Consider the following 60,948-nt stretch of genomic DNA (forward strand, 5'->3'; position numbering starts at 1 on the left):
ATTCTAAAAAAACTTTATTTTTCAGGTTTATATAGGCGGAAGAAAACAAAAAAAAAAAACCTATAAATTTGGGCTATTGACGTTCCATAATTCAGTGTCACTAGATATACATATACACAATCTTAAGAAGGATATGGTTTTAATCAAGCGAAGCTTCTCTCTCCTGTTGTTCTCTTATGTCCCGTCTTGGCTTTCTAAAATACATTTCAGCATTTCATTTTTTTTTGGGCTTTTTTTTTGAAAATTTTATAGGGAAAAAGGGTAAATTGACCCTTGAATTATAACTCTAAGAGAATTTGAAACCCTAAATTCATTTTTTATGCAATTTATTCTCTTAAACTTTTAAAAACAGTACAATCTAAGCATTAACATTAACAAAAATTAACTTTGACTGTTAGTTTACAAAAAAATGACAGAAAAAGATCTCAAAAATAATAAAAATGATCAATAAAAATTTCTTGATCATTGCCTATAATTTTTGGTCCTTTACTGTACTTTTTTGGTTCTTTTTTATAATTTTTAAGGTTTTTTTTCTGTTATTTTGTGATAAACTAATATTCAAAGTTTAACTTTCAATTTATTAATTGTAAGAGCTAGAATGTATTATTTTCAAAAGTTTAAGGCAGACATTCCACTAAAAAAAATTTAGGATTTTAAATACTTTTGGATCTATAAGTTAAAGGTTAGGCGCTTTTGCCCACATTTATATTTTGCCACATGTTTAGTAGAGAGACAAGAGACAAAACTAAACCGGGGAAAGGAGAGAATCTATTTCTGCTTAAAATCATGCCTTTCTTTGAGACATTTAATTTCCCCACTTCTTTTACAAGACATTAGAAATTTTTTAATATCGAAGTATATAAATCTTTTTGATAATTTGATATTTGATATTTTTCAATTTAACTTTCTTTGGATATGGTTCAAATGATCTAACCCGTACAATCGTAATCCACAATGGACTGTCTTGTTTTAACCCGTTGAACTCATCTTCATGACTTTCATTCTCTAGAGTGAGTTGTAGAAAAGTCAAACTCGATAAAATATTATACAAAAATTAGTGAAAGTAATGCTTCATCTGTATTCGTTTCTTTGTCCGTTGGATGTAAAAGAAGGCACGACAACATTTTCTGTACAATCTATCATGAAATTAGTAATGAATGACCTGATTTCTGATTATCTTTAAGAATGGTGTGGTAGTAATAATTTGATATTAATAGTTCTGTTGTGTAATTTTTTATTTTATTTTATGAATCATCCGGTATCCAATATTATCGATTAATTCAGATTTATGTTAGATCAGAATCAAACTACTGTAAATTAGTAAATAGCTCTCTGAATTTCTTCTATCTATTTCACTTGAACTCAAATTATTAATTAAGGGATGTCAAGTTGCTTATAAATCAACTCCACTCCCATTGGTTTGGTATCTTTATTTTGTTTGCTGTTGGCCCAGTGGTTCACTGGTCTATATCAGTAAATGGATAAACCAAAAGAAAAAAAGAGGTAAAAATGCAATTTTAACCTTGAAATATAAGTCCAAGGGTTATTTGAACTCTAAACTTTTAAAAGATATATTCTGAACTCTAAACAATTAAAGTTGGAGTAATTTGGCCTCCCGTTAAATTTAAACAAACATCAGTAGTTTTTTAAAAAATGAGACATAATGTACAATTTTCATTAAATTTCACTCTCCTTCTCTCTCCTACCCTCATTTTCACCAATTAAAGCTGAGGTATTTTTTTTCTTTTTCTTCTTCTTTATATTCCTTTTATGTTTTTATTTGGAATTGTTAATTTGAACTTTATAAGTTCCTTCTAAACTCCCAGTCAGAATAAAGAATAGCCTAACTAGCATGATTTTTGCTCTTTTATTTGGTTTTATTTATTTTTCTTGTTGAATATAATTAATTTCTTATCAATGAGATTTTAATGTTTCTATTTATATTTATCCCTCTTGTTTTAATTACTTTTTATATAGAATGGCGGCTATATAATATGTTTGTGAGCTATTTGAAGAACTGAAAGATAAAGAGTTAGCCTAATCTAGAGAGATAGACATATATAACTAAATTAAGATAATTTAAGATATGTGATGGCTTAGATCATAACTTCATTGTTTATTTAAGGTCTTAATAAGATTAGTGAGAGCTAATTCAATCATAATTAAACACACTCTAATATGTTGAGGGGTAATTAGGATATCTTAGTAATGATTATCACTATAAATAAAGGAAAGATAATTAACTGAATTAGAGTAGACCATCCTATTTGCTAAATCCTGATCCTTGATGCTTGTCTGATTTTTATTTTTATTTTTTTTTATTTGTTTGCATTATTAATTATTAAATGCAATGACTCTAAATTTTAAATTTTTTTAAAAAAAAATCTTTCAATTAATATTTTATTTAAATTATTTTAACAAATGGACAATGGTATCTTACTGTATCTTATGGTAGTACTTTACCTGAAGGTCCATAGTACAAATCCTTTCGGACAATAGATTAATTTTATGTTGTTTTAACAATGAAAAAAATTATTAAAAAATGCCCTTGTCTTTTATGTTATAAAAAAAATTTGGATACTTTCTTTTAAGTTTTCCAATTGTTCTTTGTTCGGATTTCTTTTCCTTCTTATGCGAAAAGCAGAGCATCGTTCAGCATCCCATTTTTTTCCGTCTCTTCACCGACATCAAGCTTCCTCCTTTTTCCTGCTCTTCTTTTCGTCAAGCATCGTTAAGCTTCCTTCTCCGCCATTCAGTTCGCCATTGTTTAGTGCGTCATCTCTGTCCACCACGTCTCCTCCTCTGTTTGTTCTTCTGCTGTGGTGGCTGCTGTAGGATCTTCTTCGAGCAGCAACGTTGCCCTGTTCCTGGGTGGTTTTGTGTCGCCGCCGTTTTGGTGGCCAGGGGGTGCGCCAGTCTTTCCTCTTCTTCTCTTTCTTTCTGCAATCTCTTCTTCTTCTTCATGCTTTTGCTATTGTTGAAAGAGGTGAGGATTCTCGTCTTCCCTCCTCCTTGTTGGTTTTGTTCAGGTGTGTGGATGTTTAATGGTTGAGATTCTGTTTTCAAGATGCTGTAAGATTGGGTTGTTGATTGAAGTTAATGATCTCCCCTTTCCTTGTTCATCTGTCGTGGGTAAAATGGAGATAGAAAGTGGGTTTCTTCATGTTTGAGATTGATTTTTGTTGTTGTTAATGAGTATATTTGGGACGCTAAATAATTATATTTTAAAGGTGCTTAACAAAATGCCTATTAAAAAATTTGCTTATTTAGCAATTTTCTGAAATTTTATTAATTCCATTAAGAAGTATATCTAGTTTGGGTATCATTATTTGTTAGTATAACTTGAATATTGCAAATAAATTTTGATGAATATGAAGCTAGTATGTAATTAAGTGAATTTATAGGAGTTATATGGATGTTAGAAAATTTTTGGACAAAGAGATTTGAATGTTAAAGAGTATTATTTGGGGGTTGAAAATGATATGCACATTTGGTATTGATAAACGGTCTAAGAGGAGATTGTATTTTAATGGAATAACTAGCTAGGGCTATGGAGAAGCCTTTAGGTGTAAATCTTGGTTCTTAAACTTCAAATTCATTATAGTTAATTATTAGTTTATTTGACTTTGGAAGGGGATTTGTGTGATATGAGTAAAGGACATTGATCAATTCTCTATATATTTTATTATATAGGATGTTGAGAAGAAGAGAAACTTTTGGAAATTGAAAGAAGTAAATCTTTGAATTTAAAAGTATGATAGGTAAGTGAATAGCATCATAATTAACTTACTGATTAAAATTTTCTTTCATCAAAATATTATTTCTATTTTATTTTGTTTCATTGTTAGTAAATCACACCTGTTAGTATATTCCTTTTATTGGATTCTTTGGCAAAATGGATTATTTTCAACATGTCTCTTTTATTAGATATTTTGGCAAAATGACCCATTCTTGTTGAAATTACATTACGCTGGATTGACAAAATGTTCATAAGTGTTTAACTAAGTTTATTTAATGAAGTCATGCATTAAATTTGGTGAAGATATTTTGAAATATTAGCGGATTTTCATGCATGTTTGGAAATGAATTTTTAAAAAGATTCTATGCAGAACGTTGTTCCTAATGGTTGGGGAACTAAGTGTTGAATTATTGGCATTTGAAAACGTACTTTTCAAGAATCAATCCTGTGAAAGTAGCATAGGGTGATTCTGTCATACGATAAGAAATATTCTATTTCTATAAATTCAAAAAAGTTGGGGAAGAGTTCGGAATCAAGAAAACATGCATCAAGAAATTCATATTTTAGAACAACTTGGTCCATGAACATGATCATGGCATAAATTATAAGCGGTAGCATCTATTCCTATTGTTGTTTGATTAATTTTATTTTACAGGCTATACATTATGCTAATAACCAGTAATAAAGGGTGTGTTCTCTATTAATTTGATACTTTTTTTGACAATAATGGATCATATATTTTTAATTTATTGGAAAGTAATAGAAATTTGATATCTTCATGAAAGGTCACATTATCCTAAATCAAAACATTAAAGATCAAGTTTACAAATCATTTCTTTTTATTTTATATTAATTATTAAACTTAACTTTATTTGATATATGATTTCTTATATTGTCTTAAGTTTACTCATACTTGAAAAATCTAACTGATTGAATCCCTGCATATTGACGAGAAGAGAATAACCAGAAATTTAATTTATATTTTATTTTATGTTTATTAAAATAAAAAATTGTATTTTTTTATAATTGCTTATCACCAACTGATGCCGTAAAGATTTAATTTGAATAGTTTAAATTTAATATTAAAATTTGTTAAATTGGCTATCTAGATTTACTCTAAATGATTTAGATTTAAACTTTTTACTTTATTTTTTAAAAAAATATTTTTTAAAAAAGTGTTAGTTAGGATATTATCTTTATTTTTAATATTTTATTTATCAAAATAAAAATTATAAAAAATTAATATTAAATTTGGAAGGTTCATAGTACGTATGGATAATCAATTCATAAAAATCATAAAAGTTTTTAATATTAAATTGGATAATCAAGAATATAGACACTAGATTGATGACAAATATATTTATTAAAAGAATTTTATCAATTTATATTTTAATAAATATAAATGAAAGAAATAAATTTGGAAAATTTGAATGGTTCAAATCTCATCAAGTAATAAGCACCCAAGACAACCACACATGGATCCACACACAAATATGTAAACGACCAATTAGTTCATTAAACTTTTAACGTATACCAGGAATGCCTTCTTTTCATGATGTTCCAAAACAGGAAAATGTTGTCCCTTCGGGTACATCCGATAAAATTGGAAAAAGGTAACAATGATGGGGTTAATCCTGGCTCAAGACAAAGCAACAGTATTTTTGTGAACACAGGAATAACTCAAGGTAATTTTAATGGCGCTGATGTCCTTCTCAGTGGCAGTAAAATTGTAATTGGCGATGGAGGAGTGAAGCAGTCCAAGGATGTTAATGCTGCATAGGTTCTTCATTAAATTGAGTCTGTCTTTCAATTTCAAAAAGCAACAAAAGAAGTGGACTATGTCCCTTAGTTTAGATTTGTTTATAAATAAGTTTTAGTCCTACTCTACGCTGTTATGATTATTATTGATTAGTCTGGAAATTGTACGAAGAATACATTGACGTTAAAATTATCTTAGAAAATTCAGAATTAATGGACCTCATTGTACTCTATGTTTGAAATGTCGCATGCATCAATATGTAATATGATCAGTGTGAAAGGAATTTGATCCTTGGAAATAAAGTTATTACTGCGTGGTCGATAAATATAATAATAATAATTTATTCTCAACGCCAATGAGTCCACCTCTTGGTTGTTGTGTCTTAAACACCAAGATGGCCTCTTCATTAATGAGACTTATTTCCCCCGCGATTGCCAATCTTCTGTTTTGTTGAAGTGTAAGGACCAAGAAGGAAGTTTAACTTCTAAAATGGAAACAACTTCAAGAAGGCCCGTGTTTGTGAAGGCATTCGATTAAGTATTTTTACAGTGCTACAGAAAGCCGCCTGGATGGACTAGTCAAGAGTCAAATCAACTTTTCTGAAAATCTTGGTTCAAGTCCTCAGATAAATGCATTTGAACTGAATATAAATGTCAAAAGCATCTCGCGGTGCCCATGAGATGAGAACGGTCTCACATAGTAGGGGTGGCAATACCCTCAAGATTTTCAACATACCAAGCAATAGAATGAAAAGAATATTTTTGCATTGCTTCATTCATTTGGAAGTATTATTCATACCAAGCAATAATGTAATTTGTTTTAATATATGCATCATTTTTTTACAAATTACTAAAGAGTTTTAATAAAAATGGGTTTCCCTTGGATGCCCCTTAGTGTGACTGCATCAATTGGGGGGGGGGATAGAACGTTTAAGAAAATGCCTCAATAGTAAAAGATGAATTAGTGCAGAGGATATGAATTAATTGCAACCAATGTTAAAGTTTGAATTATTCAGAGTAAAATTTTTAACTGCTCCAAAGGAAGAGTTAAAGCAAGAAGCAATGGTAAGTGGAAGAGAGTAAGAATTTTCTACGGTATTATTTTGCTATAATTAAGGATAGCAAATGTATAAATAATTCTATGAGCCATGTAGATTTATGATGTGACCTTGACATGTATAATTGATGTGTTAAGATGCATAATAACCAATATGATGTGATAAAATTGTCTTGAAACCATGCATAAATTACATTATGCATGTTCAAGACTATCCATAATAGGCTCTTTTCAGAACAATGTTACTGTTTCATTGTATAATATACAGCAAACCATGTTCATTGCCATGAGCATTTTTATGAGCAAATTAGACACTCAAAGCTTTACAACAAGACCTAAATCAGGTAACAAGGACGTGTCAACATGGTAGTTTTGGAGAATGAATAAACTATACTGTTTGGAATAAAAAAGGGTCAAAATGTATTTTGATCATGTAAAGGACTTCAAGAGCTTTCAAGAGAATTTTAGTGCATCCTAACACAAATTATCTGGATTTAGTTATGATTTTTCAAAGCTTAGTGAAAATTCTGGATACCAAATAAGCAGTAACCTGAAGATTAATTTGTGAAATTTTAATTTCTAAGTTTCAATTTCTATTTCACTTGAACCATATTGCTTCTAATTGCATAATGAAAGGGTTAAAAGTGAGGATGTAACACTATTACACAAACACACACACACACACTAAAAGAGCATTGAAAGTTAGTTGATGAGTTCTTTCAGTTTTACTCTCAATTAAGTACCATTTGTAATAACCTAGAAAAAAATTATAAAGATAATATGCTTTAAGATAAAAGTTATTATAGTTTTATTTTTTGTTGTTAAAAATTTAACAACGTGCCTTGGTAGCCTTGTGGTATTCTCTTTGGCTCCCTTTCAACTGATCGTGTGTTCGAACCCTCTTGGAAGCAAAGGAGGAATTTTTATTTTTGCTATATCTTATGGTTAAATTTACCATTTTGTCCCTCTGGTTGCATCAAGAAGTATAGAGCCCACGCGCGTCATTTTTACTCATTCCTTCTTCAATCTCTCTAGAACTCACCGGGAGTGAGAGAGCTCTTATCGCCTCCCCACCCTCTGTCATTTCCTTCGTCCTTCTCCATCATCACAGCATCACTAGCGAAGGCCTCAAATCTGCTCCGACACTGGTGCGAGCAAAAACTTCGGCCATCACCATTGAGCTTCCTCCCTCTCTATTCAGCCACAGAGGTTCTCTACTCTTTCCGAACAACAAGAAGATTCAGGTGCGTCGCCGTTCTGGTGTGGCTATGCGAGTGCGTAGACATTTTTCCCCTCCTTCTTAAGCTCGCAGCTGCTTCTATTTTCTCTGCTCCAGCCATCACTCCTTCTCGTCCGTTCAAGCTGCTGCAGGGGTGTGTGAAAATCTTCCACTCCCCTGCGTTGCGTCGCCGTCGTTCACTGCTGTAGGAGCCTCATCGAACACCCAGCTTCTTCCTTCAGTGACTCATGTCGTCACTATTCTTCTCCCATGTATTGCTGTTGCTGATCTAGCTTGAGGGAGGGATCTGAAATTTTCTCCCTGTTTCGTTGTATTGCTTAAAGGTGAGGATCTTGGAAATCTTATGATCTCTTTGTCATTTTGTTGTGCATGCTGAAATGGGGGGCGATTGTGATCCTTTTCCCCTTGCTCTATTGCTGTGTATGTTTGAACAAGAAAGGAGGGATTTGATCAAGCTGAAACTTTTTAGTCTATTTAGTAATATTGAGTAAGATGAAGTAACATGGCTTGGAATTTTTTATTGAATTTATATTGATTCTGTTGAAAGAATGAAATTTGAAAAGCTGGGTTAATTCAAATATAGATATTGTAGAGTTGTTAGGATGAGATTTGAAGAGAAGAGCTTAGTATTAAAATTATAATATTAATACCTACAAGATGTTCCATAAAATGTTTGTTAGAAAAAATCTTGTTTGTTATTATACTTTAAGAAATTTCAATAATTTTCATGAAGCATATTTGGGGTGGATACTAATTATTAGTGAGTTTAATTTAAATATTGCAAGAGATTTTGTCAATTATAGAGCTAGTGTGTTATTAGATGAATCCTTGAGAATTGTGTGATTAGATAGAGAAGTGGTTATGCAAAGTATTGAAAGGGTTGACAAGATTGAGGTTTGGTTTTCTTTGAGCTTAAATTGGTTTTTAATGAGAAAATTGATTCATTGGGAAGCATGATATATTTATGTGTTGGTGTTCGGAAATATTTAAGCTTATGGTAGGTTTGATGGAAAAATAAGAATGTAGATTTTAAATATGATTGGTGGTTTAGGGACAAATCAAATTTTGTCAAGGCTTAGGTAAGAAATTGGGTTACTGAATGATTGATGTAGATTTGTGCGATATAGTTATTGCTAAAGAAATTTATTTGTTATTCTTGTCTAGGTAATAGAGGAGTTTGAAGATAATTGAGAGGTCTATAAGGAATAAGCTATTATCTTGGGAGTTTATCAGGTAAGTGGATAACGTTTCAATTAATTTATAAATTAAAAAATTTCTTTATAAAAATATTGATTTAACAATTTATAAATATTATTTATTTCTCTTGCATTAGCTCCTTTTGTTAATTAAATTGTTTTACTTCTTGGAGTCATGACTTATACTTTTTGGATTGACGAAAATACTTTTACAAATTTTAGTAGTATGTTATTTGATAAAGCCAACTATGAAGATTAGTGAATAATTTATGAAATATTAATTATGAATTTTCATATTTAAAAATATTGATGTTTCACATGTTTCATGCGAGCTTGATATTGAGAAAAGAAATTATACTTTGCAAGTAATGATTTTCTCACATGTTTGAAAGTGGATTTAAAAAGAGACTTTATATAAAACACTGGTTACTAATGACAATTTCATTAGCCCTTGGTGCGCCATGGTTCACCTAACTAGTAAGGTGCTTATAGGAGGTGCTAGCCCTGTACGATGGCCAACGCATGTGGAATGGAGGGACGGTTATTCATGAGCATCGTACTCACGTTTGTTTCATGGCTTCAATCGCGTTTGGTTAGTTACCCTCATGGACTGTGTGTCCATGTCTGTTTCGTGGCTTCGGTTGCATTTGGTTACTTATTCTCATGGACTGTGTGTCCACATTTGTCCTCGTGGCATGGGTCACATTTGGTTATTTACCCTCGTGAACTGTGTGTCCATATTTATTAATTGTTCTGATAAGTTCTTATAATGAAAAATTTGATAATTTAGTCATTTTATATCTCATTGGTTTTTTTTATTTAGTAATTTATGTAGAATTATTTATTTTGTTTATTTGCTTTCTTAAAACCACGTGACACTAATATTTGATCTAATATTTTAACAGTTTAAAATTCTATTTACAGTTATATAGAGCCATTTTATTTTGAAATTTATTAAATTTTTATGAGAATTGTTATCTCCAACCTATAGAATTGTTTCAAATTTTCCTTTTATTCATGTCCAATTGTTTATTGTTGGGACATTATTCACTAAAAATATTTTTAGTTTTAGATAGCATAGCTGATGATCTACCACCTATTGATCTTTGAGGGGCTCGTTGAATTGATGAGGAAACTTTTTGAGGATACCTTCTTTTTGATGTAAATGTTTAATTATGCACTATACTTTAAAAATCATGATTAGGTGCTCCATGTTAATTATAAATAGGTTTCTGATATGACATTTATTTGTCTGGTGGGGAGAAGCAAAGATCGGCATTTTTGAGTTAGATTGTATCTTGATGTTGTAAAGATCTTGGTAAGTCTTATTTATAGTAAAGGTTCTCTCAGAATTTTTTTTTTAAGTTTAAGAATCTTTTATTTATATAAAAATATTATAACAACTTTTCATCCTATTTTTAATTAAATTAAAATATCAGAGTAAAGTTTCCTTAATCAAGACTGAAGGGATGTACGTTTGTGCATATATCCCAGGTCGGTCACGTCTAATTTTTAGGGCGTGACACCATTATTTTTCAACTTCAATTAAATGCTATTATATACAAATATACATATTTCTATTAAGGTCTATACCTACAAATTGAAGTTTTAAAGTTTGATAATATGGACAAAAACAAATTCTACTTCGATACTGCAACGTACTGGATACAAATATAAAAAATAAGTGCAGGAAAAATTTGTATAAGGAAACTCGACGATATCTTAATAGCCAAAAAAATAAAAAAAATACCAGGTTTAACTGCTTCAACTTCAACACTAAAAAGTGTTACACTGTTGAAATGTAAATATCAACTACAACTTTTCCATTCTTTCCTGGTTTACCAATGCCACACAAATGCTTCCCATCTAGTTGCTTGCCTGTATATATGCCAAGATTATTTTATATCTTGCTATTGAATTCATGATATCATACTTTAGTAGCTAAAATGTTTCAGTTATGATTTGAGTCCAACAATTGCATCGTGGAGTAGGTACTCGCCTTCATCTATCTCATCTCTTTCTTCATAGTTTCCCAGATTTTATGTTCCTCTTCTCTTCTGGGTCCATTTCGTAGCTTCTTTTCTCATAAACTCATCACCCAAATCCTCAGCTTGTGGTGGAAGTTCTTGCCTTGATGATTTGATTCTTTCTAGGATTTTACCCGATATGTTACCGGGTTTCTCTCTTTTTCCTCTGATTTTGCTTGTTCCCCATTAAAGCTCTCTGTCTTGATTCGATTCTTACCTGAGATTGATTAGCTCATTTTAGCGTTTAGCCTCTGAAAGTTTTATGTTCTTCTTTTCAAGGTTCAGATATGGCAACCATAGAGACAGGTCTTCTAGTTCCTTCTCCTTCTGACTCATTGTTATCCCCATACACTAACGGTTACGCTTTTTTGCCATGGTTCGGTTTCACATGGCCCTGTGTTCTGGTATTGAATTGGATAGCCAATCATCAGAACTCCAACCTCAGTCACTAATTCAGCAATTTCAGTAGAGACATTATTGGGGTTTGGATGATACTGTACTTCGTCGGAGGCGGTCGCAGGTGGGTTTGGATTGTTGTTAGTGATGCGCAAAAGCATCTCATCCTCTGTGCATTTCTTGATCATTTTAGAAGCACCCTTTCCGATTGAAATCTTATTACTTTTTAGAATGCCTTCGATATATATGATAAGATTGCTGACGGAAATTTGTACGTAGCCGTGCTCAGGCCTTTCAATCTCATTGTTGCTATATCATACGCTCTAGCCTCCTCCTCCTTTGACCCAGAAATACCAACAGTTAAATTATACATGTATAAAGCAATGACCTGGGGAAGGATGGGATGATTTGCGGGAGACAAAGTGATCAGATTGAGGAAAATGGAAGTGGAAGTTTTTTTTTTAAAGAATTTTTGAGAGTTTTTTTAAGTTTTAATAAGTAGGGGTTTAAAGGTTTTTCTCCTTAAAATTTCTATTACACCTAAGTCTCAAAGGACTTGGTTGCACTTTTTGAATTTTGCGTGGCTTATTTGTGAATAGGTTTCTTATATGAGATCTTGCATAATTTTCTCATTATTTTATTACTATTGAATTTAATGATATTAGACTTTAGTACCTGAAATTACAGAAAACTCTTATCAGTGAATTTGGGATGCGACCCTCTTTTCAACCAAAAAGAAATTAGAAAAAGAAAAATATCTCATATTAAACAAATTAAAATTATTTTTGGAATGTACATATGAATTTAAATGAAATCAAATGTGTACACTACAAAAAAAAATAGATTAGCGACGGAATAAATTTCTATCGCTAATCCGTCGCTAATTTAGCAACGGAATGTTCTGTCGCTAAAATTTTATCATTATTTCATCAGTAATTTGCCAGAAATAATTTAGCAATGGAATTTACCGATGGAAAGTTCCGTTACTAATAGTTAGGATATCTTATTTCAATTTAGTGACGGAATTTGCAATAGAAATTTCTGTCACAAAACTTTCTATCATAATTCCATCGTTAATTCCGTCACAAATTATTTTTAATTTAATTTTATTATTTATAATATATAGTTATATATAATTTATTTAATAATTTATTATTATGCTATAAATAAATAATTTAAAAATTATAATATAAAATAATTTATTATTTTAAAATTACTTGTATATTATTAATAATAATTTAAATTGTGTACTTAATAATTCTTATTTAAAAATTAAAATAAAATAAAATAATTATAAAATAAAAATTTAAAATATTATATATTATACAGATAAAAATTAAAATATAATATATAATGATAATAAAATATTTTTCAATTTGCTATTAAATTTATTATCAAAAATATTTTTTAAAATAACATATAATAGAAATAATTATTATATAAATTAATTTTTCCATATTAATAAACAAATATAATGTTAAAAAAATAAGTAAATTTAAATACTATATTTAATAATAATTTAAATAATATATTTATTAATATGTGTGTGTGTGGTTAAGTATTATATATTTAATTTATCAATTAAGATTGAAGATTCCTTTTCACTCAACTAGCAACAAGGTGGATACAAAGGCACATGGGAATATGAGGTTGTAAGTTCGAACCTATCCAAGACACAATTGAAGGTAATAATATTTGACGTGGCAGTGACAAATGACATGGTGATGATGTGGCACTGGTTCACTGGGTGACAAGGACGTGGCAGTGACATGGCAATGAGGTGGCATTAGTCCACTGAGTGACTAGGTGGTGGTGAGGCGGCATTGGTCCACTGAGTGACGTGGCAATGATATTTTGGTCCACCTAATAAATTTGTGACAGAATTAGTGATGAAATAAGCCCGTTAGAAAATTAGCGATGGAATACATTTCATCACAAAGTCAGAATAACATTATCCTTATTTAGTGACGAAAAATTTTCATCGCTATTCTATCAGAAATTAGTGATGAAATATAATTCGGTCACTAATTAGTGACGGAATTGCAAATTCTGTCGCTAACAAATTAGTGACAATGTTTTTACCGACGGAAATATTTCATTGCTAATTCCATCGCTAATCTGTTTAGCAATGGAAAATTTAATCGATAATTAGCTGTTTTTTTTATAGTGGTAAGGTTATCAAAGTGTGAGTGAACTTGAGCCAATGTGTAAGTTTCATGTTGGATGAAGTTATGCTTAATTAATAACTAATATATAATAAAAAGGGAAAGACCCATAAACTTGAGTTTTGAGATTTTAAGCTAAAATATGAAAATCTCCTACTACTTAATTCTAACTTTCTCTCATCTATATCATGCTTAGTGGGACAACGTTTAAAGTTTTGGTTAGAATGTTTTGTACCCATGTACTTATTCTCCACAAATGGTTTCTTATTTCGATTAATTATCTAAAATAATTTTCTTTCAGCAAGATGTGTCCTAAAATGCAATGTAAATGACTGAATGAAAAAAATGAAGATGGCAAATAATGGGTGAGATGGAACAAATTTTGCTGAATAAAGCGTGAATCTTAATTAGTTATACATTTCCTCTTGACAATGCTGGCAAGTAGACATCTATATGAACTCTAAGGTCCTGTTTAATTATTAAAAAGGAATGGAATGAAATTGATTGAAAAATATAAAGGTAAAAATGAGATGATCAAAGGAGGTTGTGAATCTCATTCATAAGGGAGATGAGTAGTTTAGTTTGTAGGATTAAGAATCATGATTCATAAAATTTTTAGAAAGTATGATAATTCTCACATAACTAGTATATTATGCTTCCATGAGAGGAAAGGGTGATTTAGTTTATTTTTGTATTAATTTTTTTTAATTTATTTCATTCCATTCATTTCTAGTAACCAAACGGGACCTAACTTAGTCATAGAATTTTAAAAAGCATACCTGAAAATTAAGGCACTTCAGATGATATATTCCAAAGCGATGTCCGTCCTTCCTCACACATCAGACATTCATAGTGGCTCTGCAAAATCAATATGTTTTGCAAGGGAAGGATATCACTTCTTTATTTCGAAACTTCAGGAGTAAAAAGCAACCAACTTTATCGCCAATTAACAATAACAATTGCATTAGATTTGCAACAAGATTCTCATCCCATTTTTTATGTTTATTTATGTTGAAGTAATGGATAAACTAGACAAAAATAATTGTAATATATATATATATATATATATATAAAGCCAGATTTATAATTGAATTAGTAAAAAACACACTATTACGAAAGGGACTTTTAACGCTGTTATTGGGGGACATAAATTTGAAGAGTATAGAAAGTTGACTTACCAACATTACTTTTAAAAGTGACATGGATAAGATTTTAAAAGACATGTAAAAGGGAAGAAATCACATCATTTTTGGATTCACATCACTTTTGTTCTGCAAAAGTGAAGTGGTTTTTATTGGCCAAAAAAAAGAAGAAGAAAGAAGTGGTTTCTCAACATTCGATGTCACTTTTGGATAAAAAATGATGTAGAAAGTCTTTTTTTAAAAAAACAAATGAGGTAAAATATCTACCTTTTTTTGTGAAAAATAGGGCATTTTTTGGATTAAAAATGATTTAAAATCACCCTCAATCCAAAAAAAAAAAATACCATATATTATTAAAAGAATATATGGAGAAATAATAATGGATTAAGAATTTTTTTTTGCCAAAAAAGAGATATTTTACTAATGACATAATAGAACTTCGAATTAATAATATCATGAAACACAAACAAAATCACAAACAACATAAACTTTAACAAACATGTCATTAAAATCTTCAGAATTCGATCACCCAAAGTATGCAATGCACTTGGTGAAATAAGCAGATCTCTAATATAATGTTTCACCATTTCAGTTTTATAGGGAAGCACTGTACCATAAAAAAGATGCATTTGGAATAAAACAAAAGGGATTAGAGAAGGAATCAAACCCTAGAGTTGGTTATTTGAAAGACTCTCTAGGATACAAAAGAATGATCGACACAAAAAAAACCTAAAGCACTACTTAAATATACTTCTGAAATATGAATAGCTTACATATCCACAACACTTCTTAAATTACCAAACTCTTCTAGAATAAACCGAGTTATATGATTTCTACTCAAATTCCAAAAAATGAATAACAGCTATTAATGAGAATTGAGACAAAACAATACAGCTACCAAGAAATAAAAGAATTAGTAGTAGAACTCACAGCATATTAATGACTTATGCAATCTCCTTTCATCAATTCCTTTGAATTTATGTTTTTATAAAATTATATTAGGACAACAGATTTTAGGCTTTTTTATAAGGATGAATTTTCAATGAGAATTTTACATAAGTAAATTACTGTGATGAATTTTCAATGCAAACAAATTGAAGCAATGATCACTCACAATTTCGTAATTTTTTAGGTAATTAGTAATCAAAATATAGCATTAGGCTCTCACCTCATTAAAAGCATAATCACACACTTTACTTGAATTTAGTAACACAAGTCTTTAATTAATATTGAAAAGACAGGACTAAATTGGCTGGTTATTTTGTTTCGCTATTACACTTCTATTGCCATGGTCTTGTTGACTAGCTAAATAATGTTGTATCTAAGCACTAAATTTGGGATCAAGACAAAGCATAACAGCACAACAAGGTCAGCCTAGAGGGAATTCGTTAGTTCTTATTTCTGTGTACACAAATACAAGGATACTAGATTATACACTGCTAAAGTTTTCAACTTGTAAGAAAACCTGTTTTAACATATGAACTGTGTACACCTAAAACCTTAATATATATATATATATATATATAATTAAACAATACATACACAAACATATATATTAAATATTAAATGTTATAAAATCTCATTACTATCATTAAATAATTCAATTTAATTCTTTTAATTTATTAAAATTGCAAATTATATTATTTATTTTGTCTAAGGTAAGCTATAAATATAATTGATACAATATCATTTATATTATTTATTTTATTTTTTTTACTTCTTGAGGTTATTATATTATTTATTTAATGTTCATATTTATAATTAAAATATAAAAAATACATAAGAATAAATGGTAAAAATATAGATGATTATACATTAGTTCATAATTATTTATTTTTCTAGCTAGTTTTATTTAAAATTTTATTTTTACTTTTAATTAACAATAACTCTTAAGTAATATAATTGGGTTGTTTTTACATTACACTTTATTTTTTAATTATTTTTCATTTTAAATTATAATTTTATAAGGAAATTATACACTATATTATCTAATTTTTTTTATATTTATGTTACAAGATAGCATCAACTAAAAAAAAAATCATATAGCATTACATACATATATATATTTTGTATATTGTAAAAGTTGAAATTAAAATTTTAAAATATCTCATTTTTCTTTTTTTCATCTTTCTCTTTCTTATCATTAGCCATCAAATTGAAAACATCTAAACCAGCATTAAGTTCTAAATTTACTAGTATTAAATGTAGAGTTTGAATTGAAAAATTACATTAGATAAAATATCATTCCATAAATGAATAAATTTAACTATCACATGTCTAATTGTTATAAACAAGTAGTGTTATTGTTTAAAATATCAATTTAACCATAAAACATTTGAAAATAGAGACTCATTACTACATTATATGCATTCCAAATTAAAAAATCAAACATTAGATTTTTAAATGAATTTATCACTTCACATAGGGGTATACATTAGTCAATTCAATTAGATTTGGTGTCATTTGACCAAAACCAATTAACTAAACTGGCCTAAATAGTTGTATTGAATCAAACCAAACATTACTTTATAACAAAAATTGACGTCAAATAATATGGTTTGGCTTAATTGTTTACTCTGACTCATTAGCATTAAATAATACCTTAACCTTATCTTAAAATATATTAAATGAAAAATCATTATATTATTTTATATATTCATTGTAAAATTACAATGATACAATAAAATTAATGTCTTAAAAAGTTAAATATTAGATTAAATAAAAAAATAATGTTAAAAATATAAAATAAAACTTTCAGCGGTGACTTTGAATGTCACCGCTGAAAGTGAGACCTTTAGCAGCAACTTAAAAAGTCACCCCTGAAAGTTTCACTTTCAGTGGCAACACTATAAAGTTGCCATTAATTATCAACTTTTAGCGGTGACTTATATGTCAGCAGTGACTTATATGTCACCGCTGAAACTTATAATATATTTATTATGTCATTAGTTTTTACAAAATTATAATGCATTTTAAAATAAGTTGACAATTAGCGATGACTCTGACTCTAAAAAGTTGTTGTTGATTATCACCTTTTAGCAGCGACTTCTATGTGGCTACTAAAACTTAAACCTTTAGCGGCAACATTGTCACGCCCCAAAATTAAAGGGTGACTGGCACGGGGTGTGAACTGTGCCACACATTCCTGTAAGCCTCAAAACGTAAATTAAATCTATTTCTAAAATATAATCAGATCTATATTGATACTAATCATTATAACAAAGCTTTGACATTTTGTAGAAATTTCAAAAACCCTTATAAGTAGGATCTCTCAAAAATTCTACAATACAAATTTTCACAAAAATCTTATATCAATTAGGAGCTCAGCTCCTCCCAGCTAGCAAGCAAGCAACACATATATGTATATATATATACTAAATAGAAACCCTGGCTATAGACGTGGAGCACCTAGCCATATTTTCCAGAATGAAATACACATAAATTGTCATTACATCAAAAGGAGGGACTTCCATCAACTCTCCACTCAGCACACGTAAAAGTTCTTAAGATCAATATAAGGATCAGTGTCAGCTAAGGTATCTGTGATTAAAAATATTTTTCAGTGAATAATGTCCCAACAATAAATAATTGAATATAAAATAAGGAAATTTGAAGCAACTATGCAAGTTAAAGAGACAATGATTTTTATAAAAAAATTTAATAAATTTTGAAATAAAGGAAATTTTATATAACTTCAAATGAAATCTTGAACCATTTAATTTTCATATCAAATGCTACTATCACTTGCTTTCAAAGAAGCAAATAAACGAAATAAATAAATATTAAATAAATTACTAATTAAATCCAACAAGATATAAAATTACCAAGTAATCAAATTCATATTTATAGGGATTTATCAGAACAAGTAACAAACGTGGACACACAGTCCACAAGGGTAAATAACCAAATATGGCTTATGCCACGAAAACAAACGTAAACACACAATCCACGAGAGTAAGTTACCAAATGTAGCCGAAGCCATGAAACAAGCGTGAGTATGATGCTCATGAATAACCATCCCTCCATTCCACGAGTGTTGGCTATCACACAGGGCTAACACCTCCTATAAACACCTTACTAGTTAGGTGTACCATAGCGTGCCAAGGGCTAATGGAATTGCCATTAGCAACTAGTGTTCTGTATAAAGTCCCTTTCAAATCCATTTTCAAACATGTGAGGAAATCACTAGTAACATATAAGGTTTTCATCTTCAAAGTCAAACTCGCATGAATCATTCCTTATATCAATCCATAATGAAAGTCTAAACTTTTATTTACTGATCAACTAAAATTATCAAATCTGATTAAGATTTTCACAAAATAAAGTAATTTAAGTATCAAAATAAATAATAATCACATTGTTGTTATTAAAATGATTTACATAAAAATGTAATATTTTAGCAAAGATTAATTTGATTGGAAAATTAGTTGGGATGTTATCCACTTACCTCAAGTGTTCCCAATTGCTATAGTATATTTCTTAGGATTTCAATGAACTCTTCCTTCCTCTAAGCACCCTATTCAATATAAAGAAGGATTTAATAGACTTATTCTAATTGAATAAATTATCTTTCAAAATTGGTAACACTATAAATAGTTAGGTTTCATATCATTATAATTCACTCAATCAAATCTCCATTCCTTCAATCCTTTCAATACCTTACATATCCACTTTTTTATTTGACACTTATTTGCTATTAAAGACCAACATCGACCTCTTACACATCTTATCAAACATTACGTGCATTCATCTTATTCTTTAAATCTCTCTCTCTCTCTCTTGTTCTCTCTTTTTATTATTATTATTAATATTCAAATTTATCATGCTTCACAAATTGAATACCCTTCTAAGGATCAATTTAAACTCAAACAACACAAAATATAAACTCATTTTCTCTTCTTACATCCACTTGACAATTTATAGTGAAGTTACTTTCTTAAATGGGTTTTCTAATGCTCAATTCAGTACTTACTAGAATTCCTTTGACTTTCTCTCACTCTGTCTCTCTCTCTCGCATAAGCAATTAGGGAGGAAAATTGAAACCCATTTCTAGCCAAAACTAATAGCACGTGCACACAACAAAAGGAGGAACGAAGAAAAGGATTCAAAGCTCCTTAGCTCCAGATCCATTACGACAGAACAGGAAAGAGAATAATGTTCAGCCATACCAATACGGGCGAATCGAACAGGGGAGAAGGTCAGCAAGTTCACAACACTAAAAACAATCAGAACTAAAAGAAGAAGAGGATCATACGTGTTTCTTTCAGCCATATCGATAGAGATAAAAGAGGAGGAGAAATCAGAGGCGAAACAAGGCAAGAGAGAAGAACCTTCACAAGCCTGTAGCAGTAACGATCAAACCACTAGAAATCTCTCATCCACTAGCAAGCACTCAAGCGGCAGCGATGCGTTTCATGGGGCGAAGAAATTTATGGTGCACCATCACAGCAACACATAAATGAAGGAAGGAGAGGATGCTAGAACAGTACTCCCATGGCAGCGCACAAACAGTAGAAGAAGAGAAAAATGTGACACACCTTCAGTGGGTGAAGATGGGAAAGACGGAGGAAATCTCAAGACCTCTAGAGAATTTGAAAAATAACACAGAGGGAAGAGAAGAAAAGAAATGGCGGTGGTGAGTTTCTGGCCGCTTCTTTCATCTCTTATCCTTTCTTTTTTTTTTCTGGTTTTGTTTTTAGATGGAAAAAATGATAATTTGTAACTAAAGTAAATAAAAATTTCTACTTTGATACTCAAAAGTTTGAACTCAAAACCACTTACATAAGTAGCTGCATAATCACAACTAGACTAGCTCTTTTTCTTGCTATATATGTTCCCAAAACAAATAAAAAAACTGTTAAAATATATTATTACATATTTTAATATTTCTTATAAATTTATAGGTTATTACAGATATACACTTGTCGCAATTAAAAGTTTGACAATCAAGGGTGACTATATATTATTGCCGCTGAAAGTCTGACAATTAATAGTGACTTTTTTTGTTGCTGCAGATTATTCATTTTTAGCGGCAACTTTTTAGAGTCGTCATTGAAAGTTTTTTTTTGTAATGTTACCAACAAATATACAATCTTATAGAAAAATATGAATCTTGCTATAGTCTACGTGGAGTATTTAGGACCAGACTACAAAAATAATACATTAGTCCAAATGTACATCAAGTTGAGATTTTTCCTGAAATAATTCTCGCACCTCATTTCAGTAATAAATCCCTTCGATGAACACCTTAAGATATAGATTGAGCTATATTATCTAAGACCAAAAACATCTTTCTTGGTGAATAACATCCCAAATTTAAAATTTAAGGAGACAAAATAAAGAAATATAAACGGAATAAGTATGAGTTTGACTAAAATAGTCATTTAGAATAGCAAAAGTATATAAATAAAATAATTTCAATTAAACGCTTGACCCAAAATCATCTTCATATGCTGATGGTAATAATCAAATTCCACTCTCTAACTATCAAGCTTGTGTCAAGCAGTTAAGAAATGCATCTCTTGTTATAAAAAAATATCTATTCATGAAAATCAACTTGTTTGATAAGATTCATTTAGAAACAGTAATTTTAAAATATTCTTTAGCAAGACTTTATCAGAACGGATAATAAGTGTGAAGACATAGTTCATGAGAGTAAATAACAAACAAGCATGAACACACAGTCCATGAGGATAAGTAATCAGTCAAGTGTGAGTACACTGCTCACAAATATCTATCCCTTCATTCCATGAACATTGGCTTACGCACGAGGCTAGCATCTTCTACAAACACACTATTAATTAGGTGTACCATGGTGCGCTAAGGGCTAATGAAACTGCTGTTATCAACCAACATTCTGATTCGGTCTCACCTTTTAAATCGAGCATGCATAAGTCATAATAATAAATCATTCCTTGAACCATAAAATTAAACATTGTCAATATATTAAATAGTGGTGGATAACCAATCATTAAATAATTCTAATTCTTCATATAAAACTTTATACAATAGAAACATTTTTATCTCTGATAGTTGATAGTGAAATTTAAAATATAAAGATATAAATAGTCATGAATGTACTTAAACATTATTGTGAAGAAAATAAATTTATTAACAAGTCATTCAGGATGCTATTCACTTACTTATGACATTCCCAAACATATAACTTAATCCTAATTGACCACTTTTGTGATATGGTCTTCACCTTAATTCCCTAATGCCCAAAAGGGACATTATTGTTACTTCTTTTAACAGTTTTAAAATCCAAAATCTTCAATTCAAACAAATTTTGAGAATTACAAAAGAAAATCTCGGCATCAACCTTTCCTAAGTAAAATGGTATGCCAAGTTTAAATCAATAAATCTTCAACAAACACATATGTAAATATCATTCAAGATTTCCCAGCCTTTCTATAGAAAATAAACAACTATCATTTAATCAGCATCATCTCTCATGTACATTCAATTTTCATAAACTTCCTTTCCCAAACATTTTATTGGACACTTTATATGTGCCTAAAAGCCAACATAAGAATAAACAAACTTTAACATAGAATTGTTAACCAAATATATTTCTGTAAATTTCTTAACTTCATCTCCAACCAAAATAATTGTCTAATATATTGTAATAATTTACACAACAATAATACATTTATCACATTTATTTGCTACCACAGACCAAAATTTTCCTATCACACATTTCATCAACCATCATGTGTGCATCCAAGATCAAACCATTCAACAATATATTACCATTTAAATCTATTTCCCAAGAATTTCCAATATTAAATTTTAAATTTATCAAACTTCTCTAATTTCATTCCTTCAACAAACAAAAAAAAAATCATATTTAAACTCAAAGAAAATCAAATCCATCCATTCTCATCTTGCTCTTAATGCTTAAGTTTCAACTTGAATTTGTTTCCCTTCCCTACTCAAACACGCACAGCACTACAGGTGAGAATCACAATCTCCACTTACACACACAAACATGCACAAGGAGACAAGAGCAAAGAGAACCTAAAGCTCCTACTTAGATTGGTAAAGTTATAAGCAGGAGAAGGAAGGATGAGTGCCATACATACCGACACAGGGACGACGACGGCGGAAAAAAAAAGGGGGGGATTCTTCAATGCTGCTATACAATCGAAAGGGAAGGAGTAGAAACGGCCACAGCTTGCATGGAGAAGAGAAGGACCGACGGCAACATCCACAGCAAAAGCACGGAGAGAGGATAAACAGGGTAGGAGAAGATGCTGGTGATGCTCGACAAGGCAGAGGAGTGGAAAGAAGTATCCACCGACTTCAACACCCACATCACGATCTACGGTGGCAGCGGCACCCATAAAAGCTTCGATCAAGAAGAAAGGTGGAGACGAAGAGAATGTCGGTGAGCTCTCTCTCTGTCTCAGCATGTACCAAAAGTGAGGAATGAGGGGTAGAGAGTGAAAAATCTGACTGCTTTGTGTGGGTGGGTGTTTAATTACCTTTTCTTAAAAAAAAAAAAAAAAACAGGAGCATTCGGGTGAATTCTAAAAACTGAGGCTAAAAAAAAAAAAAAAAATTTCCTTTACTCTACAAGGTTCAAACTCAGACCCTAAATTATATTCTACTGCAAGGCTTTCATTAGATTATCACTCTCTCTTGTTATATTTATTTCAAAAGTTAAAAAAAAAATCAAAATACTATACCAAAAATTTTAATTTAAATACTCCTTCTGTTAAAAAATGTAAGACATTTTTTGAGGAATTGAATGTTTAAAAATGTAAGGTATTTTTAGTTTTTTAAGGTGTAATCATTATTATTTTTTCAAAAGCACCCCTATTAATAATGACTTCATATTTATTGTAGAGTGTTTAAGAGAGGTAAATATGAAAATATAGGGTTAGTTTCAAAGTAGGTGACTACTTTATTAGGGGGTGAGATTCGGTTAAAAATGCCTTACATTTTTGAAGGGGGGAGTAATTTTTTTATAAAAAAAATTGGATTCTTACACATTACATCTTAGGTTTTTTCTTTATGTTTCTAATGATAGAAGGGAAAAAAAAAATATACTCAACTCAAAATAAATATTTGCAAGTCGAGCCAATATGAAAACCAGCAAATTCTAATTCCTTTTCCAGAGAGTAAATGCATTATTATCAATGTACTTGACTTGATATTGAAAAGGAGGCGAGGGTATAAACTTGAACCTGATATATGACCACCAAAAATAGCCACTGCTCGAGTAATTTGAATCTGCAAACATGAAAACTTATGACCGTTGGATATTTGACTATATCTAATATTCCAATGATAAGCTACCTTCAAAGGATACAAGTCTTTGGATTGAAATATTTTGCAATGCAGATTAAAAAGGATCCATGTATATATATATAGTTACTCTACCATTATGCAGGGGAATTTGGTTGCTTTACAAAGGAAATGGCCTGAATATAAGCCCGAACAATACTTGATTTCTTCTTCATATGGCTCTTGAAACTGAACAGAACCTGGAATGACCTTAAGCTCTCTAGCGACTTATCAAAAAATTTATGTCAAGAGATATATATCCAGAACAAGAATAGATAAAAGTTAACTGACTAAAAATCTTATAGTAAGCTAGTAACATTAAATATGATGTGGAAGATAAAAGCATGCCTTGGCATAAAATCAGCACAAAAGTACCGCAAGAATACCTTATTTCCTTGCATTTGCAATCAATTCTCCTATAGTGGGTACCTTGACTTGAAGAAGGAAAAAATAATTAATAAATAGAAAGATAAATAAAAATGAACTAAGCATGTTAATTGTTTATTTTACACACACGTGTGTGTGTGTGTGTTCTGTTAGCAAGTTTAAGTTAAGATAATGAAAATCATATCTTCAGTTCGCACTCTGCAATCAAAGACATATTCAAGTTATATATAGTGCTTAATGGGTTCCTATAAGAGTTTTCCTCTTTCGAAAAAGCTTTCCTGAGCATATAATTTTGTTTTAGAATACCCTCCCCTTTTTTTTTTTTGAAAGAGAGTCAAATGAATATATTAGCTAAAAGCAAAAAAAAAAAAATAGTCTTACAATTCAAAAATGAAAATAAAAAATAAAAAAATTGAAGCATTACAGAGAAAAAGATCAACAGGCCCTTGGGGTTTAGGCCTATGAGGAATTTTGCTCTTTTAAAATACTATCCTGAAGAATGAATATATATATATATATATATATATATGCAAGTGTTTTTTTAAGGATAGTCTCTCAAGTGCAACAAGTTAAAACAGAGATATATAAATATACTTGAGGATGTTCTCTTACACCTCACAAGTTAAAGAAGACATCTTATCTCAACAAGCACCGCATATATCTTAAATAAAAACTGCCCAAAAGAATCACTGTAAAAATGCATGAGGAGGAAAAAAATATTTAAACCAGTTTGGCATGGAATATGACACTGAACATCTCTCAAATTAAATCTTCCTGACCTTCTAACGATTAGCTATGAATGAAAAGACTTAAAAAAAGAGATAATTAGACAAATACCTCAGGCCTGTCTGAATGTGTCGTTAACAGATTATTATTCTCTGGCATTTCCCGGATTATTAAAAAATATTTAAACCAGTTTGGTTTGGAATGTTGAGCTCCAGGGATAGCATGGTGGATGAGCGTCAATATCCCAAACGAGCACCTGTTTCATTCAAAAAACTAAAAACACTTAATGCCATAATAAGCTCACATTAGTTCAAATGTAAATAAGGAATTATATCTGAGTGAACCGTTTTCTTAAAAAACATAGCCATAGAGTCTAGGATGTGTCGTGTGATTACAATACTTATTCCTTAAATATTCTTTGCAAAATGTCTGGAAAAAAAGTTTATCTTCACTGCGTATGTAATGATAGCTAACCCAAGAGGGGAGGGACTAGGGTTTATTTGTGGCCTCTTGATTCTCACATTTCTTTGTAAAGATATTTGTTTTCCTTTAAGAATGTTAAAGATAAACATCAGCCCTTAATTTTATTTAATCAAAGTTTCAACTCTCGAATTATTCATCTATGGATCTGTCAGTGCACTCGCTCATGGATAGGAAGAAAATTAATCTATCAACGCCAGTCCCTCATATTTCTCTTGTTATATAACTGGAAAGAGAAAAAGAGAACTTCTACAGAGTGGAATGTGCAAGCCAATAGAAGATTTGTCGAAGTAACCTAGAAAAAATTACTACTTCAAATTCTAATCCTAAACCTTAAACATAAAACCCCATTATCTTGCCCGTAAAATCCTTAAATAGCTAATGAAACTCAACGATTGTTTATTTCATTCTTTTCCAAGATCATTCATTAATTCACAATATAATTTCTCAACATATGACAGTTGAGCCTATATTATATATGCAAGATCTAGAAGATTATAAGTCACAATGAGTTCTATAAATACCTTATAATTTGGTATTCCATCAATCTGATAATTTATAAACCGAATGCATCCTTTTTCCAAAGCTTCGACACCATCATCTTCTTCTTGATCAAAGATTTCTTTAGCTGGCATGTCTAAATCGTTAGAAGAACCCCAAAGAAAAACCTTATGCACTGAATAGAGTTTGACAGCCGCTTTTTAGCTTCTAAAGCTAATATGGTGTGTATATATAGTGTCAGAAGACCTAGGGTTTTCTTTTAGTCCATAAGGAGGTCTCAAAGTTGTAGTTCATGATGTGTGCGATTATGCACATGTTTTGCACAAGTAGATTTAATTTAATCCAGAGAGTTTTGAGTCTAATATAATTTAATTAGAAATTTTCTAAGGTATATATTTGAATATATGTACTTGTAGCTAGTCAAGTCAAATTATGTATTATTACCGACAGCATGTGTTTTAGAGATATTAAAAAAAATATAAAATTAGGTTTATCATAAAATTTTTGTGCCAGATAGAAAACTTTTATAATCCATAAAAAATTCAATTTCTAGTGGATTTTTCATAAATTTTATAACAATTTTCCGTCATAATGCAAGGTGGCCAAGCTTGCTAGCTCTAGTTAACTAAAAATGCATCTACGTCAAATATATATATATATATATATATATCAGGACTTTTAAGTATAAATTAAATCTTTCATATTTAAAATTTCGTAAAATATTTTTCTGTGGAATATTTTTCACTAATTGGACCATATGACTTTGACTTGGTACAACTCAATTCTTGTAGTTTTAATCATTAAACACATCAAAAGTGTACAGATCAAACATAATATAACAAATCTAGGTTATCTCACAAGGAACTAGACAAAAGAATTTGGGCACAAACAAAAGTTGTCTTCGTCCCAATTAAGTTATCCAATCTAAGAGTGAATTTTTTATTAAATTAAAAATATGAATAAAGTCAAGATATATGAGGTAAAATTAACAACTAAAGAGCATTTAGGAATTCCAATCTCCTTTTATACTTTGCAATTCAATTTCCTCTGGTTATCATGTTTTAATTCAACTTCAAAATCAAGGTTCTAATTTAGATTATGCATCCGTCAATTACGCAATCCGTGATCTAATTATACTATAATATCTTAAGCAAGTCCTGATCTAATTATGCACAAGCTTTAAAAGATTGCCTAAAGCTCTTGAATATATGTCTATTGCAAGCACAAATTAGATTACTTCTTATCCTAGGTTGCTTAATACACAGTATAATCCAGATTCCCCTTTCTCAAAGGTGAATTCCAAAATCCAATCGCATACTAAACTTGGCTATCTATGAGATGTCAGCTGCTTTCGTAGTAAGACAATTATTGGAATTTACTTGATGGTTTAGATGCCTCTTCCGAAAAGTTAGATAAGAGTTTTGGATTAAGAAGTCATCAAATGGATTATAAGCAAGACGATTGTTTCAGTTTTAAATCAACGCTCCGTATTCCCTTGATTTGGTTTGATTTGATTTGATTGGATTAAATATTAGGCTAACCTTTGTGCCAATAACTAGCACTGGGTTGTTCTGTGTTTCTGATGCCTTTTATAACAATTGGCTACTTGGATAATCATATATCACTACTTTATTTGAAAGAAGTATAGAATCAATCTATTGACAACATTGAATTGTGGAAATTTAACTTGGATACTCTTTTGCTTTTTCCCTTTTTAAATTCCGAAACACCTTCTCGAGGCAAGTGGCATAAGATGATTCTTGTAACATTTTGAAAATTATGAAAGAATAAAATAGGAAGAAAATAATTAATTATCAATATTTTTGTATAAATTGATTTATAAAAAAGACCATAAATTCATTATAGAATAAGACTTATATATAGGATTAGAGGTACTACATATAATTACTAATCCAAAGAAAGGAATTACTTGGCTGATTGATGGGAATAAGAAATGATGGAACGAAAAAAAAAATGAAAATATTAAAGATTTGAAGTTTGAAGATACTTCATCTTACTAATTAAGAATATTTTATTTTAACTGTCATAATATTTAAATTATTATTATCTTTTAGTATTTGTTATTTTGTTTTCATTTATGGTTATCTTTTCATTTAATTTTAAAATTTCTAGAATATTCATGTTTTTAATTCTTGTGTTAGGTAATTGAGGCTTATAAATAACATCTTAACTCATTTATCTTGTAAAGACACTTACTATTGAAGAAGAATTGTTATTGCATTGCCTTTGCTCTAAGTTTTTCTCTTTTTTATATATCATCTCTACTCTCTCTCCCCCTCTCCCTCTCTCCTCCCTCCATTCTCTTCTCCCTTTCCCGTTCCCCTGCCCCATTCTGCATTTAAAAGTGGATTTCAAAGGATGTACCTGTGGTATCCATGAGACCACCATTAATAAAAATGACCCCATACAATAGGAGTCTAAATTAGTGTTGACAGGTGAATATAATTTTACACTAATTAATAGAGAGATATTTTTTAAAAAAACGTAACTCAGCAATAATCAAATTTAAAGACTATTTAACAAATGTAATTTAAACAGAAAAATACTAAATACTAAGTAGTGAGTAACCTCGTTACACAAATGTTATCATAGTCACATCATGTAAAAATAGAGTAAACAATTAATTTATTACGGTGGATCGACCAAGATTGTTTCAGAGGTTATCTCCCTTATTATATTCAATGCAGGAGGCGCCATATAAGTGAATGCGTGCAGCACAATTTTTTTGTTTGTTTTGGTACTAAGTAAATTGGGTGCTAAGTCCCTGTTCTTATTTTAACAACAATAAGGAAAAAATAAGTCCCTGTTCTTATTTTAACGACAATGAATTTTATATTGATCCTTGTGTGCGATTTTTCCGTTAATTAAACTCTATTCCTTGAATAATTTATAAGACTTTCTTGAACAAAACTGCAAGTGGACTCTCATCAGTAACAATTACCAGATGTCTATTTCCACTTTCATCATAATAAAGCCCAAGATCTCCACAAGGATCACCAGTAGGACAGAACTTAAGCTTAGAGAAGAGACTCTGATATTTAATAATCTTGAACTTACCATCCACTGTATTGTTATAACCCCTGATTTTCACAGACATTCCCGCAGGTTGTTCCTCCACGATCGTCCACTTTGACAGTGTCGGAGCACAGGTCGGAACTGCGGAGAATGCAATGTCCAAAAGAAGACCCTCTGCGATGTATGCGATTCTTGCCGGAGATGAAATTATCAGAGGCAAGCCATCGGTTTCCTCAGAAGGTTTCTGCACTACCGTTAGTGGGCAGGTTTCGTTCCCTATAGCAGCTAGCCCAATGCCACCACATGATGCAGAGAAACCATGAAAACGAAGGACTTAAAGACCGTTAGCTCAATATCGCATATATGGCTAATATAATTTGACAATTTAGTCGCATTATTTTAATGCTTTGGAAAATTTTTAATTAGTTTTATGTTTCAATTTTGGGAAAATGACAGGATTTTTTTTTAATATGCAAATGACAATGAGGTTTTGGAAAATGTGATAATTCTTTTCAAGTCTTTTGGAACCTTTCCAATATTAATGTATTTTATGAAATTACTATAATGCCCTAATTTAAAATAAAAAAATGAATTGGTGATTAAAAAATGTGCAAAGAATAAAGTAGTTATTACTTAAACTAAAGTAGTTACTACTATTTATAATACTTGAACTTCTATGATTAAAAAATTTATAATGTGGAACTTGTCATTTGCTATATTGTTTTATTCATTTGTAGAAGAAAAGTAATTATTACTTAAACAAAAATAGTAACTAGTATTTAAAATACTTGGGGTTATTGTATTAGTTTCATGAAATACATTAATGTTATAAAGGTATCAAGGGACTTAAAAAAACATTATCACATTTCATGCATGGGACTTCATAATCATTTTCATGCTTGAAGGAGTTTTTTCTGTCATTTTTCCTTGAATTTTTATCAGGATGGTCATAATTTTTCTTGATCTCATCATCTCTGTGTCATCTTTATTACATATTATTGATGTAATCGATATTCAATATAAAATATAAAAAGTATAGAAAAACATGCATTATTCCCAAGTTATAATAGTACAAATTAATCATCATATATCCTGCACATTATGACAAAAGTGCATGTCTAGTTTAAAGGAAAATTTGTGTTGGGAAAATTATTTCCAAGAACTGAAGAACCAAATTCAAAAGTTGTTTATTCCCAACGACTACTCCAAATTCAATATTTAACTACCATTTACCACTTTAAACAACACAAATTTACAAATGAAACTATAGGTAAATTTACAGTCAAGGATCCTTAGAAATATATAACTTTTGAATTTGATCGTCCTTGGGAATAATTTTTCCAAAATTATATTTTAAACCTGTAAGGTTTTACTCAATTCTTTTCGCTTGCTTCTTAAATTATAATTAAAACCTTGTAATTTAAATCATTTTCAATTTAGACTTTTTTATATTTTTACAATAGTTTTCCATATATGTAATTTTTTTTACCTTCTCAATCTATACTTTTATCACTTTTATTACCATTAATTATATATGTTCAAAGTATTAAGATAATATATGATCAGTATATTAATAAAATTTTAAAAAATATTTCACCAAAAGAAATACAAAAATATTTGCAAAATTTTGACTATAAGCATTAAATTAAATTTTTAATAAGATGTGGATTTTGTATTTCTTTTTAAAAACTAGAAATTTTATAAGGATTCAACTCGTAAACTTTTATTAATGGCAAGGGCTACATTGTACCATTTTTAAAAGTTAAGTGGGAGCATTGTATTAAAAATGAGTTTTAGGTCTCATCATTCCTAGATCTATAGTTTAGGGGATAAATTGCCTTTTAACCCATTTTGTATTTAGAAATACAACAACTATAAGGATACGTTTATAAATTTTAAATCAAAGAGAACGGATCAAAAAGTATATGAAATCATACGAATAAGAACATCCATTCAAACATTTTGATTTATTATAAGAAGGACACCAAAAAAAAAACAATTGGTGTGACAGTTTTTAATTCGAGCAAACTTCCTTATTAAACATGTAGACATCTAGGATATCAATAACCACTATCCAAACGAAAACAAAAAGTCAAATTCCATAACTAAAAACTAAATTAAATAATTAATTAAAATATGTTTAGCGAGTAAAAAATTAATTAAAATATAACATTCACATCACCACCTCTTCCAGACAAGGCTGGGACGATATGGTATGAGCCACCATTTTTAAGCATGCCACCTTCTGCGTCAAGCACCATATCAGCTGAAGCTGAAGCAAATTTTGATGAAGTGAATGCGAAGAGAAGAAAGAAGATAACCAATATGGTAGTCTTCGCCATTTCTCATAAGATAATTTGGAGATAGCTTTGAGAGAGACAACCTTAAGATTTGTGCGATGTGGTGATGCGTGGATGATAAAGAATGAAAGGTTATTTTTAGAGGCACATCAATACTTGTGAGTGGCACTCGTAGACTGTGGATTCAAAGATATGCATGGATGGAATATGACAATGATATATACCAGACCAGATCTCGAACGTGTGGTGATGTCTCATTTTGGGTAGGAAACAAATAAGCAAAATGAGATAGCAGTAATTTCCATATTCGAAATTGTGGTTTATGCATCATGCATGATGGACATTTTTTCTCTTAATATTGCATGAAATTTAAATAACAATTTGTACTATACATGATGTGTGAATAGCATAATTTGAGTATGAGTTTTATATTTTTTATTATACCCTCCATTAAAAAATATAAGATATTATTAATTTTTCAATGTATAATTAATGATTTCTTTTCAAAAATACTCTTAATAAATAAAGTATTCAACCATTTACCTTTCAGTGAAATACTACATTAAATAAATAGCAAACATGGAAATGTTATTAATTTAATGACAATTAATTAACTTATTAAAAGGTGTAATTCAATTAAAAATGCCTTATATTTTTTAATAAAGAGAGTACTATATTGATTCAATTCGGAATTTGTTAACCAAATATGTATTTTGGTTTAATGAAAAAAATATATACTTCAATAAAAAAATTAGAAATATGTATTAAGAATATTAATTTGCAATACATACAGATTTCTTTAACTAGCTTGACAAATCAAGATATGCAAATCGCTCTCCTCCTCAGATGGTCAAGTTAATGCCAAAATGTATGTGTCAACAATTATGGCGACAAACATAAATGGCGGGCAAGAAAGTAGAATAATAATTGTCGTTTTCTATTTGGGACCCATGTAAGAAAAAATTAAACCTATATATGTTGAACGCGTGTGTTAGAGAAATGGACCTATCCATTTGTTCTCATGCAGGGCACATTTATGGAGCACAAACCCATTCTCATTCCTTCCGCTATCGTAGGAATATTGTTGACAATAGTAACACGTTTCAATATAAATTAAAGTTGATTTGAGAAGTAGCAAGTAGTTGAAAGTTTAAATTTCAACCATTGCCCATCTAGAAACTTAGTTGGGAGAGGCATACTCTTTGCTCTTAGTACTTTGAGGGAGACAGTCTCAGTCTTCGTTGTTGGTGTTTACCCTAATTAAAAAATTATATTAGAAGAATTATATATATTTAGTTCCCCACAACGTAACTAAATGTTATAAGGTTCATTAATAATGGAGCATAAAAATGTGGCATTCACTTAACCATATGGTATCTAATTACGTAAAGAACTTGAATATAATTAGCGTAAAGAACTTGAATATAATTAGCTCATTAAATTACGAAGTCACACATGTTGAGTCTCATTGGTTGATTCTCATGCAAGTGAAATAGTATAACGATCATTCATAATTTTCGTCCTACATATTTAATTAAGAGTTATAAGACATGTAAATACTTCCTCCAGTCTCAAACATAAGACACTTAAACTTAATGAAGAGTGAATTTGGTCCAAAATATAAGACATTCTATTATTTCTGGTTTATTAATTGGGTTTTCATTTTTTTTAAGATTTTACAGATCATTAATTAAAATTAGAAATTCAAATAAATATAAGAGAGAAATTATATGTTACTTTAGGAAAAATACAATTTATTATAGAGAGAGGCTAACCATTGAAGTGGAGCGAAATTAAAGTGAAAAGGAAATTATGTTTTAATATAAATTTAATGAGTAAAACTAATTTTTTTAGTACCTGTGAAGTAGTTATAAATGTTTTATATTTAAGGTCAATTGAGAAATAAAAGACTTAAAATCCTTTAATCAACATTTCAAGTCTGGAGTTGGGGAGGGGAATAAACACTTTATTTTAAGAGCTTCAGATCTTATAACTATAATTTAAAATATAAATTTTTAAAAATACATATCATTTAATATATTAAAAAGAGAAAAGATAAAAATTAATTATAAAAAGAGCAAAAATAATATTAAAATTGACACATTTAATGAAACCTTAATCTACTCAAAGTGTTATATATTTTAAGATAAAGAAATTTTTTTATAAATATCTTATAATTTAAAAAGGGAGTAGTATATAGTATTATACCACCTAAAATTTAAATCACAAGTTAACCAATTTCTCTTTCTTTACTATGTACACGTGTTTTCAAATATTTGCACGACAATGAAATGTGCTTTTAATTAATGGGGATCAAATTCTTCCTTTGCAAGTACTCAAAAAGTTATTCTCAGGAATTTATATTATAGAAGTGGAAATTTCTTTCTTTTTTAATTTTTGGGCCAGAGAAGTGGAAATTTCGATGCGCACTTTGCTTTTACAAAAATACATCCATTTTTAAATGCAGACAATGATGCCTGCAACCCACTTGGCATTTTCTAAATGCTCCACGAATTCACTTTTCTCCTTTTAACGTCAAGAAACAACAAAAAGCCTGAAAAAAAAATTTATGTGAAACGAGTACATCATATTATTTATTATCTATTTAATTAAAATATTTTAAATTATTAAAATAAAATTTTATATCATATTATTTATTTTATTTTATTTTTATAACAAAATATATATTTAATTATTATATTTTTTCTTTCTATTATCATTAATATCAGAATTAATTTATATTTAATGTTATATAAATATTATATTTTTATTAAATAAATCACAAATGGCATGCCGTACTTAATTTATTTAATAATTTATTCAAAAGGTCTACAAGGAAAGTTCATTCTGTTATTATCTCTATTATTTTTTAAGTCCCAAGAGCAAATACCAAAAGTCCAACAACTACTGAAACTAAATATTAACAATCAATTAAATATGATATTATGCTTTTTACAACAAACATGCATGATAAAATGGCGTTCCATTATTATCTCTATTACTTTTTTATTCTCTTAAAAAATTAATCACTAATTAATATACAAGACCACGTCAGGTCCCAGCCTTTTTTTGGATCCATCTCATCATCCTGATGAACACCGAGGATGATGGCGTGATGCAATCTTGACCATTTAAATTTTTAATTTGAATAATCTAAATTTAAAAAATTAATTTAATATTTTTATATATATTTTTTAAAATAAAAATTACAAAAATTATAAAAAAATTTTAATAAATATTTAATATTTAATTTAGATGGTCTAATTTAATATTAAAATTTTTATCTTTTTTTTATATTGACTATTTAGATATATCTTTTACAATTCAAATTTAAGATTTTTAACTTGAAATTTTTTTAAAAAATTATTTTTAAAAAAGTTATAGTTAAAATATTATATATTTTATTTTTTAATATTTATTTATCAAAATAAAAAATTTAAATCTGGACTTTGCAAATAAAAATTTAATATTGAATTTGGATTGTTTAGAGTACATGCAGATAGTCATTTAAAAAATTATAATGTTAAATTAAGCCACCCAAATTAGATTAGTAGTATCCAGATTGATTATGAACATATTTATTAAAAAATATAAATTTTTATTTTAATAAATATAACATTAAATTTAAATTTAAAATTAAAGAAATTATCTAGATGGCCCAGATTTCTTTGACTGACACCGAAGACGAACCCCCTTTTTTCTCTCTCTATATATACATGCATTCAAATTAATCTTTAAATCATCATTCAATCAAAACCCCTTTATCTCAATTAATTATTTGATGGAATTCATTTCTGCCCTTGCAAAAGTTATTCTTACCCACTTACGCTACTTTTGAAAACCCACAAGATATATATGTATATATATACCTTTAGCCTTCCAATTTTTATAAGATTTTAGTATAAAATCTTAATTTTATAAAATATCTTTTTAGTTATTTAATTTTAACACTGTCAATCTCAAATGATAATTTTCTGTATCAATTATTATTATTTAAAAAATTTAAACTTAATATGTCAATGTTTGAAAATATTTTATTAACATTTAAAAATTCTATGTGAGCATTGTTTATAATCCAACTATCCTCTGGAATCCGTAATCCTATAAAGACCTGTTCGGTGTAATTGTTCAGTAGGTTGATCAGGAGGTGAAGACAAAAATATGGGCAACTCATCCTCACTGAGCCGTGATAGGGTTAACACAAAGCTATACCAATGGTCAAGTGAAAAATTCCGTGAGGAGTACGCTCTCATCTACACTACGAGCGGGCCTTTAGTCCCAACAAAATCTTGTGCTATTTATTACAGAGTGAACCCAGACAAGTTGATTCTCACCATCGATGATCGTTTACCATTACTATTTAGTGGCCTAAGAGTAAATATGGAGTTCGAAGCTGTTAGAGATAGCAATGGACTTTTTCATTTTGGTGCTATCAAATTTAAGGATCAAGGTGATAGTTTTGAAGAGCGGAGCATTGGAACAAGCAAATCCAAGCAGGTATTGATTTTGAAGTATCCTGAATCTCCAGTGCGTAGATTTGATCGGATAGACTTGTATAGATTGGAAAAAGACAGAAAAGTAACATATGAGCTTGTTTTCGTTACATATGATCAATCAGGTGATTATTTTATTCATGTTATAAGCATTCACTGTGATCCTTTGGAAGGCATTCATGTGAACCTTTCAGATCCGTATAGTGTTTACTCAGGAAAGAAGGAACTATGGGACACAGATTATATATCAGGTATGCCTCCGGATGATGTTATACAAAGTGCAGAAAAAATTCGGAAAGACTTGAAGCCAGAAGTTTTGGAATCCAAGAGAACAGACAGTGTTGTTGAGGCCCCTGGAGTCCCACTACCAATAAATCTTATGGTGAATAAAGGATCAATTAGAGGCGATAACAATGGCAATATCAACATTTATTATTACGCCGGTCGACATCAGAAGAACAGTTCACAACGTTAGATGTTAGATTTTCCCGGTGACTTTCTCACTAAATACCGAAATATGTATTGTGTTTGGGTGTATGGTCGTTATTTACTCTTTTTCATTGCTGTTATATATGTGTGGCTTGGGCTTGTATCATTTATGTGGTGATATTGAATTTATTGTAAATATTCTACCCTGATTATTAGGGATTATTGTTGATTATTAGGAGTTATTAGTATTTATTATTATATCTCTCAGCGTTGTGTATATATACCGGTTGTAACTTATATTTTTTGTATCAATGAAAATGGTATTTTCCCTCTCAAAGTACCACATGGTATCAGAGCATTAGGATCTAAAAATTTTGTCCAAGGTTTCCGGCAGTGTCTTGCATGGCAACCTTAGTATTGTGTCTCTGGCCATTGATGCTAGAGAGCTTCTTGACTCTCACCACTGGCCTAAGGAGACTCATTATTGTCCAATCGGTGGAACCCAGGCGGACGGAGGCTAGTGGCAGCATGTGGATCTCATATATGCCTCCTACAGTTTCTGTGCCTGTGAACGCTAGGCGACGCGTGGAGGCACGCAATCCATCTGGACGGATGGCGGCTTCTTCTTTCGGCAACAACGAGTTAGTTCCAGCAAGATTCCTATGTTACCCAGGCCTAGGGGGCATCATACACAAACTTCCTAGCTGTAGGTATCTTCGTTCAGTGTATGTGTTATCTCTATGGATCTTCATAAGCTTTTGTCATGAGCCGTTGGAAGGATCTAGAGTAGTGTATTTGGTGATTCTCAGTTTTATATCCTATGTTCTTCATCTATCAAGAGACAAAAGGTACTCCAATCATCACATGCTACTATAATTGTGGGATGTGAGTCACTATCCTTGGCTTTTGTTGCCAAAATAGGTAGTTTCCTTTAGGCCTTAAAGACTTCTCGAAACAAATCCCTATGGATTGTTGATTCTAGAGCATCAGATCATATGATTGATTGCCATCAATTATTCTGTACCTATATTCCATATGCTGGGAACCTTAAAGTCAAAGTTGCTGATAGATCTCTTACTCCCATTGCTGGGAAAGGGAGTATTCAAATATTTGAATCCATCATTTTAGAGTATGTTCTTCATGTACCAAAATTTACATGCAACCTATTATCTGTTAGCCAATTAACCAAGCAATCCAAGTGTTGTGCTAATTTTCTTTCAACCCATTATGTCTTTCAGGATTTATCATCAGGGAAGATGATTGGACGTGCTACAGAATGTGAGGGGCTTTACTTCCTTGATGATGTTGGCCTGAGTTCCCAATAAGTCACCAGTATATGTAACTCTATATCAACCTCTAAAGATATGGATATTCTATTATGGCACAAGAGAATGGGTCATCCTAATTTCCATTATATATCTCGTTTGTTCCCCAACCTTAGTTCCATTAACCATGATGTCAAATGTGAGGTGTGTGAACTAGCAAAACATCATTGAACATCATTTAGTAGAACACCATACATACTTACAAAGCCCTTTGTTACCATCCATAGTGATTTGTGGGGACCATCCTGTATCCCGAATTGCACAAAATCAAAGTGGTTTATTACCTTCATTGATGATCATACCAGTTTGTTGGGTATATCTCTTAAAAGACAAGACTGAGGTAGTGTCTGTGTTCATCAATTTCTTCACCATGATACAAGCCTAGTTTAACACAACAATCCAAGTTTTGCATACTGACAATGGTACTGAATATTTTAACCAAACCTTACAAGCCTTCTTACTCAAACATGGTATTGTCCACCATAGTTCTTGTGCCCATACACCCCAACAAAATGGGATTGCCAAAAGAAAAAATAGACATATTCTAGAAGTTGCTCAAGTACTACTGTTCACCCATAATGTTCCTAATTTCTATTGGGGTGATGCAATCTTAACTGCAACTTATCTCATTAATCGAATGCCCAGTTGTATTTTATCCTTTAAAACTCCTCTTCAAAAATTGCAAAGTATTTTTTCCACCTCTCATATTGAAACCAACCTTCCTCTTCGTGTGTTTAGGTGCATTGCCTTTGTTTATATCCATCAAAATAGTAAACTTAGACCATGTGTTACAAAATGCATCTTCCTTGACTACTCTCGTACTCAAAAAGGATATAAATGTTTTGATCTTGTCTCCAAACACATGTTTGTAAGCCTTGATGTGACTTTTCATGAAGCCACATCTTTCTATCCCAATTCTTCAATTTAGGGGGAGAGTATAAGGGAATCTCATACTTGGGACCAAGAAACTAGCAGCGAACAAATGCTCCTTGATTATTGGTTTATACTAATAGAGTCATTGTCACCACAATTACTAGATCCATCACCTTCACCAAAACCTTTAATACCACCATCTCTTGTGCCAGTTATAAAAGATAACTCAAAAGAAAGAGGAGATGTAGAGAAGCAGAAAGATAAAAACTTGTTGGTTTTTTCATGAAAACATAAGTCCAAGGAAGGTGAGCACCTTATATCTGAAGCACCAAAGGAGTTTGAGCCAATGATAGCTCCTGATCCACCTCAATAAATTACCAAATAGTTGAGTGACCAATCTGATCTTGATTTATCCATTGCTCTTCATAAACAACCTCGTTCTTGTACCCTACATCCAATACAGAAGTGTATATCCTACAAGTCTCTCTCTCTGAGTTATAGAGCATTTGTCACTAATCTGGATGAAGTAGTAATTCCCAACAGCATTCAAGAGGCACTAAAAATACCAAGATGGAAAAATATAGTCATGGAAGAAATGAAAGCTTTAAAGAAAAATGAAATATGGGAGATTGTTTTGAGGCTGAGTGGTAAGAAGTTTGTAAGCTGCAAGTAGGTCTTTACCCCTAAGTACAACATCGATGGTATTATTGAAAAGTTAAAAGCTCACTTAGTAGCAAGAGGGTTCACTCAGATGTATGGTATTGACTATAAAGAAACTTTTACACTAGTGGCAAAGTTAAACACCATCAGAGTTTTATTATCTATAGCAGCCAACTTAAAGTGGCCACTTCATCAACTTGACATCAAGAATGCCTTCCTAAATGGAGAGCTAAAAAAGGAAGTATACATGACTCTACCCTCAGGATTTGACAAAGGAAGAAGTGATCAAGTGTGCAGATTGAAGAAATCTTTATATGGCTTAAAACAGTCTCCTAGGGAATGGTTTGATAGGTTCTCAAAAGTCCTCAAACTAGAGGGCTACAAGTAAGGACTGTCAGACCATACAATGTTTGTTAACGATGAGGGAGGTAGGAGGTGCATTCTTATTGTATATGTTGATGACATTATCCTCACAAGAGACTATTTTGAGGAAATAACTAGAATAAAGACTGCTTATCCTCACAAGAGACTATTTTAAGGAAATAACTAGAATGAAGAATGCTCTGGGAAAAGAATTTGAGGTAAAAGACCTCAGAAACTTGACATACTTTCTTGGGATGGAAATTGCAAGGTCAAAGAGAGGTATCTACGTATCTTAAAGGAAGTATGTACTTGATCTTTTGAAGGAAATAGGTATGTTGGGATGCAAGCCTATTGAAACCCCTCTTGTAATTCTAACGAAAAAGAAGCCAAAGAAGAATAAGGAAGAGTTAGAAGAAGAAAAAAAGATCTTAGTGATGAGATTGAAGAAGAAGAAGAAGATAACGAGAAAGAAGTGGCTGTTGACAAAGAAAGATATCAAAGACTTGTCAGAAAGCTAATTTATCTTTCCCATACAAGACTGGATATTGCCTTTACAGTGAGTGTGGCTAGCCAATACATGAATGAACCAAAGAAGAAGCATATGGAAGTAGCCTATAGGATTTTGAGGTATCTAAAAGGTACTCCTAGTAGAGGGTTATTCTTCCAAAAACAAGAACAAAGAACCATAGAAGTTTACACAGATGTAGATTAGGGAGGAACTCTTCCTAATAGAAGATCAACTTCTGCTTATTGCTCCTTCATGTGGGGAAATCTCGTTACTTGGAAGAGTAAAAAATAAATAGTTGTCTCTAAAAGTAGTGCCAAGTCTGAATTATGAGCATTAGCTTAAGGAATAATGGAGGAGTTATGGCTGAAACAAGTGTTAGAAGAGATACATGTCAAGGTGGACTTACCACTAAAACTCTACTATGATAATAAGGCGGCTATAAGCATGTTTCTAAATTCAGGTCAACATGAGAAATCTAAACATATGGAAGTGGATAGGCATTTCATTAAAGAAAAAGTGGAAGAAGGATTCATATGTTTGACTTATTTGCCTACCAATCTTCAAGCTACGGTTGTTCTAACCAAGGGGCTTCATAAGCTTGCCTTTGAAAGTTGCATAAGCAAGTTGGACATGATTAGCATCTATGATCCAACTTGAGGGGGAGTGTGGTGATATTAAATTTATTGTAAATATTCTATCTTGATTATTAGGGATTATTGTTGATTAGTAGGAGTTATTAGTACTTATTATTCTGTCTCTCAGCTTTGTGTATATATATCGGTTGTAACTCATATTTTTTGTATCAATGGAAATGGTATTTTCCCTCTCAAAGTACCACAATTTACTACAACAATAACAGATGATCTGTGAAAGAAAAATTCTTCACAAATTAAGAATAAATCCATTGTAAATGATTCTGTGATTGATTATATTCTATTATATGTAGAGGCTTCAGAAAATTAAAGTGATAGCAATTGAAAAAAAAATCCATTATAAACAAATTCGTCACATAATTTCAGGGTGTTTATTGTCATATTCATACTATTTCCCTATTTCCTCCTTATGCTTCTATATAATGTTTGAATGGAATTTGTTCCTTGCTAAAGTCATTCCAAGCTCAATGTTAGAAGCATAAGTAATCTACAGAGACTCACATATTCTATGAGGTTTCTTGATACGAGACTCATAATAATACACGTAGCTGATGTCTCTCATATTCTGTGAGACTTCTCAATATGAGACTCATAATAGTACACCTCCATTCGAGAGCCCATGTCTCCTAGTGGCTTCACACCACAAAACTTCATTTAACCTCTCATACCAAGCAGAACCTTTTATGGATAAACCTCTCCATGACTTTAATCTCTTAATAAACGTACCAATATTATAAGCGCAATCTAAAGAGAGAGCTCTCATTCCAAAAGACAAGTTTTTTAGGTTGAAGTAGCCCTTAAACTTATGTATTTCATTTACTAGTAAAAAAAAAACTTATATAGTTCAGTTTACTTAGGAGGTTCCCCAATATGAGACTTATGACAATTAATGGCTCAATAGTTCTAGCTATTTTACTTACTTCACATTTTTCTTAATTAATCTAGGGATAATTGCAATCAGGGCCCTAGAAGCAAGAAATTTGCTAACAAGGGCTAATGGAATCTAAATTATTATGAGGGCCTAAAGGTCTCATTTGTAATTATCTTTTTTGACGAAATGATCCATTTGTCCCTCCCATAATTTTTTGGCATAATGTCGCCCTAACATTTTTATAAATAGTATAATTTTGCCCTACATTAACAAATCTTGATGTTTGACTATCAGTTGACCAACTATGCTTATGTGACATGCTTATATCACTTCCACCTAACCTGTTTTTTTCTAGATCAAATATTTGCTTAGTTGGAGGAAAAGTGAAGAAATCTTTCATCTTCATTCTTCATGTGACAGCTTGCCTTCTTTATTCTTCATTCTTCTTCATCTTGAAATATAGGTTCTCTCCCAAATCAAACCCCCAACCAAATTGATTACCCCCATCTATGTATAATTTAACATTGTTAACCTCTTCTGTTAATATATAGGGTGACATTGTACTGATTTTAAAAATATTAGGGCAATATTGTGCTATTAAATACTTTAAGATACATATTGCACCTTATTGAAAACTTCAGGGATAGATTTGTACATTAACATTTCTCCATTTCTCCCATTTTCTGCAATATCTTCATTATTTTAATTAAATAATCAAGATTAATTCAAACATTTGAATTAATTCAAAATTATATTTCAAACTTTTTTAATTAAATTCAATTAATTTTAACCATATATAAATCTTAATTGATTTAATTTAATTATCAATTAATTAATCCACCTATTTACTTGTGTAAATTGTTATTAAACCATTCAAGGGCGGACTTTAATTAAGGGTGCATTTGGTTTTTAGTTTGTCAAAAGTCAGTTTGATAAACATTCATTTGGCAAAAGTCAGTTTGGTTAAAGTTAGTTGTTGTAACGAAATTTGTGTTTGGATATATTTTTTCAAAAATTAGTTTGGCAAACTGAAAGTTGTTTAGATTAATAAAAAATTATGCTTTTCAAATGTACTTTTTAATATGTAATGACTAAAAAGGACATTGATTTATGATAATTTATAATTTTTATTAGACAAATGTAATATATTAAAAATGTTTTAAAAAATGTGAAACAAATTTAAAATAACATAAAATTTAAAATGTTAAATAATAAGAAAAAAAATAAAATTTAATTTAGGAAAAAAATTATATAATAAATAGTTAAACATTCATTAACATTAAATAGTTACATGATTAACAGTTCGATCTATAATATGCAATTTGATATCTAATAAAATTCTGAATCCTATTCATTTCTCTATCAGAAGCTATGCTTAAAATTGCACTTGGGATTGTTGATGAAAATGCAGGCTCATCAGTATCATTATTAGTGTTAACCATATTTTCATCCTCAAAGCACCTGAAATCAGAGTCAGTTACAAATTTTCTTCTAATAAAATTATATGTAGCCATTATTGCACCAACAATACGAACTTGCTGCACAAATGGATAGCTAGGCATGTGTCATAAGATTGTGAATCTATTTTTCCAAACCCCGAAAGTCCTTTCAACCATGGTCCTTAAGCTTGAATGATAATAATTGAAAATCTCATTATTGTTTGCAAATCTAGATAAACGCCTGAAATTTGAGAGATGATATCTATAAGATCTATAAGGACCTAAATATCCACGTGGTGTTGGATAGCCAGTATCTAACAAATAATATTTACCTACCAATAAAAAATAGAAATTATAAGATCCTAAAAAATATTAAAATAATTGTTTAAATTAGATAAATATGAAATATACCTTGGGGTGGATGTGAAAATTTCATGTTCGGCCTTGTGAGAGCATAGTCAAACAAATGAGTATCATGAGTAGTCCCTTCCCATCCAACCATGACATAAGTGAAGCACATATCCCAATCACATGCGGCCATTATATTTTGTGTTGAAATACCTTTCCTTTCAATATATTTTCCTTGCTCTTCAACACTAACCACACATGGGATATGTGTTCCATCAATTGCTCTTATGGCATCTTTAAAAAATGGCTAATATCGCCGATCACCTAAAATTTTTAGATGAATATCTTAAAAAGTGTGATCTTTTGGTTGGATATATTCCTTTGGTAGCTTCTTATAAGCATGCAATACATTTCTAAAATGTCTGTGAACAGTCTCTGCTGAATGTTGAAATCGTTCTTGTGCTATCTTATTCCCCACTCCATGTCTAACAATATTTAGGAACATACCGACCATTTCATGAATCCTTGTTCTTCTAATTAGATGTAGGCCATATTGCACTAGTTTCTCACAAAGTTGAAGAAAAATATCTTTTTCCATATGAAACATGTCATAACAACGTTGAGGATGCCCTTGCAAAATTTCTTGCACCCATGCATGACCTGATTGTGAACTGATTCTACAAGGTTCTTTCAATAAAGTTGTTGAGTAATAAGATACTATTGCAGTAATAGCCTCATCCTCATCATCATCCGCATGTACAAGTAATTGTAATAAGCGAGACTGAAAACTTTCATCCATAAAAACTGCATAACATAATTTAACAACCATTATATCATTGTTCATGACCTAAAATAAAAAACGCATAAAACAAGAGTCAAATAACACCATCAATGTCAAAACAAATTAATAACATGAACAACACTAGCTAAATTTTAAAACATTAGAGGGCAAGCTAAGATGATCTAATTTGATTTTTTTTCCCAAGCACCTCAAATAGGCCACTAATGCTCTTCTGTTGTCCTTAAGCCCAATATACATGTCCCTTGTGGTCTTATCTAGCAACGCCATAGCACACTGTCCAAGAAGCACCTCATCACAAGCAATCTCCTCAATTCCATAAAGTTCCTTTGCAACATCCAACACATTTTTGTCAACTAGTTTTATTTCACCCTCTATCAAATTAAGAATTAACTTTAATATTGAAACCCTATCCTCTTGTGTAGACACCAATCGACTCACTGAATCAACCATCACCGTTGCAAGACATTTTCCCTTTTTGTTTTGACCACTTTCACCTTTCTTTTGCTTGCTCCCTGAATTAGTACCACCACTGTATGCATTATTTAAATTAACCTGCCTAATTTTTGGGAGAGCTCCTCCACTAATGTTTCTTACATCATCACTGTCTCCTAATCCTTCAGTCAAATCCAACTGAGGCCTATACACATCTTGCAGATCATCAACCGTAGATGTCTACATGTACGTGCCCCGTGCTGCAACTGGCCAGAACAACTGTGTCAATTCTTTTGTATATGGAAGTGATCTATGTTTGAATTTCCTATACTCAAGATTCTCTTGCATATTTACAAGAATTGAGTCTAGTATATCAAATGTCTAGCATGCCATATACAATTGTATACCTTAATCTTTTGACTCTACCACTCCTCTGGTGCTGAAACAGTATTCTTCTCACTATCCCATCCCAAACTGGTCTCTTTGTTCAACAGCTTGTCCCATATATTCCAATCTTTCCTTAAATTGTCCCATTTATTCCTCAACTGCTTCTTATCATAGCTTCTAGAGCTCAAAGCATTGAACTGTTGCATTAGCGCCTCCCAACCTTCTTTTGTTAAGATAAAGCCTTTATGCTCATTTTTCTTAACTTGTTGGAAAGCTAATTTAATAAACAATTCAGTCTCTTCGTCAGTCCATAGTACCTTCTCTTTACTCATTTTTACTATTAAAATATCACATTCTCAATACAAATGAAATTTGAGGAGTAAAAATCCATAATTGAGTTAGAGTTAAAATATTAAAAATTTTACTATCCTTTTTTATCCTTTTTAAAAATTTTACTATCCTTTTTTTGGAAACAAAAAGAGAAAAAGATTATTCGATCATGGTTAATTAACCATTTATTATCTTAGCCACATATACTTGTTGAAAGAGGCTGTAATTCAAAAGCAGCCATAAGATAATTTCTATACTCACTCAAAAATTCAAATCATATAATTCAATAGTATGTATTAAAATAAGCAAGTTTGACCAGAAACTTGTAGCCTTTCTCATCCTTTCATCAGTTTTTGAAAAATAAATTAGCTCAAATTCTTATCAAAATAAAACTGAAGAAAAAAAACAAAGCAACATAGAACAATCAATAGATCAGTCACCAGAATATATTCTCAAAACACCATGTCATATCCCCAAAACATCAATAGATCAATAGAACAATCACACAATGCAGTCATAAATAATGTTCTTGCTTACTTATGAATGTTATTTTTTATTAATTACATCAAAAGAGTTTATATACATCTTTAACTTCTACTGTCCACCTGCCTTACTTTTTGTCATCTAGGCTGTTCCTCTCTTATATAGAAGATACTAGGGCTAACTAGCTAACTGGCTAATACATGTTCTTGTTATGTGAAGCTATCAACAGAAGGCAATTAAAAAAAACCTCACACTAGTCTGAAAAAGAAAAGAAACAAACTGGAACGCTTCATGATGGTCTAAAAAATGAAAGAAACAGACCGAAGAGGGGCTTCATAGTGGTCCAAACAAGAAAAAAACATATCAGAATAAAGCTTCACAATGGTTCAAACAAGAAAAGCAGCAGATCACATCGAAGAGCGAACAATGGAGCACCATTTCTAGATCTGACAAAAAAAGCTTGGAGGCTATCATACTTTGCAGATCGAAGAGCAAATCAGAGAAGAGGATCGGAGTTACACAAGCTGGTCATAATGTTCACTTTTGTGCTCCACAAGTTGCAAAAGCAGCTAGTCAGAGTTCTCTCAGCTCTAAAATGCCATCCAAGTCCCAAAATGAGCTTGATCCGTGAAAGAGATGGGGAGAAATCAATGGTAAAATGCAGCCACCGTTGATGAAGGAAGGAGAAGCTTAGGGAAGGAAGAGATTTGGATCTATGATGGCGGAGGAGAGGCGAAGGAGAGAAGGAGAAGAGATGGCCAAATGGTGGACTAGCGGCGGACGAGCGGCGGACACAGAGCAGCAGCAAAGGACGAACGAGACTTTAATATGTATCAGCTGCATGAATGAGAAACAACGAGAGAATAGTGTGCGTGATATGTATCAGCTGCAAAAGTAAAGGGCATCATGGTCAATAAATAAATTAGGTATCAGCTATAAATGTCCATTCCAACTGGTCACGTTTTGAAAGCAACCCAGAGTAGCTTTGCAAATTTCTCCATCTCAAACGTACCTAAAAGTTAGTTTGGAAAGTACGTTTTATCTAAAAAAAGGGAGCCAAACACCATTTTACATTTGGAAAGTTAAAATTTACTTTTGGGATGTAAACGTGATCAAATCCAAATACACACTAAGTCCAATAGTGTGGAACACTAATTTCCCCATTAATAAATTTATTTTGATGCATATATATGGTGTGAAATTCGATTTTGATTTTTCAACACAATGACCAGGCGGTTAATTAATTATTGAATTTTGACGATCAGTAATTGTAGAGCATAATGACAGCTTCAGTGGTAAGCAGTGACAAGGATTCTCTGTTTACAATGCCTTTTTTTGTAACAATTGGCTAACGGATTGCTATTTTATTGGAAATAAGAACAGAATCAACCTTTTGAAAGTGTTGTATTATATGGAAAGTTCGATTGTACTCTGCTTTTTGGAAAAAAAAAAAAAAGTAATCCATTTTTATATCACGTGTTTCTTGCCCCATTCACACATAACAAGCATTTATTGTCTGTGTGACCTTAAAGCTCTCTAAACATTGTCCTTCACCTATATCAATTATTCATATGAATAAAAATAATAATAATCATAAGTTCATAAGACATATTCATAAGACTTTGCATACAATATTTTTGATGTATGACAATAGTTAACCTTCCACCAAAAGTACAAAATGTTTTTAAAGATAGATATAGGCAACAACTTTCTTAATATATATCATTAACCTTGACTTCAGGAAACAAATAAATTAATAATGATGAAAAACACTTGAAATTCGTTGTCTAAAGTAAAATAGGCAACGATTTATATAAATTGTCTTTTATTTTTAAATAGATAACAAAATATAATTACTGTCTATCAAATACCTATTTATGCAATACAAATAACTCGTTCCCATTGATAATAAACAATAACTTAATATTTTTGCCTAATTTTTTTTAATGTAACATGTAATATATACTTGTTGTCTATGGTATTAATTTATACAGGCAACATCATGACCTGTTGCCCATTGATCATTTAACTTTTTTAGAAAAAGGAAAAATAACAATAAAATCCCCCCTTCAAAATGCCATAATTCCATTGAAGTTCTTAGGGACTTCTATGTTGATAAATTTTAAAGTAAAAAGATCATTTTATTTTTAATAAAAATAACAAGTCACAGTCACAATTTTTTGCTTAAGGAATAATAACTTTTATTTTGTGAAATATAAGAGTTGAATAAGAAATCATAACTTGTTAAATATAATTTTTGTTATTAAAAAACAAGCCTCAATCATAACTTTTGCTTGAGAAATAACAACTTTTGTTTTGTAAATTATAAAAGTTGAATAAGAAATCATAACTTGTTAACTGTAATTTCTATGATTGAAAAGCCATTTTTTAGAATAACAAACCCCAATCACAACTTTTATTTAAGGAATAATAACTTTTATTTAAAGAATTTCTAGAATTGAATAAGAATTTATTGACGTAGAAGTCTCTAGAGACTTTAGTAAAATTATAACATTTTGAGGAACTAAATTATTATTTATATAATTCGAGAGGGGGTTTTATTATCATTTTCCCTTAAAGAAATCTATACATATTATTGTTTTTTTTTAAATCTTTATATTTTATTTTTTTAAGAAATTCTACCTATCAAGTGTAAAATATATTTAAATGATATGTAATGACTACGGAATTTAGTAGCTTAAAATTGTTATCTATTGTCTAAGTATAGGCAATAATTTTTTACACATCTAAAAAGTAAAAAAAGAAATGTTGCGTTAGGTAAAAAGTAATGGCCGCATTGACTATAGTAATTAAGAAACCATTACCTGTAATTATAAGCAACAGTTTGTTACCTTACGTCAATTGTTTTCAGTTATTGTTACAAGACAGAAATGTTTTAATGAACAATAAAAGAAATGAATCAAAAAAATTATACTCCCGCGGTCCCTAATTATAAATCCCAATTTTAGATTTTTTGTGTCCCTAATTATAAGTATAATTGCAAAGTTCTTGATATTATTAAAACGTATTTCTTAAAATACCCCTTACAAAAAATTCAAAATTACCTTTTTTTTTCCTTAATAAAGACGTAATTTTCAATGGGAACATTTAATTGTGGAAAAATCTAGAGAGAACAAAAAAATTCTTTACATGTTAGTCTCTCCATCCCAAATTATAAGATACTTTTGGATAAAATTTTACATACTAATAAAACTCATTAAATGTACTTTACAACCTTACTTTTTCAAGAAAAAAATATAAACTTTCAAAAATACTCTTCATTTAATACTTCATTGATAAAAGAATATTGAAAAAAGAGAATATATGATAAGAGTAATATTAAAAAAAAGTATCATTAATGAAACTTTATTTTTGTCAAAGTGTCTTATATTTTAGAATGTTAAATATTCTCTAAAAGTGTCTTATAATTTGGGATGGAGAGAGTGACTAGATTTTAATATTTTCTTATTAGGATGTGTTTTTGAAAAATTAAGGGGTACAAATTAAAAGAATGAATCAATGAGCAATGGATAAACTACGAAAGTGCGTAAAGCTAAGCCATAATAATTGTAGTGCACTAGTGCTCGTTTCCAAATGTAATCAGAATATTTTTATCCATTGCTCGTCCACTAGTGCTCGTTTCCAAATGTAATCAGAATATTTTTAATCTGTTCACCTAAAAAAAATAATTTTATTCCATAGGACATTATCTTTTTGCATTTGATATTTTCTGAGTGTGTCGTGGTTTGGAAATTGGAACTCCTTGGGTTATTTTATAACCTTTTTTTTTTTTTTAATGTCAATCGTAATTAGCTTTTATGATTCAGGAAGATTTATCCTCAGCGCGTCAACTTAATGATGCCTACTTACTATTTCTTTTAAATGCTCCCCAGCTTCACGTTTTGTTTTGTTTTGTTTTGTTTGACTTTTTTTTTTTTTTGGTTTTTAACTTTGAATTCTTAATATCTACCTATCCCTCTACTTTTACCACCAGAACTAGTTTTAGGTGGCAAAAACAAAAGAAAATTGTATAAATTTGTGGTAATAAAACTTTTAGTGCTTAATTTTACCTCAATTACCGATTTGATTCATCATGTTTAATTCTTAATGACTTGGTCATTAACTTTGTCTCAATTATTGATTTGGCTCTTGTTGTTGAAAGAGGATATAATATTGTGGAAATCTGCTAATATGGATAATGGAAAATTGTGTTGGAGTCATGTAGATTAATGAAAGTAATTGTAATTATTTTTTTTAAAAAAGAACAAAACACATCATATAAAAAAATAATAATTAGAAGAACAAGAAAATAAGAGTAAACGAAGAATATAACAAACAAAGATGATTTGTTCACAATTAGCGATATATATGTGCACACGCACATGTTATTAACGTACTTTACAAACTAATTTGAAGGTAATTTGTATTTTAAAACATAAAGAATTAACATGATAATTTAAGAAGACGTAAGGAACTAGATTGATAACAATTAAACTTGAGATATTAAATCAGTAATTAAAATAAATTTAAGACATTAAAAGTTTCATTATCTCTTATAATTAAACCAATCAAGGCCTGACCTTTGTTAAGCCCAACAGTGCGGAACACAGAGAATAATCTTTTAATTATTGAATATTAACGTTTATTAATTATAAAAGGTCATAGTAGCTTCAGTTGTAAGCAGTGGCATGGATTCTCTGTTTACGATGCCTTTATTAACAAATTGCTAATGGATTACTATATTAATCGAAAGAAGTACTGAATCAAACTTTTAAAAGTGTTGCATTATGGAACGTTCAGCACGTACTTTGCTTTTGAAAAATTGATCCATTTTTATCGTTGTTTTTCTTCTCCGGCCACTATAATATGTTTTACTTTTGGCCAACACCTTTTCTTGCAAGTGTTGTCTATGAATAAGTATCGGGTTTCTGTATATTATTAATCCCTGTTTTAAGGAAAAAAATATTTAATTAGTAACACTCAAGTTTGCTTAAGCACAAAACCAACTAGATCAACGTGCTTCATGGAATTTCCTTTAGAAAAATCCAGACTCGTTCTTAATTTGCCTACAAGAAAGTCCAAACATGTGCCACAAGTAGGTGTAGACCGGCTTCAGTAGGCTTAACCATCAGCAAATACAAACTTGTTTGAACTTGTCCATAAGTAACATAAACCAGCTCAGACTCTGACTTTAAGACATTCAATATAATTCAACCAAGAATCTTTTTCTAATTTTGAGTTATAATAAGTTGTTGGATCATTCTTCTAATTTGAAAGCTAATAACCCAAAAACGTGGCATCAATAAAAAAAATTTAGGTATCTAATTCTCATTCAAACAAACTTTTGGGACAAAATTGCCCTTTAATCCTCCACATAATGGTCAGAGTTATTCAAACATTACTATAGGATGACCTTGCATTATTTTTAAACTTATTGGGTAATATTTTTCTAATTTAAAGTTAAGAATAACAATTGCATCAAGTGAAAATTTTCAAAATTTTTGTAATAAGTAAGGTGAAAACTGTAGCTTATTTTAGGCAACAATTTTTTTAAAGTATGGCAAAAGATAGTAAAACTTTTATCTAAAACAACAGACAACAATTATATTTGCTTACACCTAGGTAATGTTTTTAAAGTCTATAACAACATATTTTTTATTGTGTACAAGGATTCCCTATTATTGGAGAAAATTTTTTTTGAAACATGGTTTGATACTAAATGTGAGCCTTTCAAAAAACCCTTTCAACTATTTCAAAAAGTCTAGAGTCAAAAATAGCAAAAGTGTCACGCTCTAAAAATAGGGATGACCGGCACAGGATGTGAATCACATTATACATCCCGTAAGCCACAAATTCAAGGTTTATTTCCTTTAATTAAATGTACTCAGTTTTACACTAACATTTTAATACTATTGATACTAATCATTATACTAATTATTTCAACATTTTGTAAAAATTTTGACAAAACCTCCTCTATAAATAGAATCTCCCAAAAGTTATGTATCACAAAAATTTTCTTTAAACATTATATCAATCAGGAGCTCGGCTCCTTCCAGCCAGCAGACAAAATGTATAATAAACTAAGAACTCTAATTATAAGTTATGTGGAGCACCTAATCATGTATCTCATGACATAATACATAAATTTCATATTTATATCAATAAGATATATTTACAAAACAAGCCTTCATTCTGTTCCGCAAACATCCATCATTAGTAAGCAAGACGTACAGCGTCAATTATGCTATCTGAGACCAAAAATAAATTTTCAGTGAATAACATCCCAACAATAAATAATTTAACATGAATAAAAAGAAAAGTTTAAAATAACCATGTAGATTAAGGAGACAACAATTTCCATAAAAAAATGTATAAACTTCAAAATAAAATGGCTCTATAAAATTTTGAATAAAATCTTAAACCATTGAACTATCATAGCAAATGGTAATATCACTTGATTTTTTTTAAAAGTCACATAAATGAAATAAATACTTGTAAATAAATTATTAAATAAAAATTAATGAGATATAAAATCCCCAAATAATCAGATTCATAATTATAGGGATTTATCAGAACAATTAACAAACGTGAACACATAATCCACGAGAGTAAATAACCAAACACGGCTTTTGCCATGAAGACAAACGTGGACACACAATCCACGAGGGTAAGTAACCAAACGCAGCCGAAGCCATGAAACAAACGTGGACACCTAGTCCACGAGAGTAATACTAACCAAACGTGGCTTGAAGCCACGAAACAAACGTGAGTACAATGCTCACGAATAACCATCCCTCCGTTCCACGTGCGTTGGCCATCGCACGGGGCTAGCACCTCCTATACACACCCTGCTAACTAGGTGTACCATGGCGTGTCAAGGGCTAACGAAACTGCCGTTAGCAACCAGTGTTCCGTATAAAGTTCCCTTTTTTAAAATCATTTTCAAACATGCGAGAAAATCATCACTCTCAAGATATAGTTCTCGTTCTTAAAATCAAACTCGCATGAATACTTTTAAGCATTAAACCTTACCAGAATAAAACTTCATATCCAATACTCATACTTGCATTTATCGAATAATCAAAAATTTTCAAAGTTGAACTCGCAAAAATCATTCTCTATATCAATCCAATGTTTGATAAAATAAAAATTTCATAATCAAAGTCCAAACTTAATTTAATTGATCAAATGACATTTCAAATTTGATAAATCTAATTTCTTAAAATAAAGCAATGTTAATCAACAAATATCCAATAATCGCATTGTTGTCGTAAGAAGAATTTGCATAAAAATATAATATTTGAATAAAAGAGATTTTAATGAAATATCAGTTGGGACGCTATCTACTTACCTCCAATTTTCTCAAAGCACCAGGTTCTCCTCTTACCACACTAATCGATTTCCTCTCCTTCCAAAATATAGTAGAGTCTTAATAAACTTCTAATTAACATCTCTCTGTGTGTGTGTGTGTGATTATAGATTTAAAGTTTTGGAATCAAAATTTATACTAGAGTTTCTTTATGAACATAGTTAGTTTCCCAAACCCCTCAAAAAGGACTTTGTAACATTCAAATCTCTTATTACACAATTTATCAACACCCATCCACGCTCAAGAATTCACCTAATTACAAGCAAATTTCACAATAAAAATTCTTTAGCAATCTTGAATTTAGTCCATAAATTAATGACTCCCACACTGACATACTTTTCACAAGAATTCATGAAATATCAGGAAATATAAAATCAAGCAAAATTTCTTCTAACAAACATTTTGCCAAGCAACTCTTGTACGTTAATTTTTAAACTCAAACCAAATTTCTTCTCCTTCTATTCCTACTCCTACAACTTTATAATAGAAATATTTAAATCATACTTCAGCTTTCCAAATATGTATTCCTTAAAAGAAAAATCAATCTCAAGCACAAAGAATTCCTAATTCCTATCACCACATTTCATACGATTGAAGAAAAGAAAAGGAAATTTCCATAATTTAACCTACAGTACGCACACACAGCAACAAGAAGAAGGACTGAAGCTTCTCACCTTAGAACCACCGACGGCAGAAATGGGAAAAATCGACAGGAGCTGGGGAAAAGAAAATCATGAAACCATGGCAGCAACCACGAAGCAACACACAGACAGAGGGAAATTAAGGAGGAAGTTTCTTGCCACTCATGGTCTTCGATTGCCGCAAGCAAAATGAAGGAAGCTGTGAGTTTGACAAAACCCCTAATAACAGAGAAGGATGCGGAGGCTGACAGCAGAGTGAGTGACCAAGAACCCGTTACCCGAACCACAGCACTCGCTTCAATCGATTAGTATAGAACATGAAAGTGAGAAGGATGAATCTGCCGCGCTGAACAGGGGAAGAAGAAAGGAACCTCATACACTAAGCCACATCAGTTTGGACGGAAGGAGATGAATAGGCGAATGAACTTGCCATTTCTACGAAATTATTTTGAGACCGACAAGGGAGAATGACGTCCAGCAACACCCAAAAAAAAAACAAGAACGAACAGGGACACAGATGAACAGCAAACGAGCAACAAACAGGGGAAGAACTCACGGCAAGGCTTCACGGCAGCTGCAGACGGATCTCATGCACCTGTCCACACGAGCTGATCCGCTGAGGAGGATAGATGGAGAACGGAGAGTATGAACAAGCTCTCTCTCCAGGTCCGGAGAGTTCGAAAGTGCCGAAGGAGAAGGGAAAAAAATGAGGCGGTGCCTCCGTGTTGACCGAAAGAGAGAATATAAATCTGATGTTTTATGAAATTGCAAAAATTACAAAAAAAAGCCCAAAATTTCTTCTAATAACATAAAAGACACAAATACTTTGGTAATTTTCCTATAATTTTAAAATAATTAAAATTAATTTATTATTAACAAAAATTAAAACTTTTAACCTTCAAGTAAGCTATTAGCATAAATTTTAATAACTCACCCTTTTATTTTTCATAAAACTAATTTAAAGAAAATATAAATCAGGAGATTTATTATTATTATTATTATTATTTTGGTCATTACAAGAAGCCCAAAAAGCAAATACCCAATGACTAACAATTACTTTAAAGTATACATTAACAATTAATTAAATAAATTGCTATACTCTCAATAACAAACATGATAAAAATCTCATTCCATTATAACCAACAATTATATTGGTACTCGTAGTACAAGAGGTTATGAAAGATTAAGTATAAAATATATGGTTTATTAATCCTCCTATATATAGTTGAGTCCAAAAAAAAGTCATTGCATTCTCATTTAATTTATATTTGTTGTTATCTAATAAAAATTAATTACCAAATATAGGACGCCAATAGGTCTCCCAACCTTCTCTAAAGATGCATTCGAATATTTTCACCAATCAAAACCCATTTATTTCAATTAATTATTTGATGGAATTTGTGTCTTCATTTCCAAAATTTATTCTTACCCAATTATACGCTCCTTTTTAAAAGCCACAATATAATATCTATGATTACATTGAACAGTGTCTATGATCGAATAAATCTTTCGAATCTCAAACGTCTCTATAAATTAACACTTGTTCACTGTAATTGTTCAGTAGGTTGATCAACGGGAGGTAAAGGCAAGAACATGGGCTCCTCAGTAAGCCGTGAGCAAAGTAGGATCGATACTAAGCTATACAAATGGTCGAGTGAAGAATTCCACGAGGAATGTGCTCTCATGTACACTTCGACCGGTCGTTTATTAGCACCAAGATCTCGCACTTCTTATTATAGAGTGAACCCCAACAAGTTGATTCTTACGTTCGATAATCACTTGATCCTATCCAATCGTGTCAGAGTAAATATGGAGTTCAAAGCTGTAAGAGATAGCAATGGGCTTTACAAGTTTGGTGCTGTTAAACTCAAAGATTCAGGTGATGTTCTCAGCGAGCGAAGTCTAGGAACAAGCGAATCCAAGGTATTGTTTTTGAAATACGGAGATTACAGAGATTACAGATTCAATCAGTTAGGGTTTTATAGAATAAATGAAAAGAAATATAAAATTGTTTACCACACAGGTATTGCTGCAGATGACTATTTTATGCTTACCATAGCCATTAACTGTGATCCTTCGGAAGGCATGTGAAACTTTCAGGTCCGTATCGTTATTACTCAGGAGAGAAGGTGTTATGTGATACAGATTCTATATCAGTATGGCTCCAGATGATGTTATAGAAATTGCAGAAAAAATTCGCAAAGGATTGAAGCCAAGAGTTGTAAAAACCAAGAGAACAGACAGTGTTGGGGTTCCTGGAGGCCCATTACCAAAAAATGTAGTTGTGAATGTGAGTGAAGAAGAAACTAAACAACAGAAATGAAGAAAGTGCAATCTGATTCATTCATTATACTTTGATGTGAGTACACAACTTGTATTAAAAAAGCAAAATACAAGGACTTAACTGACTAACTATCGGACTTAACTTACTAACTATTGATAACAAAATCTTAACAGAAATCTTTCACACGAATTGGGCTTTGGGCTTAGTAAATCAAGCCCATATACACTAATATCCATCCTAGTATAGAAAATCTTGAAAAAGAATAACTACTGCTGAGTAGAGACAAAATCTTCTGGTCCAATAACACTCAGACGATTTCGTAGATAAAAAGGTGCAACTGGCAATGCTTTTGTAAATATGTCTCCAACTTGTTCAGTTGAGGAACATAGCAGACATTGACAAGACCATTAGTAACCTTTTGTCGAACAAAATGAAGATCCAATTCTATGTGTTTTGACTTGGAGTGAAGAACTGGATTAGCTGCAAGTGATACAGTGCCTGTATTGTCAACCCAGATAACAGTTCCTATTAGTGGAATTAACATTTTAGTGAGTAGAGCTTTTAACCACATAACATCAACAATTGCATCTGCTAAGCTTCGATACTCTGCTTCAGTGGTTCCTCGTGAAACAACTTCTTACTTCTTAGAATATCATGTAATAGGATTGCAACCTAAAAACGTGGAGAAGCCACTTGTGGACCTTCCATCACCACGATCTCCTCCCCAATCTGCATCTGCAAATGCTTGAACAGAAAACTGATCAATTGGCCTTATTAGCAAGCCATGATTAACAGAACCACATAAGTAACGCAAAAGACGTTTGACAGATTCCTACTGTTTTATATGAGGCAGCTGCATACACTGACTAAGTTTATGAACAGAAAAAGCAATCTCAGGTCTAGTATAATAGACATATTGAAATGAACCCACTATACCGCGATAAAGATTTGGGTCACTGAATGGTTTCTCTTTTTCTTTTTATTTTTCTTTCTTGACAGAATTATTTTCATCAGCAAAAGGATCATCAGACAGTTGTAAGCCTGGAATCATAGGTGTGGGAGTTGCATCAGTATAAGTCATGGCAGTTCGCTCAAGCAACTAAAGAATATACTTCTTTTGAGTTAACAGCAAACCATGAGGAAGATACTTAAACTCAATACCAAAAAAGAAAGACAAGTCTCCCAAATCTTTTAGAGAAAACAACTAACTCATCTTTGTAATAAGAATTTGTACTTTTGCTTCATTATCACCGGTTACTATTAAATCATCCAAATATGTAGCAATGTAGGTAATACTACAATCTGTATTTCTGATAAAAAGACAAGAATCTGCCCGTGTATCAACAAAACCTAGAGAAGAAAGAGAATTTTTAAGCTTGTGAAACCAAGCTCTTGGAGCTTTTTTAAGCCCATAAAGGGGCTTGATAAGTTTGCACACCAAACGAGCATCGTCAGATGCTGCTTGAACTTCAAACCCAGGAGATTGTTCCATGTAAATATCTTCACTAAGATCTCCATTGAGAAATGCATTATTGAAGTCCACTTGATGAAGCTTCTACTTATTAGTGATAGCAAGTGTAAGAAGAGCTCTAACAGATGCAAGTCTAACAACCGGATTCAACGTGTCACTATAGTCAGGACCACCCTCTTGTGAAAAACCTTGAGTAACCAATCGAGCTTTGTGTTGAGCTATACTACCATCAGCATGAGTCTTTATTTTAAACAACTACTTGCATCCGACAAGCCTGGAACCAGATGGAAGAGGAACTAACTTCCATGTATTGAAGTCAATTAGTGCATCATATTCCTTTTTAACAGCAGCTTGCCACTTAGGATTAGATAGTGCCTCAGTGATATTACGTGGACAAGAGTCTTTTGGTACTGTAGCTAAAAATACTCGCGGTTTGAATATGCCAGATTTAGCTCTTGTGACCATATGATGCTGATTAGATAATGGCACGACAGAAGGAACAGGAGAAGAAACAAAATCATGACATGTAGCAGAACTTGAATGACGAGAAACAACAGAATTAGAGTCTGATAATGACATATCAACAGGCTAAGAATGTAACTCAGATTCTAGAGAAGGCACCTCAGGATTTGCTGATACAAGAACATTAGGAATCATAGAACATGGTACAAGAGAAGAAGGAGTGGTACCTGATTCATGTCTTGTAGACTTAGAAGCAAACAAACTTTTGCTAGGAAAAATAGCCTCGTTAAATCGAACATGTCTAGTAATGTAAACGTGTTGAGTAGCAATATCCAAGCACTTATAACCCTTATGTTTTGGGCAATAACCCAAAAAATACAAGGTGCAGACCTATATTGAAGCTTATGACTATTCATAGGACGGAGGCATGGAAAACACTCATATCCAAATACTCTTAGAATAGAATAATCTGGATTATGACCATAAAGCTTAAAAATGTACTACTATAGAAATAGGATTTAGTAGCATGTATTTTATAGCAACTAAAAACGAAACGCTATTACAATGAAAGCTGAAATGTATTAGGTGGCATTTCATACTTATCAATTTTTTTATTTACAATTTTTTTTAAATAACAAGAGGTGGTGTTTCTTTTATGAAATGCCGCAACTTGTTGTCAATAAACAATTTCATGGCATTTCAAAATGAAACGCCACCTAATAGTTATGATAATTACAAAAAATAATTTTATTTATTATGATAATTAAAATTATTGTTACTACACTTATTAATACAAATATTATAATAATTCTTAAAATATTATTATTAATTTAGAATATATTATAATATAAATTAAGTAGTTAATTAATAATCATTATTAATATATCACAACAATTTAAAACTAAAAATATAAAATTACAAATATATTTTTCAACATTTATTTCATAGTAGATATAATATTTAAAAAATGATTTATTTAACTAATCTTAGGCAGTGATTTCTTCTTAAGAAAATGCCACCTCTCTCACATATATTAAATTTTTTATTAACATTATTTGTAAAATATATAGTTATTAAATTTTATTTATTGATTATAAAATAATAATAAAATATTTAAATGAGATATGTGAGGTTTTCAAGTGATGGAAACACCACCTTTCTCTTATATATTAAACTCTTTTTCAAGTAATATTATTTTTAAAACACATATATAATAATATTTATCAAATATTAAATATTAAACAATTATTTAAATGAGATAGGTGGCATTTCCAAATAATATAAAACCCACCTCTCTCATATATATTAATTTTTTAATTAATTAATATTATTTTTAAAATATATAGTTATTAAATTTTATTTATTCAATATAAAATAATAAAAAATTATTCAAATGAAAGAGGTAATGTTTTCAGGCGATAGAAATGATACATGTTTCTTATTGATTAAACTTGTTTTAAATTAATATAATTTTTAAATATATATATATATAATAATTTTTTCCAATGATTAAACATTAAAAAAATTATGTAATTGAGAGAGGTGGCATTTCTAAGTAATAGAAATGCCACCACTTTCAGATATATTAAATTTTTTATTAATTAATAATATTATTAAAATATATAGTTATTAAACTTTATTTATTAAATATAAACTAATAAAAAATTATTTAAGTGATAAAGGTCTATCTTATAGATTAAAATCTTGAGTTAATCATTTAAATAATTTATTTAATATTTAATGTTTGATAAACATTATTATATTTGCATTTTAAAAATAATATTAATTTAAAAACAATTTAGTATATAAGAGAGAGGCAGCATTTTCAAATAATAGAAACGCCACCTCTCTCATATATATTAATTTTTTTATTAATTTATTTTATTTTTAAAAATATTGTTATTAAATTTTATTTATTGATTATAAAATTTTAATTATTGATTGTAAAATAATAAAAAATATTTAAATGAGAGACGTGAGTCTTGTAGGTGATGCAAACACTACGTCTCTCTTATATATTAAATTCTTTTTTAAATAATATTATTTTTAAAATACATATATAATAATATTAATTGAATATTAAATATTAAATAAATTATTGAAATGAGATAGGTGGCATTTCTATACACCTCTCTCATATATATTAATTTTTTAATTCATTTATATTATTTTTAAAATATATATTTATTAAATATAAAATAATAAAAAAATTGTTTAAATAGAAGAGGTAATGTTTTTAGGTGATGGAAATTATACCTATTTTTTATTGATTAAATTTGTTTTAAATTAATATAATTTATATATATATATATATATAATAATAATAATTTTTTTCAATCATTAAACATTAAAAAAATTATGTAATTGAGAGAGGTGGCATTTTTAAGTAATAGAAACGCCACTTCTCTCATATATATTAAATTTTTATTAATTAATAATATTAATAAAATATATATTTATTAAAATTTATTTATTAAATATAAAATAATAAAAAAATTATTTAAGTCATAAAGGTTTGTCTTTTAGATTAAAATTTTTTGAGTTAATATTTTTTGAAATATATAATTATTAAATTTTTTATTTAATATTAAATATTAAAAAAATTGTTTAAATAAGAGAGGTGCCGTTTCTAGGTGATGGAAATGCCACTTCTCTCTTCAAAATTATTTTTTTATTAGTTAATTCAATTTTTTTAAAAAATTGTAGAGCGGTGGGATTTCTTTTATGAAGAAACGCCACCGTTGTGGTTTTTAATTATTTTTAAAAATTAAAGATAGTTTTTAACTCTTGTTGAAACTTTTAAATCCTAATTTTTTTCATCTTAGTCATTCTCTCCGTCCAGTCGTTTGGTCTTCTCTCTTGCAATCTACAAATTATCTATTTT

General features: G+C 30.4%; 2 protein-coding genes and 2 long non-coding RNA genes across 5 annotated transcripts; 2 read left to right on the top strand and 2 right to left on the bottom strand.

The window, feature by feature from the left end:
* The first annotated feature begins 7,597 nt into the window (after positions 1-7,597).
* On the top strand, positions 7,598-9,790 carry LOC129287808 (uncharacterized). The gene is made up of 3 exons (XR_008587818.1): positions 7,598-8,117; positions 8,959-9,027; positions 9,483-9,790. It is a non-coding gene; the product is annotated as an uncharacterized LOC129287808 (long non-coding RNA).
* Positions 9,791-29,013: 19,223 nt separating this feature from the next.
* Positions 29,014-31,483, bottom strand: LOC129289074 (trypsin inhibitor 1B-like). Its single transcript, XM_054925894.1, has 2 exons — positions 31,327-31,483; positions 29,014-29,474 (listed from the first exon to the last, which is right to left on the bottom strand). The coding sequence occupies exons 1-2, from the start codon at positions 31,481-31,483 to the stop codon at positions 29,014-29,016; spliced, it is 618 nt and encodes a 205-aa protein (XP_054781869.1).
* Positions 31,484-51,971: 20,488 nt separating this feature from the next.
* On the bottom strand, positions 51,972-54,546 carry LOC129289441 (uncharacterized). Its single transcript, XR_008588116.1, has 2 exons — positions 53,881-54,546; positions 51,972-52,085 (listed from the first exon to the last, which is right to left on the bottom strand). It is a non-coding gene; the product is annotated as an uncharacterized LOC129289441 (long non-coding RNA).
* An 887-nt stretch (positions 54,547-55,433) lies between these two features.
* Positions 55,434-56,124, top strand: LOC129287829 (uncharacterized). 2 transcript variants are annotated; one of them, XM_054924078.1, is made up of 2 exons: positions 55,434-55,770; positions 55,871-56,124. In XM_054924078.1, exons 1-2 carry the CDS (start codon positions 55,441-55,443, stop codon positions 55,904-55,906), a joined length of 366 nt encoding a protein of 121 aa, XP_054780053.1. In that variant the 5' UTR covers positions 55,434-55,440; the 3' UTR covers positions 55,907-56,124. The 2 variants fall into 2 exon arrangements, with proteins under 2 accessions (XP_054780053.1, XP_054780052.1); XM_054924077.1 differs by having other exon boundaries at positions 55,931-56,124.
* The last annotated feature ends 4,824 nt before the right edge of the window (positions 56,125-60,948 follow it).

The sequence above is a fragment of the Prosopis cineraria genome, unplaced genomic scaffold, assembly GCF_029017545.1.
Source record: "Prosopis cineraria cultivar Desert tree isolate PC_DT_omini unplaced genomic scaffold, ASM2901754v1 PC12, whole genome shotgun sequence".
NCBI classification, from domain to species: domain Eukaryota; kingdom Viridiplantae; phylum Streptophyta; class Magnoliopsida; order Fabales; family Fabaceae; genus Prosopis; species Prosopis cineraria.

Bases quoted from the DNA above. Each gene is read 5' to 3' on its own strand.
- LOC129289074 (XM_054925894.1), bottom strand. From the start codon at position 31,483: ATGGCGAAGACTACCATATTGGTTATCTTCTTTCTTCTCTTCGCATTC. The intron at 29,475-31,326 runs GTGGTGATGTGA...ACGGTCTTTAAG, and splicing joins CCCAGCCTTGTCTGGAAGAG to TCCTTCGTTTTCATGGTTTC.
- LOC129287829 (XM_054924077.1), top strand. From the start codon at position 55,441: ATGGGCTCCTCAGTAAGCCGTGAGCAAAGTAGGATCGATACTAAGCTA. The intron at 55,771-55,930 runs GTATTGTTTTTG...ATCCTTCGGAAG, and splicing joins TAGGAACAAGCGAATCCAAG to GCATGTGAAACTTTCAGGTC.